We start from the raw sequence: 67,825 nt of genomic DNA on the forward strand, positions 1-67,825 counted from the left end.
CACTTACCACTACCCGGTTATAGGCCCAGGTCTCAAAATGACCAAGGTATGAGTTTGGACAAGTCACATCTTTCTAGCCCTCTTTTATCTCTGACTCTGAGTTTGTGCTTCTATTTAGACTGAAAGAGAATAGGTATTGCGTGTCTCCTAAATAACTCAGGACCCATACAAGGAGATGTCCAAAAGTGCCTACAGAGCTTGAGCTATGTTAATGATAATGATGAATCAACAGTAGGAAGTTGTGGGGGCCCTGACTCTCCCTTCTCATCTCTTGGGAGTTAACTTATTTTTGTCCAAGTAGCAGTCAGATTTTCATCTTCAGTGCTTTTTTAAGAGAGAGCTCTATGTAAAATTTGTCTCCTCATTATTTTTCCTCTCCTCATTCTGGGTTTCTTTTGCTCACAAATGCACATGCTCTTCTACATTCCTAGCTGTGTTACACACACAGTTTCACACAAAGCATATTTCTCAGAGATGTGTTTAGAAGCTTGTAAGATATTCAGGCAAGTCCTTTCTTCTTTCTAAGCTAAAAGCACCTCTATTTTTTTATTGGATATTACCTAGTTCTCACACTCCACTGCTGCTCAGCACACCCACAGATGCTGAAACCACCTTCTTGCAAAAAAAGACATAGCAGCAGCCCTGAGGAAAGCAACGGGAGAGAAGAGGAAAGGAAACCTATTTTATTTTTCTAGAGGTGAAGTTTCTCATTTGATGCTCTCTATTTTACTTTTTTTTTAATCCCAAATTCTTACAATATGCATTCTAGCTTCACCCACTTCCTCTGTGGGAACAGCTGTCAAAACGCTGTTACATCCTAGGCTACTGCGGCTTTACGACTCACATTAGCAGCTCTTTAAGGGTCTGGCGGAGGCTGGCTGTGAGGTTTCAAGCCTGCGATTTGTCATTACCCAACTGCCAGGAAGTGTAGGCTAAGGTCAGTTGGGAAGCTGAAGAAGACAGGGAGGTATGCTGCAGGGTTTGACAGGATGTAGACCAGAGGTAGCTCCTTGGATCCCCATCTCCAATCCCATCATCTCCAATCATCACTATTCTTGCATTAAACTACCTAGACCAAACATTCACCAAAGTATCTGCCTGGTTCCTCAGAGCTTTGTGCTGAAATTTCTTATCACAGAAGGGTCAAAGCAAAACAAAAACAGAAGGTGCATTGGTTGAGCAAAGTTCTCACTGATTTAGTAAGTATTTCCTCGGGTGGGTGATACAGATAATAAGCTGCGAGGAGTGCAACAGTGGGATATGATACCAACATTACCATGATACTGGATAAAGGTACCAGCACATCTGTTTGACGATGGACACTGCTGATTCTGTGTAAAGTACAGAGCAGCCATCTCTTAAAGGGGTTAATTAAATGTCTGGATGCAATTCATGCACCATAGCAGAAAATGAGATCAGAAGGTAAAATAGATGCGAGAGTTTTACACGCATGGGAAGGAGAGAATTGGATAACCACTTCTGACTTTGTAAAGCACTTTGGAGACATATGGCAGAGTTTTCAAAGTCCTCCAGCACACCATCACGAACACAGTAACCCTTGTTTAATAGTCTAACCTGGGATGTACAGAAGTCTGCCAAAGGACTGAAAGGACAACTGTGGCTGAAGCTCATTCTAAGTTTGGTTCTTCTATCACATGCCCAGTCAGCCTGACAAGCAGCTTTTCTTGGCTGGCAGCTTGTTTGAATCATTTGGACCTGCTGCCTTGACAGGGTGCCAAACTATTGAGAAGGAGAACCTGGACATATGAGTGACAGCCAGTAAGTTAGCACAGAGTAGGAAGTTACTTTCTGTCAGATGAACTACCATTATTGGTCATGTGATTTTTCTTACCCCTCCCCTTTATGTTATATTTATGTTAACACGGTGACCACTGAGGGAGATGATAGGATGCTTGTGCCTGGTTGCCTGCCTCAAAAGACAGTAGCCTACTAATCTAAACGGCCCCTTACTTAATAGCCCACCACCTGCTATCTCAGTAAGGTCTTCTCTGCCACAAGTTTTGTCGGCCCCAGGGCTAGGGTTTCAGTGGGGTTGTTTCTTTCTTTGTTTTAAACATCTTGAGCAGTTGGACCTCAGGTTGATCTCTAAGCTTTCTGCTCATCCACATGAAAGAGTAGTATCTGTGAACCATCCCACAGCTGTGGTCCTGAGAAGCAGCACCTCATTGCATGCATCCACATATGGGGCACCATGTTATTTCTCAGAGGCTTTGCAAACCCAAATCACTCATGTTTGAGTCATTATTAAGTTGTAAGATGAACAGCAACACTCTCTAGTTATTTAAAGCTCAGCTAAAATGAAGTTTAGATAGTAAATATCTCCAGGGGTCCATTGTGAAGAAAAAGACATTTGATCAAGCAAGACAACACATAGCCCAGGATAATGACAATTTTTTTAATTGTTGTCATTCAGCCAGACTAAATTTGGCCACATCCTCCCTATTTTGAGCTCCAGACAGTTACTTGATCAGAGTACCTTTGCAATCACATCATGAGAGTGACATTCTGCCAAAGTATCATGACTTCTCCAGCAAAGAATGATGACTAATGCAACCCCATGAAAAGCTGATGGAGTCCATCAGCCTCCTGAGCTTGTTTAACATTATACTGCTCAGAAGTCTTTGGGGCTTACATTAGTGTCATGGTTTAAGCCCAGCCGGTAACTCAGAACCACTCGGGCACTCACTCACTTGCATTCCTTCTTCCCCTCACCCCAGTCCCAGAGGAGAGACAGGCTAGCTCCAGCACCAGAGGTCCAGACTAGTGCTGAGGGAAGTACAGGGACTTCTGCAACCACTGAACGTAGAAGTTCTTCAGGATGCAAAGAAAGAAGAGCACACATCAACTATAATTTAAAATACATTTATTGTTTCATTTGTTCTGGCTTTTTTGTTATACAAAGATGTTAAATAACTTAAATACATTCTCAACAGTCACTCAGAATCAGATTTATACCTACAAGCTGTACATATGAGGTAGAGAAAAATAACTTAGGCTCCCATAAGACATTGGAAAGAAAAAAAAAGAAAAAAGAAAAAAAACAAACAAACAAAAAGAAAAATACTAATCCTTCATGTTAGTATTCCCACCTCCCTTTAAAAGGAAAAGCCATCCCAGGTGTGCAAAACAAATCCTAGACTTTACATTCAGGCCTCAAAGGGCATTCTTAGGGATGGGGCGGACCAAAAGAAAATTCCTGTGTTAATTTGGTGATTGCTCTTTCAGATAGGTCTGTGCCCAAAGGGAGCTGGCTGAGATATCCATACATACATTGATTAGTCCTGAATTCATCCCCACATTTATAAACATCTATTAACCTCCATGTCTATGTTTTTATCCTCTTCCATTGTCAGTGGTGACAAACTGGCACATCCATCTGGTCCAAAACACCTTCTAGAGGCTCCTTATCTAAAGGGGGATAATTCCAGAAGCATTACAAATGCCCCACTACAACAAGCATGTCCCAGCTTTCCTGATCAATCCTGTTATCCAATGCTGCTGGGGAAGGGTTTTACCCATTTCTGAAAACATTCAGCAACAACAGTGTTATTCAGAAAGCCTGATGAATTTTATGTGTCTAAATCATTTACGGCCTTAACTTAGACCCTACTCACTCCCTGCATGTGAATAAATGTAGTTACAGGAAGCTTACCATGTTGCCAGAGTTAAACTGTGCTTGCAATAGACATTTGCTTTACCTCTCCACTCATAAGTACTAGAGATTTCCCTTTTTTTGGTGTGCAGAAACACTCTCTTTCCTGGCACCTGTAAAGAGCTTGGCCAAATCCAGTGCACATCAGTGAAAAATAGATCTGAAAACTATTCAACACTAATATCTATGGCCCTCAGCTTGACTGCTTCAGCAATGGCCAGATTTCTATGGGCCTGACTCTATGCCATACTGAGCATCCTTCAAGTTACATGAGCAGTAATGGTCATAAAAGGCACAATTTCTCTTGCAGGACAATATTGCTCTCCAAAAGTCATCACCTACTTAGCATTCTGAAAACTGAAAACCAGGACTAGCTGACCATAGAAGCCAGAGTCTACCCAACAGATGTGCATGCAGAGCCAAATAAACCGGGAATGGAGAGCTTTGCTGCACCTGTTTTATTGAGCACAGAACAGACCTAATTTTACTGAAACATCAACTGAGGAATTTTTCACAGGCACTATAATCCACCAGGAAATTACCTTAAGCAGCATCTACTCCATGAAAGTACCCTTGAGAAATCTGTCCCTTCATCTGGGTTCGCATCGAACCCTACCACAGCCAAACCAACCTAATATATGTTCACTAAAATAGGGCAGCTGAAAAACAATTAACAAAGAAATTCAAGACCTGGGCTGAAGGAAGGCAGATGTGTGCAAGCTGGCTGACCACAAAAAAATCCTCAGAAATTATCTTTCCCCTGCTCAGGTCTTCAATTCCAAAAGCTCTTTTGAAAACAGTCCATAACTCAAAGGTGCTTCCCAAGGTGAACAACAGGCTTCCTAAACCACAGCAGACCAAGTTCCCAGCTCCCAAGTTTTACACTACCCCATTCAAATAGATAAAAATTGTTTATATTAAGTCAAGCCTGGGATTTGGTCCTCTTCATTTAACCATCCCATGTATCAGACTTTTATTCCCCCCCCCCCCCCCCCCCCCCATAACCTTTTTAAGAGTCATTCTTCCCAGGACAACTGAGATCAACAGCAAATATCTAGTTATTATAAATAGGTTTTGGCTTTCAAGCCATCTCACAACCAGGATGCATAACTAAAAAAGGGTAAGCTTGAAGTTTCAGGGTAGGTTTTTGTATTTATTCACAAGCTACTCATTCTTCATAACTCATTTTTAGTGTCAAGAATAAAAAAAAGTGCCCCTTTGTTAGTTGATTCACCAACTGGAGTCTTTTGAGAGCTGGAAAACAATGAGAATGTAATGTTTAGGACTTGTTTTGCATGTCTCCACATCCAGCATATATGAGTCAGTCACACAGAACAGAAGCTTGTTAAAAAACAGATGACGGGTGCAACAATTATTTGTGTGGGGTTTTATTTCTTTTAATAGAAAATTCTAATATAAAACAGCAAACATTTTCAGTTTGCCTTGTTTACAAAAATATTATATATATTTTTTATATTTCTGACATAACTAAATGCACTATTCAATAAAAATATTCTTCCATCAACTAACTTCTCTTTTAAAAAAATTAATTAAAAAGTTATATAAATAATGGTTGCACCCCACCCCCCCCCACCCCAAAACTGATCTCACAAGTTTTGCTGGATCAGCTTAGGAGAACCAACACTTTGACACTTTTGGGAGACAACGGGTGAAAGGGGATAGGAAACCAGAAAATCCCCCAGTCACCCATCTGTCCTTCTCCAGTTACATCTGCTGCAAAAACCTGTTTCTATGGGGGTAAGAAAAAGGAAAAAGTTGCTTTGCACTTTTTTTTTTTATATATATATATCAAATGACACTGTGAAAGATCAGGGACCCAAATCCATTCTTGTAGTAGTTTAACAAAAATGAGCAATTAAATTGAATTGCACTAGAGATGCAGTGATGTAGTGGTAGAATCAGCCTCTCTGGAAAAATCCAATTTCATGCAGCTGGAATAAAAAGCGGTTTACAGGACACTGCCCAATGTTTTATAGAGGGCTTCAGGGTCTGCTCTCTAGGGTTTTCTGAACTCACATATGGAGTAACACAAGCAGAAACTCCTGCTCCATGGCTTAATTCAATCCCAACACACATTATTACCAGCAGAAAACCCAAGTCAAGCACCTGAGAGAATTTTGAGAGGGTCTGACATCTTTTCTACCAGTTGCTACTTGTTTCATCCTACTCAAGCTCCACTGGATTTTTCCAGAATGAGGCTTTTCCCCCCATTCTTTCTTCAAAGGTAAGGCAAACATTGGAAAATGCTGGAACTAAACACCCCCCAACACCCAACACACATATAACATGGGGGGGGGGGGGGGGGGAGAAGAAAAATAACCCACATATGTTTTACCACCCTAGGTCAAAAGGCCAAGAAGACAAGTTCTCCTGATTTCAGAGTGTTAGTATATTTTATACACTGCCTATACATTTAACACATGTGCCTCGCTACTATTTAGTTATTTATATTTTTTTTAACCACAGGAGAATAAACCTTGCTATTTACAATATATAACAGGCAAGTAATATATCCACATTAACATAAATACAATTTGCTTTTTGTGGGGGTTTTTTTGTTGGTTTTGTTTTTTTTTTAAATACTTACAGAAAGCATCCAGGCTTCAGTGCGTGAGTTATAATACACAGAAGAGCTCTTTCACTCAGTAGTTCATTCACTCTTTGCTGCCTTCCTCTAGTCAAGCTTTGACAGTCTGTCTTATTGCCCACCCATTTCTCTCTCCCCCCCGCTGCCAAACACACCAAGCTACCCTATCCCATCTGACCCAGGCATTTTCTTCACAACAATATTTATGCCCACAATGCCTTCTCTTCTACATCTAGGGACTTATTCTCCTCTCACACCAGTGCAATGTGGAGTTACTCCAGCGAGGTCAATGGAGACAGAGACACAAGTGAAAAGAAGGAAAATGAGGCCCATGGTTTAAATATAACAATAATTAGTAATAATAATGCACATAAGTTGTGGTTGATTCTTTAATTAAGAACTTTTTTTTTTTTTTTTAAAGAGTGGAGCCAGAAATAGTAATTCAGACCCCAAAATCCTCATATTTTGAGCAAGTTTGGATCTGGCTTTACTTTGGAGGGGAAGAGCTATTCTATCACACACACGAAAATGTAACAGTGACTTTGCACATATGTGTGAGAGACAGGGGGAGAAACAATTTAACATAATACCACATTAAAACCATTTACTAGGTCCTTCTGAAGGGCTTTAAAATAAATAAATGTTCATTCAATATTTATATATATTTTTTTTTGTGAAGGCATGTGTGTGTATATACACACACATGCTGAATAATAGGTTTCTAGTCAGTTTATTTTTTGAACCATTTAGATAAACTGCGTGTGGGTGACTCTCAAAGCTGTGCATCTCCCAGAAGCTGTGAGACCTTCTTGCAAACTCCCTGCATTGAATGCACTGCTGCACATTTGCTGCTGTGGAAGGGACAGACACCATATGTGGGTTCCTCCTTTTCCAGCACTACCCCAGCCTCCAGAATTGTACAGCAAATAAGCAAACAGCAAAAAAAGAGACAGCAACTTCACTTTGCAGGACCTTAGCGCTATTAACAATACCATCCTGTCCATCCCCATGCTCACACCTCAAGATTTCATGCCAACAAGCCAGGCTGGACTGCAGGTATCTGTTAAACATATCTTTTCTCCTCCCAGTAGATGCACATGAACAGCTTAAATATTAGTGGCTACTATTTTGGGAGAAAAAAAAAAAAAAAAGGAAAATTAAAACCACCTTGAAATATAATGGTCCATCTTGGAAAACTGCTCTCTTTCTGCTTGGCTAACATTTACTACCAGTTGAAGAACTCCAGCCAGCTTTCCTCTTTTGAGAACCAGATCAATGGTTTACATAGAACTGGTGGAAATTGCTACTACTGGACAGTCAAAAATTGCTACCAAAAATAGAACAAAATGCCCTCTGCTCTCCAATGTTTCCTTAGAAAACTTCTTTGAGGCATCCACTGGCTGCTTCCAATCTACTTTTATATGACTGAAGAACATTGTTGCATCAAGTCCTGGATTGTAAGTATCCTCTTCAAACAAAAGAAGAAACACTGATGGTTGCCATCTATTTCACAGCATCAGAGCCATCTACAACTGCAGTCAATTTGTGGCTTCTCTGGCCACTTGACAGTTTGTCTTTGTGTCGATTGGTTGTTCAGAATCCAAGAGTTAGTTACCATTTAGCAGTTGTACTCTTTAAATACAGTCCTCAATCTAGTGGTTAAAAAAAAAAAAAAAAAAAAGAAAAAACTTAAGGTCATAGGGCTTACATACAGCTTGTGGATGTACCACTGCCATGGTTTAGAGTAAATGGAATGATGACCTAGTAACAGAAAAGTCAACTCCTCCAGAGGTCTGATCCAGTCCAAAATGGCTGCTATAAAATGCAAGACACCACTGTGTTCCAAGATGCACTTGAATTTCTCTTGTTCTACTCAGAAATATGTGTCCACATTCAGCTGGCATAAGACTCGAAAGTTCCAGTTCAGATTTCTGAAGCAGTTGCCACAGGGTGAATTTGATCAATAAGAGGTGGAAAGAGGACAGAAAAATAAATCATGCACAAAGTGAAAATAAAATTTAAAAAATAACTAGTGGTTTTGTTAAAAAAAAAAAAAAGGACAATAGTGCTAAAGAAACTGCATTTGAAGAAACCAGTTGTAGAAAAAGAACACGTGAGTGGACTGAAGGGGACAGGCACATCTGGTTTTCTAGTCTTCCCAACCTCTTTCTTGGATATATTTCTGTTTGTAACATGGTGGACCCAACATTTTTTGAGCTGTATTTGGTGATCAATGCATGTGGATATGGAGCCGTCATTAGAAGCTAACCCTCCCAGTGGGTCTTTTTTGTCAGAGCCTTATTTGCTCAATGTGCAGAAACTCCCTTAAAGGAGCCATCAGGCCTGTTCCTGCTTACCCTACACACATCTCTCCAGTTTTAGAAGGGGATATATATGACCACTTCCTGTACCATCATGTTTGAAGCAGATTTTTCTTTCCTAGCTGCTTATCTCTCTAACCTGCTGGGTAAGCTTCAGGAATAAAGTAGTATGGGTTAAAGAGAATATACTAACCCAGGAGTTCATGGAGGGTTGGTGGAACGATCAATACATTCCAAGGATAAATGATCCATCAAACTGCGTAGACTAAGGTGAAGGTCAACTGGTGTCTAACCCCAGTGTGACAGGCACTTATTTCCACAAAGTTGGACCTCATTAAAATTCAGTCTACGGGAAAACAAAACAAAACAAAAACAAAACAGCAACACAGCTGGGTCACCTGTACCCTACAAAGTGCTTATGTCTCAACATAGCTTTCAGATCCCAGAAGGTCAATCAAACCCTGTTTGTCTCCATATGCAGTTCTTATAGATCGCCATCACCCGTCACCAAGGGTTGCCATTGAGCAGAAGACATGTCAGTCTTTGCAGGTATAAACCTCTTCTCTCTGGGTGCATTGCTTGCATTCCACATAGCAGCACCAACGGACCTGGCACTGGCATGGACGGGTGACCACCCGACTCTGTGTATTGTGCCCTCGCCCACAGCAGATGCTGTCACAGTTCTTGTCTTTGTAACATTTCCTTCCCGAAGTCCCAGGTGAGTATCTACTCATCATACAGAAGCTTGGGGAATCGTCAATGTAGACAAGATCCGTAGTCCTTGGGATTTGATCACTGTGACCAGGGATGGACTTCTTGGGTGGGGAGATGTCTCCTTCTCCTGTGGCCTCGTTGGTAGTGCTGCCCACTTTGAGCGATGTCTCGTACTTCTGTTTCAGCTGCTTCCCTATTTCATGGAATGGAGAGAGCTGCCTCCAGCACGTTCGAACAGTACAGGATCCGGATACACCATGGCATTTACAGGTTGTCTCCACTCCAGCTTTGATGACCTGCAGACACACACAGCCCAAATATAAAATCAGTTATGGGGGAAAACCATCAAGTTACAGAGGAAAAAACAAAACATGCTAGAAGACACTCGTGGAACACAAAGTCAATGGCAGTACAAAAAATATATGTTGAAAGAGGACAGAGGACACATATTACAAGAAATATTTGCTTCAGAAGGGTCCCAGTTATGACAATACAGAATATGATATTTACCTGCTAGGATAATGCTTTATTGGCTAGTTAATTATACTAGTAAGGCGTACAAAGGCTGTCTGGTGCTGGCACTCATTTATGTAGATAAAGGTCGGAAGCTGTGATGCAACTAAGAGATCAATACAACTTTTAGCACTTATTTATTTTAGCAAGAACAAGGAGATAAGATGTAACAACCATGGAAGGAGGTGGTTTAGTGGAGAAAAGAGGGAGATTGCTGCTGTAACACACACAAACACACATATGGTGTGGCACATGCTCCAGAACATGAGCGTGGAAAGTAGGAACTTTCTCCATACCAGATCACATCAGATACCACTGTAAACTCACACTGAGCACAGGCTCAGTGAAAACATGGTTAAGCTGTGTTGTCTCCACCAGTAGCGATGAGGTATAGTATCCCACCCATTTTGTGACTGAGCTTCATGTAGCTGAAATATATATACATATATATACATAGTTCTCAGGAACACAGCTCGAATTCACCTTCACCAAAACCAGCAGCTCTAAAAACATCCAGGCAGCTTCTGCCTCTCCATCCTGTGTTCAGGATTCTATTCCAGAGTGCAGTAGTATGTTCAAAAGGACATGTCAATTTTCTTCTGCTAGTAATGAAGAAGCGTGCATGTATTTTTTAAAACAAAAAGATTCATTGCCTGCTGGCCACACACATGTTTAATAAAGTGCATTTTCATGTAGGATGAAGCCTAAGGCTTCCTCATTCTTCTCTGTGCCCTCCCTTTCTCTGAAAAATTAAGATGTGAAGAAACAGAAAACAGACCCACCCCACCCCCACCCCCCCCCCACCATCTTCTTCAGAAAGAGATTTATACCTGGGACTCCTCTACGGGCAACATGAGAGCAGACATATTATTTGGACAGTCACAAATAACCTGCATTTTGTCCACTGATTATAAACAGATATTTATAGTTCTAGTCCTCCCTCCCTGTCCCTTCCCCCAGAATAGGTTACATTTGGATTTTAAATGCATAAGGTATAACCACCCCTTAAAATAGCAAGTTAGACCAGAGTTTGTTTTACAGAGCTGCCTCCTGTCAAAGTACTACTGAAAGTGCCCTTCTTTGGGGGATCTATGGTATTTAAAAAACAAAAAAATAAATCTTCCCCCCTCTGTCCATTAGGGCATCTAATACATACATTATGGCCTCATGACAGCAGAGGACTGGCTCCAGTCCATTTCCTGACCATCCAGTTCCTAATTATTTGGCTGCATGAGTCCTGCTGAGCACCATGTGCAAATGTGCAATAGGTCATGGACTCAGAATTGGGGTCTGGTCCAATTCTGATATTAGAGAGATGTTTTTAGAAAGACAATATGCATAATACGGCCTTCAGCAAAGCCTGGCCAATGGTCACACTTCATTCCTGCGACAGCCAAGACCTTTTCAAATGCAATCCAATAATACACAGTAGCATTCAAACAAGTGACGGGTTACAGAGAGAGATGTGTTACTGCTTATAGTACTCAGCTGGGCCGGCTTGGTCAGGGGCTGTCACGCTCTGCATGCCAAAGTGTCTAGCCAACTCTGCAAGAAATCCCACAATGTTAGACAAGAGCATACAGAACACGTTTCAACACCAAAAGAAAGAAAACTAAACCCCTCACCCATACTACCCCTTATGTAAAGTCACATTTCACTGGTTGTCCAGAAGTGAGAGCTGAGTTCATGCGAAACAAAGCTCCTGTACCTGATTTCACACCCAGACCATCAGCAAATTGGGAAAAATTGCTGGGGTACTTGCAGAACGGCTGCACACTGCAGTCATTCATCAGCTCAGCCTTTTCTCAACCCTCCCACCTCCACCAACCTATTTGCATCTGCTCCACCTGGAACAGGAGACAACCACTGTTGAACAGGAGATGGGAAAGCAAGACACCAGCAGGAACTGGCTCAGACAGTAGACCCACGCCTGTGCAGAGGCTTGACTGGATTTGGAGCTGGTTGGACATGGCATAGTCATGAAACACAGGAAGAGAACCTGGAGACAGGGCTATTCTTGCCAGTAGCCACCTCTCCAGAGCTCAGTGGGAAAGCTGACATTGCAAGTATTGTGTGTATATAAAATACATACATACACAGCATGTTTAAGGCATCCACATAGGGTTGGTAGATATGGCACACTACAAATGGGAGATACAAATGCTGATGGACTGGCAACTAGCAGATGGCAGCAAACCTTCAGTCAGGAACAGGTGTGCTGGTTTAGGTACCTGAATCACACCATCAAACTAGGGGTTGACTTAACTAAGGCATGCGTTTGAGTTTAAATGCCTACATTTGAGAAACACCTCTAAATTGCAGCCTGACTCAGTGGAGCCAAATCAGACACCTGCACATGCTCCACTGAGCAGCTCTTCAGGCTCCACTGACTGACTACATCTCTACTTGCTTACGCAAGTCTAGGGACCCAACTCACACAGAGGCACTTCAGTTTAGAGATCTTAAACTGCAAGGAGAATCCCACATTCTGGGACTAATGCAGGTGTCTAAATATCAGCATCTAGCATTATTTGGGGTACTGTAAAACACAGCTTTTCACCAACTGCCCCTGAAGGACCATAATTGGTACTCAAAGAGTACCAATGCATATATTTAAGTAGATGAATCCTATTCTCCTTCTGTGCTTAAACAGTGATGAACAAAACCCCTAATGACTCCCAGCTCATTCTTTTCCTGACTCACTTCTAACTCCTTGTTAAGCAGTGGCTAGGACAGCTTACATGTCATGAGCTGGTAGACCAAAGCATAAAAGGTTTCCATTGTCCTCATTCTCATAAATGCATCAGTTCATGAAATCCAGCATATGGATTTTCATATGGCCACTGTACAAGTTTGGTGCATCCCAACTGCCCCATAAACCTTCTTCTTGAAGCATAGGGAAGGGCTCAAGAATTTTACGAGGCAGCTATAGTGAAAATACTAGAAAAATTTCTTCCCCAGCCAGCCTCCCCTGCTGCTGTCAGTCACGATGCAGCTACTCAGGGTGATGCATGATGGAGAACTGCTGCCTACAGGCCCCTAACCACCCACAAGCCAAAATGAATCTTGGCGAAGCCCCTCTGTTTCCAGTCTCATTCTCCAGCTTCCACAAAGATGTTTCTCTTCTTATTTCATGCTCCTGTCAGAGACACTTAAATCCACCTCATTCCTCCAAGAAGCAGAGCAAGACTTATTCGAGTCAGCAGGTTGCTTGGAGCAGTGTTGGAGAAACCTTTTCTGGCTGGGTCATGGGACAAATGGGTAAATGTCTAGGTCATGCTTTCAAATGTGTAGGGGCTCCCAGGGTAGAATAATTTAGCTTTTATTATCTAAATGATTTTAGAGTATGTAAGGCAGAGTAAGACTCCTTTTATTTTTCTTAAATAAAGGAAAAGTTAAAAAAAGGCTTATTTCAAGAGCTGGAGGTAGCTCCTGTTTTCTTTTCAAGGCACATCACTGTTCAGAGCCTAATCTGCCTCCATCCTACATCAACCTGAACTTCTCCTGAACACCCATGGCATCACCACTTATTAAATAACCGCATTGCATTTACAGCAAGGTAAGTGGCCACATGAATGCTGGTGAAGCTGCACCTTGAATACAGTATTCAGTTCTGGGCCCTTCACAGCAAGACAGACAGTGAGGTACTGGAGCAGGTACAGAAAAGGGCAAAAAGGCTGGTGAAGGGTCTGAAGAATAAGTCTGATGAGGAATAGCTGGGAGAACTGGGGTTGTTTAGTCTGGAGAAGACTCAGGGGGGACATTATTGCTCTTTATAACCACCTGAAAGGAGGTTGTAAGCAAGGTGGGGTCAGTCTCTTCTCCCATGCAACAAGAGATAGGACAAGGGGTAACAGCCTCAAGCCGCACCTGGGAAGGTTTAGACTGGGTATTAAGAGAAATCTCCCCACAGAGAGGGTTCTCAGGCATTGGAACAGGCTGCCCAGGAAAGTGGTGGAGTCACCATCCCTGGAAGTGTTCAAAAACAGTGTAAATGAGGCCCTCAGTGACATAGTCTAGTGGTAGTCATTACAGTCCTAGGGTAATGGTTGGATTTGATGATCTTGCAGGTCTTTTCCAACCAAACTGATTCTGATTCTGTGTCATCACAGATGTGAAGCAAAAGGCACTACCTTAAATCCAACGCACAAAATATTTCATGCTCCCTATGGCTTAAATACATCATAGCTACCACACATCAGCAGAGCTATAGTAACTCGGGAGTAACAACACATTTGAACCCTTATTATAGTATATGCTGTAGAGAGCTTCTAAGCAAAATGCAATTAAGAAAACTAGTTGGTCAGGGATAGCATCATACTGAAATTATGTCCTCCCACTCTCCTCTGAACAACCACCTGGTCTGGCAATCTCACAAATACGAGAACAGTTTGGGAGGAAAATAAAGCTCTTTGAGCAAATTAGTTTGTTTGACTTAGGAACACAAACTGCCATTGATCTTGTCGTGAGAATACCAAATACTGACAAAGGCACAATGAGGAAAACAATTATGATAGAGCAAGGCTGAACAGTCTTTATTGGTACTTGCTGTTAAGAGGAAATTAGATAGCACCACAGGAGCGCCTGCCCAAATGGCTTTACAAGAGCCATAGGGAGAAGGGATCACAGCAGAGCATTGCTATGCAACATGTAATCCTTCCTCACAACAATGGCTTGCTACGAAGCTCAGACTAAGTGCCCCCATAATGATCAGTCTCAGACATGCTGCAACACACAATTTCTCAGTGTTTTAGCTGAAACACTGAGGACAGATTCCCATTCATTCCCAGCTGGGTCATGGGGCTCTGGCAGTGGTTTTCAGACAACTCTTGTCTGGGCAGCAGCAGTCCAAAGCGGACACGCAGCCGTGGGAATTCCTCAGTTATAGCCCCGCTGTCGTCATGGCTGGTCTGCAGCTTCAAGGCTTCAAACCATTCGCCATGGTTTGGGGCAGAGGAGGGAGCAAATGAACCTCCTTACAGTCAGGCCATCCAGGAAAAAGCCTGCCCTCATCTTGTCTTACTTCAGAAAGGTCTTTGGGATGCTTCTGTACAAATCAAATCTCTTCCATCCTCTAGGTACATATCCTCTTTCAATTTAAATAGGCTTAGTTATTCTCTCAGTTCAAGTATAAATGTTTAGACAGCAGCCATGGTCCCCATTTCTTCACAGGGCCCAAAGACCAGACTTGTTCCTTAACACTGGCTATTGCCATTGGTTGAATTATAAAAGTTTCACACATTGTTAGAGGATTTCTTTTTCCCTCCCTTTTTCCCCTTCTCTCTTGTTTTTTTTTTTTTTAAAAAAGCCTTTCTGAGCCTGCTCTCAAACTGTTTTTTCAGAAGTTTTCCCTTTCCACTACCCTTTAAAAATATGAACACTCAGATTTCAGTGAAATATGCATTAAAATAAATTTAAGCATAGAATAACATAACCCTACTTTAAATTGATAACTTTAAAAGTATTTTTCCCCCTTCAGTATTCCTAGCGTGCTTCACATACTAAAAAAGCTCCACATAAACAACTGCAATTACTTATGGGACACTGCAAGCAATTTTTTCCATAGTGTTGATTTCCAGGCCTTAGAAAGACTTTGCCTGAGCCAATCTCAGCATGAAAGGAGGGGAAAATCTAAAGAGCATACTTATACATTCCTACCTGTCATAACCTGGTGCTATTAATACTGGTGGTGGCCCTGCAAACTGATCTGTTCACAGACAGTCAAGAGCTAGTCTCAGAGAGGCTGCTATTATACCGAGGTATGAATAAAACCCAGCAAAAGTGTGATGCTAGATTTCTAACTGCAAACATACCCCTAAAGAAACTGCCTAGAGAATGCAATTTATCTCCTTTTTTCCATGCACAAACTGTATTAGTAAGCTCATACAGATTTATCTCAAAAAAGAGCAATTATTACACTTTCTGAGGGTGTAGAAAAACAGAGGTATTAGCGCTTAAGCTTGCCGGTTCAACAGCTCTGGAGCTTGACTGGAATTATGTTTGCTACTAGGAACCATAAGAGACAGTATGGGCAGTGCTTGTAAACACTGTCTCTGCAACAGGAGACCAGAGTTCTAGTCTCTGCTTTGCTATGCTTGTGTGTGACCTTTAGTAAGTCACTTAATCTTTCTGGGTCTCAATTTCCCCTCTGTAAAATGGAGATACAGAAATGAAGAGGGTGGTATGCTCTGATAACATGTTATGTGATAGCTCATGAAGTTCCTCAGACAGATGATAGCTGGGGCAAACATCTACCTGATATGGAAAGTCCATCTCCAGTGCAGAAGGCACGTTCAGCCTTTGAGATAGATCCCTGCCAGCACCGCCTAAGGGGAAAAGCCATTCCTTGCATGGACTTCCAAAACAAGTCAACAGCAAGGAAAAGTCCATGCACCTCCCACTGTCTTTTCCAGAGCATCTCACATGGTTTCAGAGATGTAGGTATAACCTGCCTCAGGATGAGTCTGGACTTGAACCCTACAGCAACAAGAGTGACCAGTCCTCCAGGAACACGCACATTGTGCAAACCAAAACATATGGGTTGATACTGTGTGAATACAATTAATGAAGCCCCATGAAAGGAACCAGTTTCAAAGGGGGATATTGCCTAAAGAGATACCTTTGAGGAGGGAGGAATTTTGTTCTTAGTTTCTGTCCTCTCATACTTGTGCACTAAACACTCTTGGCTCAGAAGGAGACTATGGTTATAGCCCTGACTTCAGGGTCCTGAATGCAAAGGCTCATTTTTGTCCCTCATTCTGGAAGAATAAAGGGGAAAGGGAATGGGAACATGACAATTTTTTTCCCTTGGGTAACAGCAGCCCCCTTTAATAGTGCCCCTTGAATCTGTAAGACATGCTTGACCAGACATACCTCTGGAAGAGGTCAGCACTCCTGGGATTAAGAAACTTAGCAACGCTCCAGAGAGGGAGTTGGAAAGTCATGTTTAATGATACTTTGCTGAGAAACTGGGCAAATTTAATTAAAACATCACTTACTCAAGCCCAGTGGAACTAATTGAGTGCTCTAATATTCTGACTTTTCATTAATGGGCTACAAAAGAGGGCTGCACTTGTGTGTACCGGGGGGGGGGGGGTGTGAAGGGGGAGGAGGATATAGAGAAGAGTTTTAGCAAGGCTGCCTGTGTTTCATTTAATATAACCAGGAAACTTCATTGCTGGAAACAGAGCTTTAATACAGTTGACTTCTCTCACCACCACTGCCACCCCCCATCCCCTTGACACATACCCACATCTCCCCCCCCCCCCAACATACACCCTCTCCACCCAAGACCCCTCTGAAAGAATAGCTGAATGAGCATGAGTAGATTTGGCAAAGGAAGGGAAATTGCTTTTTTAATAAGTGGCCTATTCAGAGCTCCTACTTTTCAATAAAGAGGAGGCTGGAGAAGTCCTGGTCTAATTACCTCATCCTCACACTAGACAAGCTTGCCCTTTCTTTAGCAATTGAGGTCATATCATATAACTTTGTGAGCCATCATGGGCACAACATGCTCAGTGATTATTTCATTGGAGGCAGCAAAATTGGAGTCGGCCCACGAAGGTTATAAAAAAACAGAAGTAAAATAATAATTAAATGAGAACATCTACCAAGAGACATTAAAAATAGGCAGGATAGGATAATGTCACCCTCATAGAAATAAACAGATTGTTTGTCAGTGTGACACCATGGAGAAAATGCCATGTTGACCAGAAGAAGGGTGTAGGGTTGGTTGCCAAATCAGGCAATTAAGCACAGGACTTTTTTCTGGGTCTCAAGGGAATATTTATATGTTTTGCCATGGTTGGGAGTAATTAGATGGTAAGGATTATATGTCATTAAGAATCAGTAAGAGAACACCAGGCTTGGGCTGTATCTTTAATAGGTATTTCTCCACTCCCTCAGCAAACACACACATGCACATCCATACATACGCTCTAAGTACACCAGCATAGGCTGGCTCTGGAGCAAGTTCCCATAGCAAAACCAAGCACTGGACGAGAAAGTCTGTCCATTCTCAGCTCAGTCCAAATCAGCCTGTAGCATAGCAAAGATTTTGGTTCATGTATGTGTGGCTTCACTAAAACATAAAATCTGTGGTTTGGTTAGAGAAAAAACATAGCAGGTGCCGAGTAGGAGTGCAGCACAGCTGGCTTCAATCTCCTGCTCCACCATCAGTTTGCTGCACAACCTTGGGAAAGCCATTCAGTTTGCATCTCAGATCCTGCTTGAAATGGCCATAATCATCTTTTTGGAACTCACAAGGACATTTAACACATTAGAGGCCATAAGATCAATCTAGTTATATAATATTCAAAATTGTTCAGTTCCAAATTGGCACAAACAAAGGCTATCTGTGCTCCTCCTGAATTGCCTTTAATTCACATCAAATGTATATGACTTATTCAATAACCAAACTAATGCATTTAGACTATCATAGCATCTCCCCCAACTCAATGTTTGGAAAGTCTATACAGCAGCAGTTAGTTGATGAGTAGCTTTGTTGGAGAAAGATAAGTAGAGGAAACATGATGAGCATCAGTTTAACCCACTACCTTCATCAAGGAAAACAACAATAAATTCAGTGAGAGAACCTACTACTGCCTAGTGTGAAACCCTCATCTTCCACCAATGCTGCACTTGCAGCAGGACCAGAAGGAAGGAAGCAAATTGAACCTCATAGTAATCTACACCGAAGTGTAAGCAATGTCAGAGACAATCCATCAGCCCCACTAAAGTTAATGCTCAGGCTTCAAATCAGATTCAGTATTTTGAAGCCTGAAGCAAGTGCTTCAGTTCTGACCTTGCAATTACAAAGCCTGCCTCATCTGACTCTAACATCTGATTATGACCTTAATGACACTATGCTGTGCCACTGGTTTAGGTCCACATATCCTGACTATTTAGACATATGTTCTCTTAATCTTGGACCACCACCCTCCAAAAACCTTCCTTTTCAACAAGCAGTTTGTCTGGCTTCAATGATAGTATTGTGAATCTGGTGGGCAGCTTGGCTTGCCTTTCAACCAGATTATGGTACAATTATTGTTAAGAGCATAAACAGATAAATCCTTTTAACTGCTGCTGCAAGCAGGCAAGGAAAGCTATCAGACACTAATACCAACTCAACAGACACGGCATGGGTGAACAAAAATAGGAACGCTGGATTACTGACCTGCAGAGCAAAGGTCTTTGACTTGGATGGTCATGACGGCTCTCCGTCTCCAGACAACCACCACAATTTACACTGTTTAGTGCTTAGAAACCACTGTAAATGACCAGAGCCTGACTATGCCAAGTAAAGGGGGGGACAGAAGATGCAAGAGACTCCCACTAACTCAGTGGAATGAGGACAAGGGAGGGCAGAAAGAAAGAGGATATTCATTCCCTCCAGCTCACTCTTGGAGGTTTAGCTCAAAGTTATATCGGCAATGTGTAGAGCAGCAATGACAAATAAGGGCATCTAACCTAAATCTAAGACCAGATCTCAGCCACACGTGCATCCTGACTGCAGCTACTGGGGTGGAGAGCGTGGGAGTTAAGTCAGATCTGTTGGGCAAGTTATTTAGCCCCACCACTGTGGAAGGGAGACATCCACGGAGTTACGAGAACATATAAATGGCTCCTCAGGCCACAGCCTTGTAGGTGTTGGCAAGACTATATTATGATGACTCTGGAAAGGAAGGAAAGCTGGGACATCTCACAGCATTATCCAGCATGAAATCACAGCCTCTACGGACCACTTTCTCCATTTTCAGTCCCATCTGCTACACAGCCAGCTCCAAAGAATTGGGACAGGCCCTAGGGAACAACGAACCACAAGGATTAAAACAAATTTCCTCACCCTGCAAAGCCTGTTTCACATGTCAAAGAGCTACAACAGGAGTTCAGAGGCACTGAGCCTTTTAATTCAGAGGCAGAAAAGCTGTCAGCCAAAGCCAGACACCAGCTAAATCCAGGACATGTCTAATCCTGATCTCTGCGCTGTCTAGGAGTATCTGGTGGTGAAGAGAGGGGGAGACATTTTGCTGGCCAGCACTCACTGGTGGCATTCTCCAATGCTTCAACTCCACTGTGAGGAATGGCATTTTATGCATACGCACAGGAACAACTGAGCTGGGGTGGCGATTCCTAGAATGCACAACTGGCTGGGCTGCATTTGCCTGGGAAACTAGAGACACAGGTCCCCCTCATCCCAGTCCCAACCATCCATCCAATCACACAGACAATAACAAGGCTGGAAAGTTATTTATAGCCTTACAGTATGTCCCCCTCTGAGGTTGGTGCAATGAAACACTGATCCTAGGCACCTGTGCTGGCCAATCTGCAGAATTTTAGTGTTCAAGAAAAATCTAGGCTAGGTACAGCTAAGCAGATTATGGGAGAAGGTGGAAAGTCCCTTCCTTTCCCCTCCCTTGCTGGGATGACCCAGCAATTGCAGTCACTTTGTCCTTTACATCAGTCCTGCAGGGAGGCCCTCAGGCAGGAAGGTAAAGCCTCATAGGAAGAACATGGCATAAAGAGCAGAAAGTCCTTCAGCAGGGAGGATAAGGATAGCAAAAGGAAACAAAGGGACTATACAGTCAAGCACTATCTGCTGCAAGTCCAGCAGCTCCAGGCAATGTGGAAGGCTCTGCCAGAAAACAAGGCAGAAGGGACTTTTAGGACTGAGGTCAGAGAGTAATCTCCAGCCTGGTTTCCTGCCAGCTGTTTGTCCAGACAGTTTAAGAAACCTTTATGCTAAGGACACGATATACTTTCCATGTTGTACTGAACTGGTGCAAGAAAAGCATCCCTCAACCTGTGTGTGGCAGCATAACTCCCTTCCTTATGTAAGCCTGAAGAACCTGTCCTTCCATCCCTTTGCAGCATAAGACCCTCTCCTCTCTATGGAGAGCCAGCAACCTTTGTTGCCATCTCATGTTTCCTAGACCTGGACAGTCCTGTTTCTTTCCCTCTTTCCCATTTTCCACAACTCTTGAAGCACAGTAACAAAACCAGGCCATAGTCCAGTAACTAAGATTTCACTTGTCCAGCAGAAGGACAACTCCATACATTTCCTATCCAACATACCTTGTTTCCACACATCTTATTGCCCCCCACAATCCCCAAGCAGTCTGCAACGCACCTTCATGCCCACAAGGTTATTGTGGAAGTCCACCCTGGCTCGCAGATCCTTGTTGGGCTTCCTCCCCAGGAACTCCTTGACAAACTTGTTGCTGTATTTCAGGTTGTCACCGCAGCCACCCCACTGCCAAGCCTCACGGTTCTCCAGATCAGGGGCCTCATCGCAGGTGCAACGCTCCATCCGCCCTGCACTGCATGCCTTGGCCATGGCATGTGTCAGCCCGGCGGAGGAGATGGCATACAAGAAGGCTGTCTCTTTAAAACCTGCAGGAGAGAGGAGGTGGCAGCTTTAGCTACAGCTGGAGCACAGGTTAAAGAAAGAAAGAGTGAGGAAATCAAGGCAAAATCCAGCATGAGAAAAACTTGAGTGATAAAGCATCACTATGGTGGAGGCCAAGGAATGACAGATAGAGGTGGCATGAGCCAGGATTCAAGAATGCAAATTAAATTCAGCCATCTCTGTAACTGTCACTCTACAATCTCTGCCTGAAAACAGACAGAGGCGAGCAAGCGCTTGACAGGCCATGAAGGTATCCTCACCATGGTACAGAAATACTGCAACCAAAGTGACACCAAATAGCAGGAATCCAGCATAGCCTTCCAGTCTGATGGCTGGGAAAGAAGCCATGAGCACTGCTTGTTCTTTCCACACCCCCTGAAGAAAAAATAATCACTAGGTCCTACTGCAGTTCAACACAGTTGTTAACAAGACACCTGAGGGCTTGGAAGCACACAGTAGGCAACCTGTCACAGCACCTCAAATGCCTCAAAAAGCAGTTTACCACTCAAGCTTTTAATGTACAACCCTTTTCTACACCTCCATGCTCACCTGCAGGAACGCAACAGCATCTGATGCCCCCAGTAACTGAGGTCCAGAGACCCCCCATGTTTTCAATCCAAATTATTAAATCCAGAAATAAAAATCAAACATGCCAGTATTTATAGCTCCTTATTCTCCAGCTATGGAAGCCATAAACGACTGCATATTTGAGATGCAATTCCAGAACAGCTTTGGATCTGACTCAAGAAATCCCCCACTCAAAAATAACACAAGTGGATGGTGACAGTAGTGGATATATCTGTAAGCTGGTGTGTCAACCAAGGACATGCAGAGACACTGCCAGGTCGTTTTTGGAACTGTTCCTTAGGAGGTGCATGGTCATCCAAGCAAGCTCACAGGGCACTGCCCTGGCCCATACCCAGATCCTGCCTTCCCAAAACACTCCCAGGTGCGTGATGTTGAGCTTCAGCAGGAGACTGACAAAAATCCAGTCCAGGAGACTGAGGTCTGGTCCTCCCAATGGGGCTGACTCAAACCAGATTGTGGTTGAAGTTGTCCAGTCATTCCTATTGCTTACCTGGAAAAAGAGAGCAGGAACCTTTCCCTCACTGGAAGGAACACGCTTACCAGGACATTGTAAAGAATGGTCAAGGTCAAGAAAGCAAATTTTCAGGGGTTTTCCCTCTTTGTTTTCTCCCCAGGTTAGATGATGTCCTCTGGCACCCCAGAAAAGCCTTCAGCATTGCAAACCTCAGTGGGAGTGGTGGGAGAAGTCCTTACTTAAGTCACACAATAAAACGCATGGGTGTGCAGACCACCAAACTCTTCCAGACAGAAAATGCCTTCTAAGCAGTTTTCATCTTTTGAAGGCTAGCTTTTTCTAGATTGCACCCTAGGTCAGACTGCCCACATGCCTGTCAAGGGTTGCTGATGCTAGAGACAGATGCTCCCAAGCCTCCATTCTCCTGATAGTGGTGGCAAGAGGCCAGTCCTACAGTTTGTGCTACGAAATGGAGGGACATCAGTTTGCTAATAGAAAGTCCTTGATAGAATAGGGTGTGTAAACCTTCCTCTGAGACACTGCAATTAGCAGCAAACAGTCTGGCTATGGTCCAGTTTAGTAGACAGCCCAGATCAAGCCAGGAAGCCTTCAAGTAGGTTGTAGAAGGACTGAATTCAGAGCAATTGTGAAAACTCAGCACAAAGTCAGTGCCAAGCAACCACATTGGATACAGTGTTTGATGGAAAGACAGGAGGAATGGTTCAGTTGCCAGATTTTCCCCCTCCATGAATCTCCTCATCAAGCTTTGCTCTACTCCTTCCATTCTCCATCACTTAAAGCTTCACAGATTCCCAGTGCTCATCAGCACAGGCATCATCTTGCCCACAGCCAGCTCAGGCAGCTTCCAAGCAAGTCCATGTGACATTTGGCTCCGGCCAGATTTAAAGCCATCTCCGCCATGCACTATTTGATTGCACCAAGATATTTCGTAACAAGATAATGAGGTTTAAATCAATGCAGGCATTCTAACCCCCGGTGCATTGACAGCCTGCCATCCACAGCTATCCAGTTTCAGACATTTCCAAAATTGTTTGTGAGTATCCAAAGAGGATAACAAGTCCCTTAAACAATCCCCTGTTATTTTAAGAAACAGGCTGCATCAGCCCAAGTTGCAAACCAGCAGCCGGGCTGCTCCAGCGACCAAGTGTAAAAATGGAGGGAGAAACTTAAGTGAAACTGGGGGGGGGGGCCTTTCTTCCCTCCCCCCCACCCCCCTTCTCTCCTTTAAAAGCTGCAATGGCCCTGAAGGAGAGGAAGAAAGCCCGCACCAGCATATTTGGATAACTGCGTCTTAGTAGGTGATACATGTGCGCCTTTGCCCTGGGGTATCACTTGCTGCAGTGCTGAACCAGGAACCAGCAGCTCCCGGAGAGAAGGAGAAAGATTTACAAGGTCGTGTGTTATGCTGCAGGAACGACTTCTGAAGGATTTACAGCATCAGTGGAGAGCAGAGATGTTGCAGGGGCATAAAACATGGAAGAATGAGACAGCAGACAGAACCTTGCAACCCTCAGAGTTGTATTTATTACATGGGGTCCTGACAAGGGAGGGGGGTTCTCAAGGGTGTTTTAAGGCAGCTCACATTCAGGCTGCTTTAAAATACCCCTTGCCAAGGGCTACCCACAGGGGCCGGCACGTCTGAAGGAACAAGCTGTGGCCTCCAGGTGTCAGCATGAGAAAGTGCTTGGCTTTCCCAAGACAACACTAATCCAGGGACTCCTCTGGCATGCAGGGCTATTTTTAAATGTCTTGCAGCTCTGGCTGGACCTCTTGGGTTTCATAAGGACTTTCCTTGTTTCCACTGCAATCAGTGACAGTGCATTAGTTAAGCCCTAGCACTTCTGAATTACTCCTCCTCACTAATTAGCAAGGGAGGGAGGGCACCTTGCAAACATCTGCTCTTATCTTTGAGTACATCAGATCCTGGATTTCTATGTCCAGGTCCATTGCTGAGCATGGAACTTTCTACAAGTCACTAAAGTCCTCAAGACCCATGCAAGCTATTTGTAAAATGGTCCTGCTGCACCATTAGCTGCAGTCCAGAAATAAAAACTGGATTTTACTAGGAGGGTGCAGGAAACTAGACTATGAGGTAGCACAAAGGAAGGAGATAAAAATATCACCTGGTCCTCCAGTACTCTCTCAGCTTCTGGTCATCTCCACCTGAACTGCTGGAAGGATTGTGGGAATTACCCACCACTTGCATCCAGGGAGCTTTTCCCTGGGTAGAGCAACAAGAGGACACAAGCATTTGCCCATTTTGCCCTGCACTATGATAGGGGTCCCCTTGCCACCACTAACAGGACAGCACAGAACAATCCATTTAGTTGTATTCCCCTTGAGGCATTTTCTCAACTTCTTTCCTGAGAAGTTGATATAAGAAATGGGGGTGGGGGAGGACTGGAACAGCTTTGGGAACGCCAACACCTTCCCCTCCAGCAACAACTCAACTTCCATCAGAAGTTACTGGCAACAGACACATGCAGGAATACCTCCAGCCTCTAAGGAAAGAAGCCATGGGATTCAAACAGGGGTTGCTTAAGTGATACAAGCATATACAATACTACCATATAGCACATCTTTTGCTTGGTCTGAATTTTCAAGGATGAGCTGAGCCTGGCTCAGTGGTTTCCTTCTACAAGCTTCTGGTGAGGTGGTGACCCATCACTGGCAAAGGATGCGCCAGGATGACCACCCTGAAAAATGCCAGGGTAGCCAATGTGTGCGGTTGGTGCCAGCACCTTCATCCAAGACCCCCTCACCCTACTCACCTCTCTTTAGCAAGCTGGCCCGATAGCGACCCTCAAGGGTGCAGTTCCAGCGCTCAAAGCGAAACTGGTACTGGCACTCCAGTGCACTCATGCTGATTGCCTCCATCAAGGTCTCAGCCACGCCGGGGTCCCGCCGGCACATCCTGCGCTGCTTCTTCTCCAGCTTCAGGCGATCACAGACTTTGTAGTGGGCTTTGACGGCAGCTTCCTCCATTTCTGAGGTCAGAGGGAGGATGGTCAGGGGTTCGTTCCCTGTCAGCCTGCAGAGGAAAAGAGCGGCACAGCAGTGAGGATAGAGAAAATACAGCCTGCGGTACAAGTGGGAGCCATGGCGGGCTCTCCCTGGTTGAACAACCACATGGGGCTTGCTGATGTCTAGGCAAGGCTCTTTGCAGTGAATGTGCAAGGTGGGAGCAAGAGAAGGGTAAGAAGCAATATTTGAATTTATGTTCTCTACCAGCTCTTACAGCTTGCTTGGACTTAAGTTCTTGGCAATCTTCACCCCAGGACTGTGTTGAAAACTGAAATGCGAAAGAAATGATTGAAGGTACCTAACTGCATGAACTTGGGAAACTAGCAAAAATAAGAGCACTACAGTCACTCTCCTGTGCATAGACAAAAAATCATTTTAGCACATCAAGCAGAGCTAGAACTGGCTTGTGAAGGTATAGAGGATAATTTGTCCCACCAAACCAAGAGGCACATCAGGAAAGCATGTATAGCCATCTTGCCTTCAGCAGAATTGATTCTGACATAAAACTTGGTAAGCCACAGCCTGAGGCTTGAGAGCAGGAGACACTTTCCAGGAGAATCTGCCAAAAGCTTTGCAAGGCAGGATTAGCCCAGAAACCTAAAAAATGGCCTGAAGAAATGCATGTCCCATTGCCTTCTCCCCTCCTCTGCCTTCTCTAAACACAAGGTCCTTGACTCATACAATGTGCAACAAAAAGAAGCCAGCATACTGTTCCCAGTATCAAGTGATGAGCTGCTGGAAGAGGACCAGGCTGGCATCAGCCCCAGGGAGCAGAGAGGCTTCAGAAACATCTGCTGGGCTCATGAGCCGTTTGTTGGCCAGGCTGCCCACACCCCACTCTCCTGGCTCTGTCTTTTTCCGGCCAGGTGCCAGTCCACACAGTCAATGGGAATAACTATGCAGGGTTTCTAAGGACCTGAAGACATTTCCCGAGCCAAAAAGGAAGAATTGCTTAAAGCCTGAATTGAAAACCTGCTGAAATGCTGCAATCCTGCACAGGTAAGCATGGGGATGGGCCGCAGGTTCAAACATCTCCATTGCTGCAGAACCACTGGGGAAAATGGGGTGATAGGCACAAGAGGGGAGCACACACTCACCCCCCCCCCCCACCTTTACCGAATGCAGAGGAATCCTGGAAAGCATTTAAACCCCCACCCAGTGGCAGTTTGTGCTTTCCTTTTTTAATGACAATTTCTCTCTCTTCTCCTGTCCCTACCTGCCCCTTGTCAAAAGCCCTTTTAGGCACTGGAAGCTGCTCTAAGGTCTCCCCAGAGCCTTCTCCAGGGTGAAGAAGCCCAGGTCTCTCAGCCTGTCTCCACAGGAGAGACTAAAAAAGACAAGCAGGGAAATGTTCTCTTTCAGTTACCTTCAGGTAATTTCTGGAAATTAGGATTTCCAGAAAAACTGCAATGGTAAAAATGAAAAGTTGGTGATTTGTGGGGAACATGGAAAGCTAGTGTAACCCAGTGAAGAACTTCCAAAAAATAGTTCTTCCCAAAATTCTGCTCACCAGAAAAATTATAAAAGTATCCAAAAGGCCAAACAGCAAGCTCCATCTGAAGAACTGACAAGTTTTAGCTGTTATATTTTCATTTCGTTTCAACTCGGACAGTGTGTGGATTTGGTCACAGCTGCTTCCCAAACAGATAGGACATTATCCAGCCCTGGCACCTTGTTAACCAAAGCTCCAAGCAGGCTTGTTTGTGAGAAAGGTGGCTTGGTCTGAGCTTCGCAGTGGTAAACACCTGTAATGAAGTCTCCAGGACATTCATTCCTGGCCTTCATCAATTATTCTGCTCTGGAGATTCATTGCTGCAAGCTTTCACAGTTGGCACAAGAGATACCCTCAGATGGCAAAGACAGAGGGAGGCATAAAAGCAATTTCTACAGCTCCCCCTCCCCAGTTAACCTGTCCAACTAAGCAGGTACTGTTCAGCTAAGGGTTCTGGAAAACATAAGCTCCAAGTATCATGTAGCAGATGTCTACTGCAGTGAGGAGAGATACAGGAATGGATTCTATAGAAAGATCTCTGCAGAGCAACTGCTGATTTTGAACCCCTTCTCCATCTTCCCTGTTAGGCGTTTGGCATTGAAATACTTCAAAGTATGGCTTCCCACAAGATCAGCCCTGCAAAACTTGTTGATGGCACAGTCCAATTGCATGTATCTCCAACAGAAGACATCTAAATAAAAAACCAAAGAGTGAGGAATAGGGAGAAGAAAGAAAAATAGAATTTGCAGTGCTGCACAATACCAGAGGACTGGCCTCCAACAGCCACTCTGAATGGTTGGGAAGCCTTGGGAAACAACAGAAAATCAAAGCATTAAACTGACTAATTGTCAGCAATGTACATTTTCACCGCTTTCTGCAAAAGGCTTTGGTAGGAGCTCACCTAATATCTGTGACACATTGACAACAGCCACAGTGAGCTGAGAAGCAGTGCCAGCACACCTTTCATGCCTTCCTGAAAAACACCCAAAAACAAGACACCAAGATGATGCCCTGTAAAAGCAGAATACACTTTTTCCCATCTCCTGTTTCCCAACTCAACTCTGCCCTGCCCTCATGCATCACAGAAAGGGACTTGAAAGTCCAAATTAGTAAAAAATGATGCATATGCAGTGCACGTGCTGAACAGACCCATCACCAGTGCCTGGTCTGTGTCTACTGCTCAGACCAATTTCACTGGCTTTCAAGCTGATCTGAATCAGAGTGAGGCAAGTATACTAGGAAAACATCTCCAGAGAGAGACAAGAAGTAAATTTAGAGGAAAGAGGCTTTTACTAGCCAGCAAGCAATGAAGCTCTTCCAGGCTAAGACCTCCATGAGCAAAAGCAGCATATGTGCATGCACACCCATACATCTCCCTCCCTAGCACTGGATGGATGCCTATTTTAGCAGCGAGGGGACCAGTGCAGCAGCCTTAGCTCTGTAGACATGTTCCAGGGGTGAGGTGGCACTTTTCAGAGCATGGCACCAACAAACAAGTGCAGGCAGAGCCAGGGAGCGCCTGTGCCCCACCTGACACATTGCCTTGGAGCTGCCGCTGCATGGAACCTTTATAATCCTATAAAGCCCTTTTATGCAACCTAGGCTGAGTGAGGTCCTGTAAGGCAACGGTGTCAGTCTGATGCTTTCTCAGCACCTCACAAAGACCAAGCTGTTCTTTCCAAGGAAAATTTTCAGGAAGGGGGGGTGGTTTTTATGTTATATTTTATAATTTATATTTTATTTTATACACACCCTATTCACAACTGTTGTGATTACACTGCCAGCCAGCACTGCAATTGTGTTATTTTGGAGTCCCTGCCACTGCACAACTCACACCGATAGCTGAATAGCCAAGTTTTATCTGTAGCACCATGGAAATATTGCTCTTCCAGAGAGGCAATTCAAACCGAATCCTGCTTTCAGCTCATCTCAGAAGTCAAGATATTTTATTGCCTCGTCAGTTCACACTTTCATCAGTGTCCCTGTATTTTCCCTTGTTTAACTGGGGATTTTCCCAATGAGAATTTGAGGGGGATGAGACAGAAGTAAGGCGCCTGCACAGACCTGTGAGTGCATTCTCGTTTTTGACATGCTCAAGAGTTTCTTTTGCAAGTGCCGCCAGAGATGCGAGCCAAGGTGAGCTGCTTTCCTGCAAGGAAATACCTCTGCTCTACCGCCTGGAATGACAGGCCTGCTGAAATATTGCATTCCTATCCCGTCACTTCCTTCTCTGTTGGGAGATTAATCTTTGGTACATCTGTACAATGACCAAATTGATTTATATTTTCCCTTCATACATTAACATTTTCTCTGCAATATTGCTGCTCTTCAAACTCTTTTCCTTCTCTTTCCACCACTTCTTTTTAATAATTAAAAAGTTACAAAAAGTTTACAACATGAACACTGACCTTCACTGCAATACATAAATTAATGATTCAAATCAGTGAGTTATGCTGCACACCAGGCCTACATTTCTTTTGTATCCAACAACCTTGTGTTGCCATCTCTCCCTCACAATAGCTCTCCCACACTATGAAGAAGTTCTCCCCCATCCCAAAAACACTAATTTGCTATTTGAAGTGCAAGAAGCCAAAAGTCCAAGAAAATTCTGAATTCCATGGCAAGTGATGAAAACTTGATATTTGGAGCAAGAGCTGGCCATTGAAGAACCACCTACCTCATTCTGCACTATGTTTGAGTTTTTAAGTGTTCAGAGATACCATCGTTGTGCTCACACTGACTCAACACCCTTTGGAGGAAACCAACCTCAGTTCTGCTCCTCCCAGAGTTATCAGGATCATAGAATAGTTAGGGTCGGAAAGGACCTTAATATCATCTAGTTCTAACCCCCTGCCATGGGCAGGGACACCTCACACCAGACCATGTTACCCAATGATCCCCAGTGTCATCTGGGATAAGAGGCTGCTTTATTCTCTTTGCTACTAAATAATTAGTTCTCTATTTTCTTTCTACCCCTTAAAGTCCGGTCTAAGTATACTTACTCCAAAATACATTGCTCACCCCAGCATGCAGGCATTCATGTTTATTGCTGCCTTGCTTAAACCACAAAATTCAGAGCCATGCATGCTAGGTTTTAAATTTTTTACCATTCTGAGCTAGAAAGCCAAAGGTTTCCTACTTTGATTAATACATACATGTGCAAAAAAGAATGCATATCCCATTAAGTCCTTTCAAAAAATAAGGCAAGGCATTCTCCAAGCCTCAGCAAGGATTTCTTGGCTTCCACAATATCCTGCCATCTCAGCAAGTGTTAAGACACTTCATGAAAATTGCTCTGTTAGAGTTATTCACTTCTATCCTAACCCTTCCTCAGTGTAGTTTTTCCACTGATCTCCTCTGGATTGGTAGTATAACATTGTGGGATAATTGTTTCTCCCAGCCCAAAATGTAGACCATGCAGGGCTTTACAGAGCAGAGCTGAACAGCCTACACTCCACCTAGAAATCAAAAACATGTTTGCTAAAACTCCATCTATGCTGGCAGTTTAAAAGGTTTCCTCCCCTTATCCACAGACACTGCACTTTATGCGCATGCTGATTATCTTCCTCCAAGGTCACTCCCAGACAACTCTGCTCTGGGCTTACCTCTCCTTTTTGCTGTTCACGTTATTCACTATAAACAATGTGTCTTGCTGCTGAGGACCATTAAAAAGGCAAACACATCTGGAAACTTCAGCAATAAAATACAGCTATTGTCATCACAATTTTTTCCCAATCGCTATTTTGATCCTTATTTTCCTTTTGATAGCACAGTACACATACCCAAACCTTTTCTTTAGATGGCAACCCCTCAAATATGGGCTTCTTAATAGTGCCAAAATCTCAGCTGCAGCTTCCACTTGCAAAAAAAAACAATTAACAGCTCCCACCATGGGGACCACTACAATATTAAGTGCTTCCACCAACACATGGTAGGAGCAATAGGCCCTTGCAACCTCCCTGCATGCAGGCAGAAAGTGGCTGTAGCTCACACATATCTCAGAGAACATCGGTTTCAACTTCTTGGATCAGTTTCTGAAGGGTGGCAATTTTGAGGATAGGGAGAAGAGAAAAGCTACAGAACGGGGGAATTTCCAACCCAATAGATCCCACTTATGAGGCAAGAAAGCACCCAGCTCCATCAGACTCCTGATGAAGTATGCTTAAACAGATTTTTCTTTTTTTGTAAGACACAAAGGTACAGATTCTTGTAGGCTTCAGTCATTCAAACTTGTCTGCAATCACTCCTCTGCCTATATAGATCTAGACAGTGGCTCCCTCCGGGCCTCTTCTCTGAGGATTGTGGGCAAGGGGATGGACAAGCAGGCTTGTAAGGATCTGCTACACAAACCTGCCAGGCTTCTGAGTCCTATCAACAGTTATTTCCAGCATCCAGCTGCTTCTGGAAGAAAGAATTTGCTGGTGCAAATCTCCAGCTCTTCCCCTTCCAACACCACCTCCCTGAATGCTACTAGCATTCACAGCAGCTACTCTGATCTCAAATAATTAAGCTATTTTCAGGCCCAGGTGTTACCACAGAGACAATTTATGCCCAAGTTTCCCATTTCAGCCTTATAGCTGAAGATCACCCAAGTCAGAGGACTTCTCCCAGGCTGCTGAGCAGAGCAGCTCAAGTGAAATCTCCCCAGACCAGCTGTCCTGTCTTAAGAGGGCTAGACCCCCAAAACCCTTAACAGAGTTGTCACATCACTTCAGAAGGGATTTTTCTGTGAATGAGGCAAGACACAGATGGGTGACTCCCAGATGCAGTATGGTTCCTGCATGTATAAATAAGCTTCCATGCAATTTTCCTGCCAAAACATGCCCTCAACTTCTCCTGTACAAATTACCAAAGAGAAGTTTGGCACAGAGTCTATAAGGGCAAAATTTAGCAACTGAAGGAAAAATACTTCAGTGAATGAGCGGGGAATACGTGACTCAGTTCAGATGTGGAGGGCTGGAGATGTTCTCGATACGGTGAAATCCTGCATAGGATCCATGGAGCCAAGATGCCATGAGGAACAACTATTTTTGCCCTGTGGCAATCAGAAGCACCACAAGAAAATACTTCAAGTTGCTGCAGCACTTCCCACTCATGCAAGGCATAAGACCTACACAGGTTATGAATTACAGCTAATAGCACTCTACTGAAGGAAGCATTGTCTTCCCTTCTGCCCAATGAGAAGGGCACAAGCACAGAAGAACCCCACAGCAGAAGAAGGAATCAGACTTGGGTCTTTCAACTCTTGCTGGTGTTCCTGAACCACAAGGCTGAATTACCTCTCCTCCTCCCCCCACACCCTCCCCTTACAGCAAACCTTATTCAAGAAGTTTCCAGTTCATCAGAGGAAAACTTTATTTTAGGTAAATATCTCAGTTACAACATTAATATTCACCAGCATAGAAATTATACAAAGAGAAGGCAAATATCAGGACCAGCTCTACAGGCACTTGCAATTCTACGGCTTGTGCTGAACAGCTCCAGCACCAAGCCACCTTTAAAAAACTCTGATGGGTTTTTGAGGTGTTCAGTTTTTACAGCTCACGGACTATTAGCTGCCCTTGACTGGAAGGTCCCAGGTAGCTTGGCCCAAGAGCTGCCTGCATACTAATCCTGCTGGCGCAATTTTGCCCATAAGCAAGAAGAGGTGGAGAAAGGAAGAGGGGAGGGGAAGGTTGTTTCCTCTCCCCTTCATCCTCTCAAGAATGAAACAGCAATCAGCAAGATTTACAAAGGATTTTCAACTCAACTTAAAACCAGCCGGTGAACTGCGGTGCCAGTGGAATGCATGGGCTAGGCAGCAACAGGGGCTTTCACTCCTGATTTAAGACAGCATTAGCTTTGCCCTTGGCAGCCTGTGCCAGGAATTAACCTCCCACCAGTGTCCCTCTCCTTGGCTGGACAGCTCCTGGACCCCCACCTTATGACCCATGGGTGCTCTTTATCCTGATCACTGCCCGCTTTTATTTTTTTAGCTTAACATTATATTGCCATGAGTCCCTCTAGACCATTGGCAATGTGTAGCTGAGCGCTTTGGTGCAGGGAAGCAGTTAAAAGGGGAGCAATGAGGTGGAAGATGAGAAGTCCAGAGAATTTAAAAAAAAAAATCACTAAAAGAAAAAAAAAAGCAACATGGTTTGTTGTTGTTTTTTTTTTTTCTCCCATTTAGCTCCACATGGTATGGAGGGAAGGAAAATTAATATTTCCAGAATATTTTCCATGATAGGATGAACAGGCAAGACACACATGCAAAACATATCCACACCCTATAATAACATCTTCTGACAAGATGAAGACAAAACTACCATAAGGTAGGGGGGTTGATTGTGGTGAGGTATTTTTTGTTCTTTTGCAGCCTGGATGTTTTGTGCGGAGGTTTGGGGGTGAGTTGGGTTTGTTTGTTTGATTTTGGTTTTATTTTTCTTTTTTTATTTTTACCCTGCTGAAAACCCTGCCCAACATCTGCATGACAGAAAAATGACATTCCTAGATCATACTTGTAAAAAATATACATAACCATCCCTCCTATGCCTTGCCTTTGAATAGCTTTGGTGGCATTGAGGATCAAGAGAAGATGTAATGGATCACACAGAGGACTACAGCAAAAGAATTTATATCAGATTTTAAAGCCAGCATACCAAAGGAAACAGGCTAGGTGCTCAACAGCATGATATGTTCCAAGCATAGAAAATTCATGAAGTCCATGACCTTTCTCAGTAACTTCCCTTGTCTGGGGAGAGGGGAGATGCACATAGCAAGGATTTTTAGCATTTGAAATCTAAACAAAGAGAACCAAAACCCCCACATTTTATTCATTGATTTTTGTACTGCTGCTGCTTTATTCCAGCAGGTTTATGAAGGCAGGATTGGAAAGCATCACTCATGGGTAAGGGCACTCCTAGGTTCCAAAACGCCTCCTGCCCATCCTTCTGGCTCTCTCCAGCTCAAGCTACTGACATGAAGGCCGACCAAGTCCTTGCAGATCTGCCCAGGGGCTGGGGGCTCCACAGGAGCACCTCACTCAGGGCAATGCATGGATCAGACCTTTGGACTCGGGCAAGACACAGTATGAAGCAAATAATAGATACTACACACTGAGATTGAAGCATTTTTTCCAAACAGCACATCATTAAACTGAAGGCTTATTGCCACCGGATGTTGTGAAGCCCAAAACTATGAATAGATTCCAGAAGGGATTAGACAAATTTAGGAAAGGGAGGTTCATTCAGGTGGGTGATGAAACATGAGGGCTTGAACACAGCCTCTGGCTCAGGAAGGTTCTAAACCACTGACTGCCAGGAGCAAGCAGGACATGCCAGGAGACACCTCACTTGTCCCACTTCTCCTTGGCTTCCCCAGATGTCCATGCCTGACTGAAGAAACCTTTGGTTCAACCCTTAATAGCAGTTATGTTCTCAGCACCAAGACAGACACCTGTACGATGCACTACAGGACCTTGCTTCAGCTGCAGCATTTAACCCTCCTGCACTCTCCAACCCCTTGGATGACAGCAAGAACTGCCCCAGTGGTGTCAAGCACACGCCACACTAACACTTTGCTGGACTCATACATGCAGTGCACCCTGCTCGTTCCTTGGAGAAGCTATCACTGCTGTGCTCGCTGTCAGCAGCCCCACCTCCATGGTCCCAGCAGCAATCCTTCCACATCCCCAGCAAGCCTCCCACCCACAACAGCCCTCAGCGCATCGGGACGTGGGCATGCCTCGCACAGCTTCAGCAACAGCATGGCCAGCCATGTGTTAGTGTCAGTCTCTCCCACCCACCCCTGCCAGGGAACACATCTGACTTCATAATGAATCGCCCATTTGTCTTCCTAACACCTCAGCCAGCACGTTTGTTAAATCTGGGAGATAAAGGCTCAACAGCTCCACAGCACTCATCATACAGCAGGACTTCGCCTGTTGCTTTCCTCCTCCCCGTCCTGTCTGACGGATAAATCGTGCTGTCCCTCCTGAACACTGCCTGGTCTGTTCTCAGCAGATGCTGCAGTTATATAGCTGCCCTTGCCCAGACCACAGAGACTGGCAGCCAGGGAAGAAACTTCTTGTAGCCAAGGAAGACAGCTTCCCTCACTGTCTGCAGATATCCCTATGCACACACACTCAAGTAGTACAGCAGCTAAAGAGAAAATAAAGGTTACTTTCCTGACAAATCCAGGAGCTAGGCATTTGAAATTGAACCTCTGAGGGAAGCAGAGCTTCTTCTTCCTTTCCCAGCCCCAGATTTTATATTCAGGACCTGAAGGTCCCAGCTGGAGGCAGAGACTGGCTTCCAGTCAACTTCTGGACAAATGACAACTTGCAGAAACAAGCATGCAGATTCAGGCAGAAGGGGGGGTTTCACCTCCCCCTCCCCTCAAAACATTTTACCCAGCCCCTATTATATATCGCATGGAGGTCAGTTCATGGAGTATTTAGATGGTTGGGCGGTTTGACACATCATCTGATCTATTTTGGGAGCAGTTTACGGCTCTGCAATTCCTCCCCTGCACAGCAGCGATAGCTTTTCCACTCTAATGTCATATTATCCTCATAGCAGGTTTAAAAACTAAACAGGTGAAAAAACAAACTTTCTGGGCACTGGAGAGAGCAGGATACAAGAGACATTCTGGTGATGGGAATGTAGAAGTTTATTCTCATTCTGAACCCCAACAAAGATTGTGGGAATGAACTGTGAACATAGGCTGGTTCCTTACAAAACCCAACAGGAGGATAGTCAAAAGCTCTTGCATAAAGGTCATCCCATGACAAAAGGTGTTTCACAAATGTTTGTCTGAAGGAGTTTTGTAGTCCTGAGGTTTTGCAAGCCTCCAATGAAGCCTCAATGGTCAGATTTCCAACTAAGGAAATTATATCTGGCCAAGATTTTAAAATCATCAGTCCCCAGTACAGGAGACTATGTTCTTGAAGTATTCTAGAACAGGTTCCCATGGAGCCAGCCAGCACCACAAATCTTACTGGTCTTCTGCTGCAGATGCAGGGGCACTGCATTGTCTTTCCCTCACTGCCATCCACTGATGGCATCCTCTTTCCTTTCATCTCCCCCAGCACTCCAAAACACTGCTCCTCCACACCTCAGCTTGTCCCAGAAAAAGGAAGATTGAACAAGCAATGCAAACATCTGCTATCAATCTCCCAAAGTCCATTCACCATCAGCAAGAAAGGCCCAGGTCCCACACCATTATAGGAATGCTGCAACATTTCCTGAAAGGACTGAATCCATGCAGTTTTCTGGAAGGGAAGCAGATGCTGTAACAGTGGTTAAACACAAGTGATGGATAAATTGATACTGATAGTCAAGATGTCTTTAACAGACCTGTGCTGCTGGCAGGACCTTCACCTTTTGAAAGTGACTGAACTACAGAATTTTGGTATGACCTCAGCCAGACCCACTTCTGCCAACACTTCAGGTAAATACCCTCAGAAGCCTTGGTAACTTCAGCGTATACATCTTGTTTATTATACTAGATAAAGTCCACATGAATAAAGAGCCATATTAACCAAAATACTATGTCCAAGGGAGAACCAAAGCTTTGTTCTATGAGCGCTGTTGAACAGACAGGACTGCATATTATCCATCTTCAAAACAATGCATTTGTGCTCAGCAATTAAAAGAAAAATAATTTCTGCATTGTATTACAGGGCATGTGGGGCACACTCAATCAACTAGTATTAAGGAAATAATTTCCTTCCTGTATTGATCATCCGTCTATCCATCTAATCAAGCTGCATTAAAAAGGCAGAGGGGAGGACAACAAGCCAAGTGTTATACATAGCAAATTCTGATTATATTATGAAACTTTAAGAAGATCTTAACAGGCTGACAGTGTGCATTTTACGTAATTAGCTTGTTACTTATAAATGCCCTCCATAGTGCCAATGGCAGATTTTCACCACCTAAAATAGCCTAAAGCTGTTGGATTCAAGAACTCCTGCCATCCCAATTTAGATCAACTCAAATAAAGAAACCACGAGGTGGTTTCGTTACACCAAGATTAAGAATTGAATCGCCTCTTGTGTGCCTGGATGTTAGAAGGGGTAAAAGATTACAGAGGGGAAAGACATTATGTCACACTTTACCTCAAACCAGTCCAATCCTCACTGAATGTGAAAGCTGTTCGCAGCATTTTGACATATTTGAAGTCACTCTGGGGGAGATAGAGCCTCAGTAAGACTGGACATAAAGATGCAGCACTGTGGGATGCCACATCTGTATCCATATTGATTTAGCAGAGAACTGGTCTCCAGCTCCATGATACACGCTTCATGAAGCTGGGACTGTTCCACCTCATTTCCAAGAAGCAGCTCAGAGCAAGCCTTGAATTACAACCTCAGTCTATAAAATAAGACCTCAGAAGCAGCAAATCAGGTAAGGAAACCATTTGATTTGCAAGTTACTCATGCTTGACATGGAAGTCCCAACAAATGCAGAGCTACAATATTATTCGTATGCCAAGCCGTACACCAATCTTTCCCAGTGCCTGCAGACTTCTAAAGGGAGAAACATTTTCCATTCAAAGTAAAAAGTGCAAGAAAACATGCTAGAAAGCATTTTGAGGAAAAACTGTCTCATGGGAAGAGAATCCACATGCTTACAGTTATCCCAGCATGCAAACCCTATCCAAGACACCATCAACCAATTTGTGCAATTTGTCATTTCCCAAGTCACCCACCAACAGTTAGCAAAACAAGCAGAGCTGAAAGACAGTCCTTATATCATTGGTTACCCCACAGAAAATGGAACTAAGCTGTGAGCTCTATGAGTGCACATTTCATAATTCCCTATCCACACCTACTGACTAGCATTAAGAGATGTAAAACTCCCATGGCATAACACTGAGCATGCCCCATCAAGATGCTGTATAATAGCCACTTCTGAGGACTGGGGGAAAATGGTGGCCATGTATCTAATGCAGCATAAAGATCTAAAGAACTTGAGGAAAAAGGGAAATGCTTCCTATTTCCCTTTGTCTTAACAGTTCTACTCCTTAGACCCCAGAAGCGTCACTGGGTCCATTCTCCAACACACCTACAGTGCAGTATTTGAGTCTTTTTGTTTAAGAATATTATCAAGTTACAGTTGAATGAATGGTGTAAGGTTTCAGCTGATTGTAGGAAACTATAGCAAGATCAGAAGCTCCAGAGGTGTCCCATTAATCTACACATTTGGAAAAAAAAACAGCGCACTTTCTGCAACTAACTCTACAAGAATGACCCAGGTTGATATTCTGTCTTACAACATTAATTGTGTGGAGTCCAGGGCTGGATGATCAGAAACTGCGTTCAGTACTACAAGGGACAAGCAAATTCCAGGGACTCCAGCCTATACCTGTGGGGCTATATACACATTAGGGAAGTCCTGCAGCATGCATAAACAATCAGATAAGCTTATTTCTGACAATGCTTTAGTGCTGGTGGAATTTGTCCAATATTGAAATACTACAAAAAGGAAAAGAAAAATGAATGCATTGAACACTCTGTAAGCAAAAGACCTTTTCTGTAAGCTTGGACAAGCAACTTGTATCTTCCTTTTCAGCTTAGCCCTTCATAACCTAATGCGATCAGTGATAAAGAACATCAAGAACCCTCTCCCTGGATTACTCCATCAACAGATGCTCATTAGAGATAATCACACCCAGAGCAGCTCCAGCCTGAAATTGAGTTTCCAATCTGTCTTCAAAATGCACGTGGGACTGCTTTACAATTCCCACATCCCACCTCTTTCAGCAGGTCTGGAGACTGAATCATCATTCCCAGGTTAACACAGGGCACAACTACATGGAGTCTCAGAATTTGAGCCAACAGGAAAAAAAAATTAAAGCAGAAGGATCTAACTTATTTAGAAGTGCCACAAAGGTGCTCAGCTAAATCCCCCAAACCTATGGATAACAATACTAGAGCAAGAGTAGGCTTATGTTTCCAAGAAAAGAAACAAATTGTTGATGAAGAAGCCTTCCCAGCAGGTTCTCTCACCACAGGGGATAAGCAGCACCAGAGCTGTCCATCCAATACTAGATAACACACAGAAGACAAAAATTAGGGCAAAAGAAGTTAAAAGCTGGCTGAACCACCAACTCTACCCTGCTTGCACTCCAATTTAGCATGAGGTACATTTCCCTTGAATCCTGCGGTAAAGCATATCTGAAATGAAGGGTATAAATGCAAGTTGAAGAGAAATAATGAGGTGGTTCAAGACACTTAAGCTTAAACAGATACATACACCAAGATGAGATCTCCTTGGCTTCTTGTACAAACTGAACTAGAATTCACAGCACTAAGCAAATCACTGCACAACAGCATTGCTGAAGCAGCAGCTGAAACCTTATAGCACTGCAACAAAACTTGGCTACATCCTTCTCTTAGGTTTTACATCTTCCCTAGTAGACGGTATCGCATTCCCATCCCTTTTCCTTCATCTGCACTTGAGACTTTTCAGTTGGCCCTATGTCAAGGAAGCTGTCCCACCCCCAGCCTTGGTCTCCCATCCCTGCAAAAGCACATGCCTTCTGCCAAGCCTTGCACCGACCTCCCTGGCTCCTGAGGTTACAGAGGCATCCAGCATCTCCCAACCCGCATCCCCAAGGGATGCTAACCCACAAGTCTCACACCTCACTTCCTTGAAACCCTGCAAGCATGGGTTACACTTTGCAATTCTGCAGCCTGAACCCACAGGAACAAGAGTGGCAGGATCTCACTTGCCTTGCCAGCTTTCTCTCCACCACAATCCCCAGAGTGACATTCGTTTTCTTGGTGGTGGAGAAAGGAATCCCTCTAGTTTACCCCTCTCCAGCTCCAAAATAGCAGCGGTTGAAAGCGCCCCAACAGCATATAACTTACATACACAGCTGGAACAATAAGAAATACTGAAACTAAAAATCAGGGAATCACATTTTATAGCAAAGAAACACCCATGAGACATTCATGCTTTTTTCGCTACAAGGCTGACTAGCAGGTCTCATCACAGAAGGGAGCAAGAATAACATCCTAGCACACAAATATTACTATGATTTATTAAAACCACTATTTGTATTAATGTCTTCTACCCTGTGTCAAAGAGTTTAAGTAGTCAAAACTAGTTTCCTGGACTCATTTCTCACACAGCTTTCTGTTGAAGGATATCAGCATTGTAAGTCTTGACATTTCATAATAACCTCTGATCTGTTCTGGAGCTGCCAAGAAGCAAAAGCAGCTTCAGAGAGGAAAGTAAGGCCCAAATAACACAAAAATGGGAGGAAACCTTTCTACCGGAGCTCCATATCAATTTCTTTGTGAATCAAAAGCATGCTTCACACTGGAATTTTTCTCCAAGTTAGAGGGTTTGCAACAAATTGAAAAAGCCCTCCAAGTTTCCAAAGTATTTCAAGGACAAAACCAAAGTTACAGCCTGAAAATAAATCATGCACACATTTGAGAACAAAACAAAACAAAAGAAAAACAGATATAAACCTACACTGGAAAAATCTTACACTTAGTGCAGCCAAAATGCCAGTTGATACATGCCACATTTAAGTGCTCCAGGCAACACTATCACAATGGCTAATACAGGCAGGCAGAGCTCCAAGATGAATGTCCAAAGCCCAAGAGGATAGAGATGCTCCCCAGAGCCTTAGAAAACAGTGATGGCATCTCAGGCCTTTTGCTGAAGCTTTCACACACATTTAGCATCTTGAGTAGCAGCACAAGTCAAAGCAAGGCTACGACCTTTCAGATTCTTTACTGGCTAATCCTCCTTGAAGGAGGGCTTCAGAAAACGTTTAGGTTGAACTATCTATGAGATTAAGATGGATAAACATCTTGTATTTCGCACATTTGTGATTTCAGTGTCTTCTGCTGCAAGAGCTCCAGAGGACCAAGGGCCAAGAAATAAAGAACAACTCAGAGAAAGGAAAATCATAGCAACACTAACAAATGCTTTGTATGTTTAAAAAAACAAAACTTTCATCAGTCTGTAAATAACAGTAAAACAAAACCAGGGGGGATGTTTTCCCAAATGGAAATACCTTGCATAGCTGAGTTGACAGCTCTATTGGGCATAACTGGACAGGTGCTCCCTGCTAAAATTTTCCACGTGTTTGTATCTGGCTTCAGCTAGAAGTGCCATGAACCCCTCAAGATCACCCCAGCCTATCAACAGCCCAAAGCTGTCTCAGCACAAATGCTAAGAGGTCAATTAATTCCCACTATGGCTGGAGATACTGCGCTAGCAACAAACAGAGACAAGGGTCTTCCCTTCTCCCACCCCAAACTGGAAGGAAATTAGGCACCAATGTTTCCACAGGGAAAGCTCAAAACACCCAAATCCCTGGAGGATAACGCTGACCTTTTCCAAGCACTGCTTGCAGCATAGGCATGAGGGTCTCTAAAGAAGGTTTGGCCACCTACCGCAGAAAAACATGCTTTATATGCAAAGTGGAGGAAAGTTTAGGTAATACATCAGGAGGGATGGTGAAAAGACAGCAGGAAGAATAGAGCATTCCTCACAATGAGCATGGAGTGAGGACAGCATTTTATGGCAAGACAAGTAAAAGCCTAACTCAGCTTGTCACCTTCACTCTAGAATAATTCTCCTTTGCAGAGTGCACATAGCACAGCTTGCAAACTCTAGGGTTCAGAAGCTCACAGCAGACATCTTTGATCACAGATGAGACATTGCTTCACACCACCATGGAAAAGCCACACCAAGCTACAACTGTGCTACGGAGTCTTGACTTTGAGTTGGGTGTTGCATGGCAAGAGCTGCATGATGACAGAGGACAACTTACCCAGTTCTTTTGTGAAGTTTCTGGGCACAATAACTATTATGGCTGAGTTAGGACAATGGGGAGCTGGTCCTGGGCAAGGACGGTCTCTGACAGTTTTACATTCCTACTCACTTGGTCACAACAAAGGGACAAGTGGATCAGAGGGAGAGAGTTTCAGGATGCCACTGAACATTCACCAAGGCAAGGCTTTACAGCCTTCCCAAAATAATCTTCATTGGTTTCACAATGAAAGTCCCAGAATTTGTAAGGCAGGTTTAATTTTAGAGCACGCTCATTGGATTTGCTTACATAATTTTCTTGATTTGGAGGGGGTTTTATTTGCCTTAGTGAGAAAAGCTGTCCAAATTTGCCAGGTTAAGCAGGGGCTGCTTGCCCATAAGAATCTTAAAATACACTGGCTGCAATTTTCCTTTTAAAGTTTGCATATCACAATTAGGGCAATATGGAATTAGAGCAGCTTTAAGAAGTGAAGCGGGAAAGAAACCATTAAAAAGGACAAATCCCTACCAAATTATACTGGCATCTAAGTGCAGTGGCCCACAGGGTGTCCAGGGGCTGCTAAACACAGAACAGCAAGAGATCAAGAAATATTCCAGTATGAACCCATTAAGCAAGATGTAAAAATTCCACAAAATTTTTATTGATTTTAAAAGTTTTGAATTATTTTGAGAACACCATTTCTGTTAAAGGTACATTTTTAAGTACTGAAAACGATGCTGGCATCACTTAACTGCGCAAGAGCTTTGTCTGCAAAGAAACCTGTCCTTTGGGTATCCTGCAAACCAGTCCTCATAGCCACAGAGACAGACCATGGTAGCAGCCTAAATACTACCGTAGATTTATTCTTGCCAGCTCCTCCACCCAGCCCTTCTATTCATCACTTGATTACAAGAATTTAGCTTCTGAGGTTTGTACTTACCAACCTGAAATCACAGAAAGCCATAAAACCCTTTCACCAGTATCTAACTTGATCCATTACTCCCAATTTTGGCAGTGCTTAGTTCATTTTTGTAGATGGAAGTTGGGCATCTTTGGCAGCAGATACTTTCCAATCCTATGGACAAGTTGCAGTAGAAACAAAAGTTCAATTTACACAGCCTGAAAGCAAAGCAAGGAAACCCCACAGACCCCATGAATGCCACCAGACAGCATACCTCAGAGTGAAGGCTCACAGAAGGGAGAATTCCATTTAGATATTGTCAGACCTCTTCCACAGTGAAAGCCCATTAGAAGTGCCACTCCAGCAGATCCTTTACCATTTTGCCTAATGGTCATAGCAACACACAATGGAAGAAGTCACACCTCACAGCTTGCAGGTCTACACAAGTCCTGCATTTCAGTTCCCAGCACTCCTGACTGAATGATGAGCTCCCTGCCACAACTCTAGGAAGTTGCAAGAGATGTAAAGCCACATTCTGGGTTGCTCTTAGTTGTGAGCCACCCTCACTTCAAAGGCAGCTTGTTAGCCTCCCTCTTTTAGACAAGGGTTACAAACTAAAATGCCAGCTGCCTGCCATCACTGAAGTCTGAGGTCTTTTGGCCATAAGCTTTGAGGAAGGTGACACCCCCATGTTAGAGGCAGAGAATTAATTAGCTAATGAACTAATGAGCAGATCCTTACCTCCAACTTGCTGCATGGAGGGATGGCAACTCCTCCAGGGACCTGGCCTCTCTTTTCTGTTAGGGTACCATTTCTCCCAGCACCTGAAAACCTATTTGTTGCCTTCTATTGAGAAGCCTTCAAGCATAGCCTCTGAGATGCCTCCAAAGAACTACCCTGAAAAGATTCCCCAGGCTTGTCCAGGCATTCCTAGGAGAGGAGGAGGTTCTGCAGATCGCACAGTTTGGCAGGATATATTAACACACCTCTTCATAGACTATGAGGTTGATAAAAAGCATCACCCTCAAGTAAAAAATTGCACCTAGGTGAAACCTCTGCATTTGGGAAGACCTTTGTGTTCAAGAGTGAAATCACAAACTAGCTACTCACATAAAACGTGTTCTCAGTAGGCATTGTCTCAGTACGGCCCAGAGCAAGAGCTCCCAGAAACATTTAACAGATACTAAAGATTAAGTTAATGGCCTCATATCTTAAAGGCGGAAACACCAACCCCTTGTGGTGCTAAACTCATTAGAGCTTACCACCAAAACATAGGGAGACAGCGGTCTTGGCTCAGGTAATCAAAAACCCAAGATTATAATACATTTATAAGACTGGGCCTCTTCCCCATGCTGGTACAGAATACTCCAAGTATTCCTTTTTGAGGGTATTCTTTGAGCAAGCAAAAGAGGAAAAAGACCTGCCAAAACCTGGCCTCTAATTTACATTACTACTCCAGGAAACTTTGCCAGAGAAACCAGATTTAATGCATAACTACACATCAAACATCCATGTTGTCATGGTTTGTGCCCACCTCATGACCAAGTCTGGAGGCCAGTGAATGAAGAGCAGTGTGGTGACATTTTTCAGCCATGCACAAGCTGCTCCAGAGAGGGAAGGGTTCCTTGGCATTAAGAAAATAAGATTAAATTGGCTTAGGGTTCAGCCAGAGCTGTAAGTGAGATGCAGACTTTGCACAGCAGCACAGAGGACCCTTTTGAGGGATTTCAGAGATGCAGCATTGCAGCACAGAGCAGTCTCACAGCCCTGGAACAGCAGGGCAGCAGCATCCATGTCTTGCTTGTGTGCAACATCTGTTCCCTTCTCTGGAGCCTGCAGAGCACCAGGGGACCCTGTGAGAGCCATGAAAAACCCAAGCTAAAGAAACTAAAGGTTTGTTACCCACCATACCCCCAAAAAAATAAACCCTCATATAGCTGCCAGCTGCTCCTGTGACCACCCAAGGGTCCGTATGAAGGAAAAAACACTAAAAAAATACCCTACATTGTGATATTGCATACACACACACCCCAGTGATCTTCCCTGCATAGGGTGATGTCAGGATTCCCCTCTTCTTCCCAGAACACACATCATCTGACGCTTAAAACAGAAGAAAACCTTGTCCCATCCCACTCTCTCCAAAGCAAGTGTTACCCTGCCTGCTTGCCCAGGGCATCACATGTAATGACTGTTTTCACTTAAGCTTCAGGAAAACAGAGGCCAATCTTTTACAACCACAGCTCATCTTCAACTGGAAAGTTAAATTACTGAGCTAAGAGGATAAATGCACTGTTGGTGAAGTACTGCCATCTCATCCAGTGAGTTAAGGGCAGTAGAGAAAAACTGGTGTGTGACTCACTTCATGCATTTTTAGTGCAAAAGCAAAGAGCTTGGTTTGAAGAATAGAAAAACACAAGGGAAAAAAAAAGGGAAAAAAAAACAGTTAAAAAAGAAATTCGAGAAAAAAAACTCTAAAACACCCTGTTTGGGCACTTTTAAGCACTGAATCAGCAGATACCAGAGCTCTTCACAGAAGCTGGTTCACACATTAGCCTAGGCAATGTGCTTTCAGCTTTATATCTGAAAGGCTGCCTATATTAGTCATCCATAAGGGGACACTTCAGCAATGCTAACTGGAATGAACTGAGCACAGGAATGCAAAATGGGGTGGTTAGACCACATCAGTTTTGAAGGAGCACCTCTGCACAAGGCTCTAAAGAGCCCTTAATTCAGTTTAGCCTGATTTGCATTGAAATCAAGTATGCTAAAGTGAATTAAGGATGCTTAATCCCTAAGGAGAGTGCTTCCACTGGGGCTAGTTAAGAGTAATTGAACTAATCCACTTTAAAAGTCAGTTCAGATTAGTTGTGTTAAGTGGCTGTGCAGATGAGGCCTGGGAGCACAGGGACTGTCACTAGCATGCAATAACACATCAGTCTACCTCTGGGGCTGCTCTGGGAGGACAGCTACAGCAGGACTAGTTTTCAATCCAGAGGCTGGGAGTGGTCCAAAACACTCAAACACTAATAGAAATGTCTACTTGTGCCTGACAGGTGCCATCTGGTTGAAACTGAAAGCATTTTCCTCATGTATTTTTCTATACCTACCATATGCTGGATATAGCCATAGGGAAGCTGTTTTTATGGGCAGCTCAGGGACCAAGCTACTGGTCCAAAAAGTGCTGGCAAACATTTCTCATTCAAGGCATGCTTGAAGCTCACACCCCCTCACTGAAATGGGAAATACAAGCTTGCAGGTTTCCACTCAACCATCCCAGAGATGTCAGGAGACATTTGTGGGTTCAGTGGCAGACTGAAGGGACCACCTCCACCATACACTAATGGCTGGGGTGGCTGGTTCCCCATTCAGTGTCAGCAGACCCACTCCACTCTTAAAGTTCCAAGGGTGCTTATCCACTTCCCACAGTTTCCACCCCAGCTTTTCAACTGAATGCAAGTGGTTAGAACAAAAGCAGTTCAGCCCCAGAGAAATAGGGGAAAAGAAGCTAAGAAAGGACAATAGAAAGCAAAGAGAGGACTAACAACCCCACTAACTCCCATCCTTCCCCAGTTTCTATTGCAGGTCTCTCATCAGACCAGGCTCAACACAGGTTTTGCCTTTCCACGAAAGCACCAAGCCCCTCTGATCCAAGCCACTTCTTCCCCAGCTAAGAATAGTCCCCCCAGCTGCTGTTTGATTTACACATTACCATGGACACACTGTTTTTTATCTGGTAGATATACAGGGGAGAGAGAGCAAGTCTGTGTGTGTTCATTCTAGTTAATGTTTCCTGTGTGGTTCAAGACATTATGCCTACAGGTATGTTTATTCCACTACTTTAGCAAACCAGCAGACTTTTTAATGGAACTGTTGATATTTTTCCTGGCTGATCCTCCTGGAGAGGCGAGGCAGCGTACAAATGAAGTTCATTCCTAGCCCCAGCCTGAAGCTACTCTTCTCCTCCTGGGACTGCAGGGAATTGAAGGTTTCCATTGCACTGGTCAGGTTTCTTCCTTCTCTAGCCTTCAAGTCTTAGAAACATAAACAGAGGCGCTCAGGCAGCTGACAGTAGCAAGAGCAATGTGTGGATGGTGCTTTAAGCAAGGGCAGCAGCTGCACTGAAAATCCAGCCGTGCATCTCCCAGCAAGGCTCTGGAAAAGGATAGCAGGTGCAGCAGTGCACCCCTAAAATGAAGCTTCAACTGCACAGCTTGCTTTGCCACCAGATCTTGCAGGCTGAAGACAGGCGTTTCCCACTTATTAGGATTTCAGCATTCACTAAGCCATCAGTAGATCCCCTGTACATTTGTCTCTGATCCCCCTTTTTGCTGCAACAGGAGCAGTAACTCCAACTCAGAGGATTCTGCTTCATCATAGAAGACCATTCAGATATGGTCCATAGTCCAACAGCCCTCTGAGGTCCTAAGAGGAGCAAAAGGATATGCATCAAGTCCCTGACTCAGCTTACAGCCTGCTTCCTGTGAAAACAGCTCTGTTTTACAAGCTGAAGTATCCTGAGGTTACCAAATAAGACCAAAGACATGCAGAATGCTTGGCAATCTCCGCTCCCTTTACACCCTATGGAATAAGGTAAAACTTACCCCAGGCCTCTGAACACATTGAGACAGAGGAGAGACCAGCTCTGGAGTCACTTCAATTGAAAGCACTTAGAGAGCTCTAAAGAGCTCTGGTAACAGAGTAAAATATCCCATGCAAGCAGGCAAGAGCATCTTGTTTGGACTAGGCTACTCAACTAGCCCTGCCTCTGACCCTGTGCTACTGATCTGTTCATCAGCAACTGAAGCACAGCATCTCCAAGAGCAGTTCAGCCTCACACTACACTCAGTGCTGGAGCAGATGGCATCACCACCCACCTCTACACCACAAGGGTCCCCACCACCACCACAGCAAGGGAGGGCACCCAACCCCAGCCAGCTGTGAGGGGACATAAAAATATGCTGTCACCACATAACGGGATCATGAAACCTGATGTGGTCCCAGATTACAATGACTCAGAAAAGGCCAAGCTCACCTCCCTGCTTCCAGTGCCTGCTCCAGTTCTTAGGTTTCCAATCTGTCTTGCAGCAGGCCAAGCAAGTGCCTCAAGGGATGCAGCACTGAGGGATGATGCTCTTATTGCCTTGTGGGAGGTACCAGAGTGTTTGGGACATCCCACACAGAGCCTTGTCCTTGTACTGGGGAATACTGGTACCATAGGCTTCACAGAGACAAACTGCAGTTAGCTTTAAGGTGTCTCCACTACATCAAGTGAGATTCATTTCTGTATGGATGTTGATCCCTCTGCAAGCTTAAGAGGAAAATGCAGAATCATGCCTGGTCCCACTCTCCTCCTCATTAGTCCATCTTCTGTCCTGCATCTTGCAGAGATAGGTCTCTGCTTATAAACACAGTTTCATCAGCCACAGAATCCAGCATGGATATGATGGCTTGTAACACTGACCACAGGGACTGCTCACAGCTTTGCGCAGTCCAGTTCACTCTCCCAAGAGCAGCTCTTCGGTCTTCAAATTCATGTTAAACCTCTGGGTTTCCGGAGTCAACATGGGACAAGCCAGAAGATAGAAATAGTCACCAGGGATGCAACACAGCTGTGCTAATGAGCCAAAGGAAGTGCTGGACCTTTGGTTAGACCCTGTAATTCAGCTCAAGTGGCTGTTTCACCTCTGGCCTGTCAGGTCAACTTGCTAACCACAGACTGGGAAATAGCTCCCTGATAGCTCCCAGCAGGAGATTTATCTTTGGCATCCTTACCCCACCACTACCACCTTTGATTACAGAGGGGCCCAGAGATGCAGAAAAAGAGCTGAGCTATAAGATTGCCAGGTATTTCAAGATCTCACCTTACACTGGAAGAGGATTAGGGCTAGAAAAGAATTTTGTCAAGATTAAGCAAATCAAGCCAGTTCTTTTGAATAAAGTATCAGTTCTGGTGAACTGTGCCCAGAGGGATTTGGCCTCCAGGATAGGGTTTCTTGTCAGAGGAGATGGAGAGATGCAGCACAGCAGGGCTTACAGCAGAGTAGTAAGCTAAACTTGCATCCCCAAGAAGCACAAGCTCCACTGAAGTCATCGATTGCACTGGGAGAGGTACCAGCAGCCAATGCCAGTGGAGCCAGCTCCAAACGACTGGCCAAAGTTGGGTCCTCATCCTAAGTGTTCAGCTGTCTCCCAGGTACCCAGTCCCATCAGCTACCCCAGCTCCCAGGTGAATACCCCACTCCGAGCTGGACTTGGCTCCTGGACACTTTGTTGTCCTAGCAAGTCATTGCTTATTCATTCACAGCATATACCAGAGCAAGACTAAAGCTGGTTCCACACAATGGAAAAGCTCGGCTGTACGAGCAGTGTTGCAACATGACCCACATCAGTGGGGTACAGATGCTCCAATACCTGACACTAGAAGTCTCCTTTGAGATTATTGAAGGTGATACCTGGGCCTCCTCAGACCTGGGTGGTTTGGGATACCTGTGCTTGAAGCTAAAGAGCAGTAGGATGTAAAGAAGCTGAGAACCACTAAAATACACAGCAACTTTCCTATGCTAAGCTCAAGTGGAAACACATTTTCTTTGCCTGCCTGTTTTGCAATTCTTTGACTCATGTGCCCTCACCCACACTCCCTAACACTGAAAGGCACTGCCTTAGAAGAGGCTGTGCTCCCACATGAGTCATGACTTACTGATTTTCCACAGAAATTGGGAAAATTGGTGTTAAAATCAGTGTTAAGGACAAGTAGAGTAGATTGCCGCCACCCCCCCCCCCCCCCCCAATAAATAAATAAATAAATAACCCACAAAAACACACACCCTACAAGCAGTCAGTGACCAGAGGTCTTTGCCCCGATTCCAAGTGAGGCATTGTATTGGTCACCACGGTAAAATGAAGCTCCTGCAAGCTCAGCTTCAGGGATAGCCAAGGAACACTATCTCAACACTACAAAGACTAAACACTTCCCCTTAGCAATTTCAGGGAGCAAGGTGTTTAGTGACAGTAATCATAACACATGGAGCTGGGAAGCCCTACAAGAAGTCCCCTGCAACATGCAGAACCAGCTTCACCTGCAATCTTCATTTGCAATCTAACAGGAGTGCAGTTATACCCCCCCCCCCCCCCCCCCCCCCCGGGGCTGCCTGTCTGTCTTTTGTTGCAACACCAAGCATGAGATCACCTATCTTTAATCAGCAACCAGCAGAGAAGACATTACAATGAGGACATTTAGAGATCTGAGCTCACCACAACAGTGAAAGCCAGTCAACGTACCCAACTCAGCAGGGGTTCACACAACACTGAGAATTAGTTGTGGGCAAACCAGGAGGACTACAGCATAGCAATGCCTCTGCAGTTTAAGCAGTCAAGTGGGGAAGTCTACAAAGATCACAGCAAGCCATGAGAGGAGCCTGCCAGGCTGTGTGCGCTACAGCTCAGCAGATGGGCACTCCTCTAACACAAGCACTTGGTGATCCTGAAGTCCCCCACCACTGGCCAAGCCTATGAGGGGTCAGCTAGCACCAGAACACTCCTGCCTATGCTATGGCAACACACAACATGTTCCCACACGCAGAGCTGGGGAAGCTGTCACATACAGCTGATTGATAACAAGAGTGAACATAAATAAGGCGCTTTGTGGAAGTGGAATTTAATGGGCAGCAACTTGCTCTGACTGGAAGCTGAAACAGGTATTATTGAAGACATATGTGAGCCCACCCCAGTAGATGCTCATCTGGCAGCACTGATGCTTTTGGAGCAGAATCATGACCAATTCCTTTTGGGAAGAAGTTAAAAGGTGCTTAAGATAAAGCAGCAGTTTGACACTGGGCTTCAAAGCAATTCATCTTGGCAACCTGTCTCACCTGTCTGTATGTTCCACATGAAAGCATCACCCCGGGATCAGACTCAAGATGGCCTTGTGTACCTCAAAGTAAGCTTAATTTTTCTGGACTCTATTAGAGGAAAAAAAAAATAGGTAGACCAAGAGCAGATGGAGGTTAATCCTTTTGCTCATCTGACTTCTTCAAAGAAGACTTGGTCTTGAAAGTAAGAGTTGCTTTAGGAGGCTGTTCTACAGTTTGGTTTCAGAGAAGTTCAACAGCAGACCAAGGTTCCGACTAGACTTAAGCCTATTCCTCCCAGGAATGCCCTGGCCAAACAGGACCATTTGACAGATTTTTAAGCTAAGCTCAGATATTCCTATGGGCATCTAGTACTTCATTCACATCTAGGGGAAACACGCGTTGCTCCACAACACAAGCAGCTACCTCCTACCATGCAGATGAAATGGCCAATTATGTTACTTCAGTCTCTGGAAGACTCGGCAGTTTTTACAAGGAAACTTTTGCTCCGATTGTAAAACTTGGCCACCCAGTGCACAACAAATGCAGAAGTCAGAGCAAGCTAGTTTTTCACCCCAAACTCCATGAGCATCCAGTTATCCAATTAATGCTATTTTAATGAGCTAGGCCAAATGAATCTGTTTATAAAACTCACGCCAAGTCCCATACAGCCTGACAGGCCATCAACATGAATCACACTTCATGCTGCCTTCAAAGCCAGCACAGACTCAGCATTAATGTCAGATAGTGTTGAGTTTGCATGTTCTAGATTGACGTATAGAAGAGCTGTTTTGCCCTGTGTTCCTTCCAAGGGAAGAGTTCAAGTTTTGTTAACCTGTCATTTCCTCTTTGCCTAAAAGAAATCGTTCAGCAACTGAATTAAAAACTACTCCTCACACCTTACAGAAGAATGATTTAAGGTCACAAGCAGACTGAAGGACCACATAGCACATGCAGGAGCTGCTTGATCCATTTGAAAAAGAGCTCTTTGCAACAGCTAAGGGAAAAGTCAGAATAGATTTTTCTATCAGCTAAAGCAAATCCCATAACTGCTATGTTTATCCATGTAGTCAAAATACTCCCTGTTCCACTCAGCACAGTGCAAACATGCATTACAATAAAATGTTAATCTTACTGAGCTGATAAACTTCGTAAGTGTATTTTATGACAATATCTCAAGAGATAAGACTCATTAGCACTTACAGCCACAATCTGAGGGAACCTTAAAAAGCACAGTTAAAAACAGAAGAAAAATTGCTGCTAGATGTCAAAAAAAGCTTCAAAGGGGTTAACCCTTGCCACTCAGCTTCCTAATAATTTCTAGCTCCTATTTAGCTTGACTAGAGCTGACTCTCCAGCCCTGGGTCCAGTAAGTCAGGAAAATACATCCTACCTGTTCAGCCTGCAGCCTGATCATGTGCTGGTCCAGGACCTGCAGCACCAGTCTCCCTGCAAGCAAAAGGCCCTCTGCTTGAGGACTGCCCAGATTGAGAAATCAATTACATTAACATACTACAAGCCACTATTCTGGCTGCAGAGAGAAAGGCTTCTTCATTAGAGGCTTCTTCATTATAGAGGGAAGGCAAAGGCTCGGCCTGTTTGAAAGTCTGGAAAGCCAGGTACATGGGGCTTCTTGGATTGCTCCAGCACACATCCTCAGGAAAGATGACATGTTGTTACCTGTCCAGTCAGGGAACTCAGGGTAAAGAAGTTCATGTTTAACATAGGCTTTTAGTATGAACTAAGCAAGTGCCATCCCACCCAAGAGTGCTCCTTTTCAGGAGGCAGCTGTAGCCAAATGACTGGACATAGAGAGCATGCCTTCACATACAGCACATTAGCACAGTTTTAGTGCATTGAGCCCTCTCCTCAAATGCCTCAGACACACATTAAGATAATAGTTGACCCATTTGTATTCTACAAAACCTAAGTCACCAGAGAATCCAAGACCTAAGGGCGTCAAATCACCCAAGGTTACTGGAATGAGTCATGAGGCCCTGGCACAGGTTGCACAGAGAAGCTGTGGCCGCCCCATCCCTGGCAGTGTTCAAGGCCAGGTTGGACCAGGCTTGGAGCAACCTGGTCTAGTGGAAGGCATCTCTGTCTGTGGCAGGGGGTTGGAGCTGGATGAGGTTCAAGGTCCTTTCCAACCCAAACCATTCCATGATATGGAGCTTCTGGCAGCAGAAGTTCTACACCTCTGGTGACCTGAGACCATATTCAAGACTGTCTCCCTAGTGGAAATATTCTAATGGAGCATCTCAAAAAAAGCTTCAAGATCCCTTTCCAACAGGGAAACTATGCACAGGGATGTAATAGTGAGACAGGACAGGTAAGTCTAGCCTTCAGCTCCACAAGCCACCCCTCTGCAGCTCTGATCAGCTCTGCACCAGGAGCTGCCTCACGCAGTGGACACCATAGTGAGGCTCAATAGTTCAGCCTCTGCCCTGGCTACTCAGACACTTCCATGGTTGCTTAGCTCAGCAGTGTCTTCTGGCTTGGCTTTTTCACCAGAAAAAGTCTTAAGGAGTGTTTAAATAGCAACATATCACTAAGGAAAACATTAGGAATAAAAAACACTGTCAGCATCTCTCTCAGTGAAGGGAATGGAGTATCCCTAGGGCAAGAACATCTTCAGGAGACAATTACACCAAGTCTGCCACCACAGTGGATTACGCAAACAGAAAAATGAAGAAAGCAGTGAGAGGCTGACAAAACCCAGTACAGACAGAAAGATTCAAACTAAGAAGCATCACACTGGCTTATCTGTGCAGTCCTCCAGACCTTCCATGTAACTTAACTCTCATGCTGCTCAATCCCACAACCTAATTCAATTACCCACCACTGAATACACCTTAAGGTGATTCTCATTAATCCACAATAAGGCACAAGACCTTTAATTATTAAACACTCCTGGGCTTCTTGTGTTGGGGTTATGGGGCTGGACTCCCTCTTATTGTTGTTAGCAGCTTCCAGAAAGCAAGTTAATCATTGACCAGGCCTTTCACCAAGAGACCAGAGTCCTATATATTCCTGGTCTCTAGTTCTGCATCACTAGTCACACTAAAGCCAGCCACTAGCCTCCTACTCTGCCAAGTATACACTTAGCATTCTCCTAAGAAGCCATCTCCCCCCCCCCACCCCCCCACCCCCCCCAAAGTCATCTGTGGCACTTGTAACCCCTGCAATAAAAGAAAACAACAGAAACCATCATTAAGTCAGGTTCAGAAGGAAGTCCCAGCATCACTGCAAATAAGGCAAACAGAGGCAGGAGGTAGCTGTTCCCCAGTCTCAAGAAACATGAACAGACATAAGTCTAAGACATACTAAGCCCTGTTTGGATAAAGTTTTGCTCCATCCTCTACGTACACTGCAGGTACTTTTGGGTACTTCCTGCCCAATTTTGGACAGATCCTGGTCCCCAGGGTTGAAGATTCAGGTCTGGAAGATCTTCATGTACAGTTATTTTTACATGCTCCTGGGTTTGTCACCACCCTTAGGCACTTAAAATCCAATGCCACCTTCAAGCATCTACAGAAGAAATGCTTCCTCTGGGCATGGGGGTCTCCTTCACAAATGAATGGAGGTTAAGCATTGGTCTGAACTGACCCAGAGAGGCCAACTCTGGGAGAAGTGCCAGTCAGGACTCAGACAGATCAGTCTCTACGTGACAATTCATCCAGCTCAAAAGAATCATGGGAGGAAAAAAAAAACACCCACACCAGGCACACCCTTCTTATTCCAAAGGACAGCAGAAATCCAGTGTCTTAAAAGCACCAGCATCGCTGCCTAGAGAAGGCAGAACACCACCGAATGGCATGGCAAAGTCACCCTCCCAGCCCCAGGAGCTGCCTTCTCACGCTCCAGCTGTGTTTGCCTGTGTGCCGCATTCTTCCCTCGCCACCCGAGCCCAGGTTTTGTTTTTTTGGGTTGCACTGAGAACCAGCTGCTCCATCTCACACACGCCAGAGACGACCGGCGCGTCTGGAAAGCCAGCACGCTGCGGCCTGGCTACGCAACAGCTTCCTGGGAAGTTCACACGGCTTTGGTCGGAGCCGCAGGCGTGAGCGTGTGGCCCCACACTACCATCAAGTGACAGGTACAGAAATGCATGATATGCAACAGCCATGTTAGCACCTAGCTTAGCCCACAGGCTGGAGAAAACCAGCAGCACAGCCTGCCAGTGGGCTTGCTTTTATTGGAGATGACATTCAAGCTGATGCCACACACTCGCAAAAACAGAGTTCAGAAACTCATGTTAACTGACACCCCCCCAAGAACACCCCTTCAAGTCCAGTATTCAGGTGTTTTCTAAGTAATTTTAGCAATAAATCACACCCTGAATTGCAGGGTTTCTACACCAACGGCACCTAAAGCATAGCAGGGTACCTATTCTGCACCTGCCAATGTGAACAAAAATACACTGCACTTCCCACAACAAAAAAAATTCCACTGTGCAGCAAGCAACCTGCTCTCGATAGTGATGTGTTGGTAAATTAGGGCAAACTATGCTTCCCCTCCCTTCCTCTCCCCCACGCGAGCATTTAAGGGTTCCTGTTGCCTGCGTGCAGTGTACAGATCAGTTACATTTATGAAGAACATTGCAATCTGTCAATATAAACACTATGTAAGCATGAGCCACTTGTAACCTTACTACTGTCTTGACAAGTGTGTGCAGAGGGGGCTCCTGCTGCTGAAGGGAAGTAGAGCAAATCCCAATCTGCAGAAAGCAACACTTCTTCCAGCAAGAAAAAAAAGGGGTACATTAAAACTAAATCAGGCTATAAATCAGAACACATAGAAAGACAGAGAGGGGGTTTGATTTATGGCCTGGACAGGTTGCAAGCTCAGATCCACAGACTAGGAAGCTCAGGAAAGCAGCAAGCTCCTCCAGGCCAGTTTTCCTTACCACTGGCACCAGGGCACAGCAGGACTGAAGCGCCTGTCACCCCAGCACAGCTAGTCCTGTCATCTGCTGCTTCTAAAGACCAGCAGTGCAAGACCCAACACAGTCCCCAGATGCTGCTACGGCATTTCTACCACCCATTTTCCTACCCACATTTGCGAGAGAAAAGGGAGGGAGGGGAGGTACTCACACCAAAAGCTTAAGGCACAAGAAAAGCAGAGCAGGGAGGAGAAGTGAAATGCAATGCTTTCTCAGGGATCCCGTCAGTCTGGGGCTGCTCCAAGCTACCCCATCAGCCAGTTGTAATATGGTGCAAATTAATTTTCAGACAGGCCAGCTGCAGAGGAGATGGCTGAACATGAAAGCAAGATCGCATTCGGAACAGCCAGTGCATCTCCTGCAAGCCAGGCTCAACTAACACTTAACTTAAGGCAATGCTTCCCCCTCTGGTGTAGACTGAGCCAGTAACAGTCTGCCTTACATACTCCTACCCTAAAAAAAGTCATCATCAGGCATCTTGATGGGCAACTCCAAACCTACCACAAGCCACATGGTCCTGCTCAGATTTTCAAGCATGCTTTCTCCTCTTCAGCATCAAAAAGTCCCATATTAGACAAGGCTTAGGAGCTGTAGCATCACTACATCCCTGAAGCCAGGCTCTTTCAGCTGCCTTCCAGTTATTAGGGCTAGCAAACCCGCTGGGGCAGCTGCCTATAGGGACTCAGCTCTGCCCACTGCTAATCATCAGTATCACTTCAGGTCCTTCACTGTGTACCAGCTTCAGGTCAAGCTGGCACCTGCTTCCCTTCTGCACCAGGCAGGAAGGAAGCAACATACAGGGAGCAGCACTGAGGCTGGCAGCGTAACCCTTGGCAAGGGACAAGCCCATCCCTCCCTTTACCCCAGACAGTGAACTGTTACCCTCACCATACATCCTAACCAGGCAGCTTAGGGATGGAGCAAGAAAGCAGCAAGGGCCTTATCTGCACCAACACTTCCCATCGCATGCGCCAAGCTCCACTTCCAGAGGGCATTTTTCTTTTTTGGTTACTTGTGCATTCCCCCACCCCATACCCCAGATCCATACAGAGAAGCAGCAGCCTCCAGCCATGGTCTTCCTACCCCAGCATCCCTCCCGCTCACTAGCTGCCCCAGTGGGACAGACACAGACATAACTACATGCTGACACAATCTTGTTATCATGTAACCATGCCCGACTCCTGTCCCCATGTATTAATTCCCCACCAGGCCACACATTTAGAGACACCAAATTCTTTCCCTGAAATAAGACATTAGGGATGAAGGGGGAAGGGATCATCCACAGCTGTCCCTATCCCCAACAAGACTGCAGAACGGAGCAGATAACCTACAGCTACAGTGTGACATCTGTTTAACACAGCCACACATCACACTCTGTACCCCACCACCTCCTGCAACAGGGATATTAACACTGAGAGCAGAGGGTCTAGCAGGCCACAAAAAGGCATCAGGGTGGCTTTCATGATGCCTTGTACCTGAAGGCTTTCATGATGCCTTGTACCTGAAGGAGCACCCCTTCCCCTGCCTAGAAAGTGTGCCACATTCACTGAGCCCACTTCAGTATTTCAGCTCAGCCCCCAAACAAAGGGTGGTGCACCCAGGTTTTTAGGAAAGATTTGTATTAGAATGAACAGATATGATTCCTCATATGGAGCAGTTTTTCCTACCTTTCCAAGCACAGCAAGAAGGGTTAATACTCACCTTCAAAGGGCACTTGCAGGATCATACAGCTTTTAGCAGGTATTTTTTCTTTCCTTATATACAGAAGCCCACAGCAAGAAGGGCTCTGCTCTTCCACACACACCAGGGACTAGCAGGGACCCTGGACCTCAGCACAGCCCACTCCCCCTGGACCTCAGCAGTGCCCATTTCCCCAGGACCTCAGCAGCTCAGCAAGTGCAATCTCTGCTTTAGGCCTCTTGGAAGAACAAAGAGGAGATTAGCAGCAGATGCTGCTTCTTCAACTGTGGCTCTTACCAGACAACGGGATGCTTTGCAATAAGCAAACTTCACTGTGCACCACAGCAGCCCTGGAGCAGTTGGACTGCACATCTGGCTGGGTACACTTCTGGCAGCATCTCTTCTCCCCTCCTTATTGCCAGAGAGGGAGTCTCAAATCAGAAACAGCAGTTGTATTGAGACCAAGAGGATAACCCAAAGCAGTCAGAACAGACTTCGCAGTACAACTCCCTTGGCTTGACTTGTTTGCTCTTAAGTTGATACCTACACCAGCCACACAAGGCCAGAAGAGAAATCCCAGGAGCAACTGGAATGAGTTACCTGCAGCCCTACAGCAGATATGACCACTGCATGGATTAACAGGAAAGCTACAGCCAAGCTCCTTACAAGCCCTGTCAGTCCCTGAGGCACAGTACAACTGCAGTGCTGGTGGTCTCCGGCAGACACGCGAGCTAACGGGTTCAGCACAGCCCTGTGTGCTACTCGGGGAAAAGAGGGCTTTTCCTAAAAACCTACGCATAGGAGAGGCCGTTTCCTCAGAAAACCAGCCACAGCAGCAGGAAGTTAAATGGTTCTTGAGTTGGAAACAGAAGATGTAAGTAGCACTGTTTGGAAAACTTTGCCAGACCACAAGCGATGGACAAGCCTCAACACCAGGATTTGTTTTACTGGAAAGGGGGGGGGAAACCTCAGGTCTGGTAAAACGTTCTCCAGTGCCGATCCAGTGGCTCCTTCCAGCGGTCACAACACAGCAGCCCAAAAAGCAGCAAGAATCATCACTCTTGAGTGAACTTACACTGAAAGCTCGTCATCAGGTGCTCACATCCCACTCCTCTAGCAAACTGACCTTATTTTGGAACAAGATTTTGGGGGTTTGGGTGTTTGTGGTGGGGTTTTTTGTTTGGTTGGTTTTTTTTGTTGTTTGTTTGTTTTTCTGTTTAACAAAAGGGGGACAAGCAAAGATGCAGCTACACTGATGCCCAACCAGAGCCGGGCTGCACAGAAGGAAGCCAGCAGACCCATCACAAGGCTGCGGCTTCACAATGAGGCTCTGGATGCAGGGAGCTTAAAAGAGGGTGGGTGAAGGCGTTTATCTGGCTTCCTACAGCTCAAGGAATGGGGATAAGGGGGTCCCGGCAGGGGTGATGGTGAGGGAGCGGCATCCACCTGCGAGGTGCGGGCCGGGCTGGTAGCGCCCCCTGCCGGCCGCGCCCCTGCCTCGCGCACAGGTGAGCACAGCGGGATGCAGCGGCTCCGCGCCCAGCCCGGACGGGACCCCCATCTCCTTCGGGAATAAGTTTTGTCCCGTCCCGGGCTGGTGACAGCACCATGCACATCCCTCCAAAAAAAAACCCAAACAACTAATAAAGCCGCCGGGATAATGCCGGGATTCGCTTCCTAGCACCTGATGCTGAAGTATGAGCTTAAATGAGAGGGAAAAAGTTTTTCCAGGGCTGTCCCATTACGATGGAGGCCAGAGCTCCCCAGCCACCTCACCACGGGTCTCCTCCTGCGAGCTGCCGCCACCGTCGGGAAAGGACCGAACGAGACAGTCCGCTCCCTGCCCTTAGCGGCTTGTACCCGCGGCCCCGGGGCAGAGCTCGGAAGCCTCGGGCAAGCTGCAACCCTGGAGACCATCCGCGGCAGGACTGCCCGGGACGACGGGGGAGACGGCGCTGCCCAGTGCCTCACTCGGAGCGGCTGTCAGAGCCGGCAGGAGGGGATGCCCGCACTCACCGAGGGAGGGAGGCCGTCAGCAGGCGCGCAGCAGCATCCCCACCTCGGGCGGGACGGACAAGGTGCAAAGAAACAGACAAAATCCACTAAAGACAAAGTTGCGAAGCAAGAGCAGGGCTGCGGGGCACCTACCCGAAGTAGGCGGCGGAGGGCCGCGGGGCGCAGGCGAGCAGCCCTAGGAGCGCGCAGGAGGAGAGCCATCCCAGCAGGACGTGTCCATCCAGCATCTTGCAGCGGCGCCGGCGCTGCTCATCTCGTTCCCCCGCCGCGCCCGCTACGGCCCCGCCGCCCGTGCCGCTTCTTATAGCGCGGCCGGCAGCGAGCGCCCTGCCGGCGGCGGGCGGGGCGGGGCGGAGCAGCGGCGGGGAGGCGGGACGGGAGGAGGGGACCCGCCCCCGGGAGGCGGTGCAGTGCTGCGCGGAGGGGCGGGGAGAGCGGGGAGGAAGCGGACCGGGACCGGCACCGGGATCGGGATCGGGGTCCGGACTGGGACCGGCACTGGCGTCCCCGGCTGTGGGCATGTGACACTGCCGGGAGAGAAAGGACCGGACGTGCACAGGCTGGGAGTGACAGGGATGGGCAGGTGTGAAAGGACAGGCAGCTGTCAAGGGCTAGGTGTAGGACAGCGGGGCAGCTGGGTAGTCCTGCATGGGCCAGATGTGCAAGGGATGTATGTGCCACAGATGGGCAGCCGTGTGAGGGTCAGATGTGAAAAGGCTGCTTGTGCCACAAATGGGCAGCTGGGAAGAAACGGGCAGTGGTTAAAGGAATGCTTGTGCAAAATCTGGATGTATGAGGGCAGAGCAGTCATTTAAGGGCTAGATGGGACAGGGACAGGGAGCTGTTCAAGGGTCTGGCAGTTGTGCAAGCGTTGGGTGTGCAAGGGCTGGATATGCTAGGGAAGCCAGGTGTGCAACAGCCACGTATGTAATCTCTGGCTGTGTCAGCTCTGTGCAGACAAGAGCTGGGTTGGATCTGCCAGGGGAGGGTAGCCATGCAAAGGTCAAACATTTGTGTAAGGTGTAGATGTGCCACATCTGGAGAGGTGGGCTGTCGTGCAAGAGCTGGGTGTGCAAGGGCCAGATCTGCCAGAGTAGGGCAATCGTACAAAGGGCTGGATATGCCTGAGATGAGCAGTTGTTCAAGGACTGAATGTGAAAGAAGTGGCCATGCCAGTGCTGGGAATGCGAGGGCTGGACATGCCAGGGCAGGATAACTGTGCAAGGGCTGAATGTGCCAGGGATGGACATCTTTGCTGGGGTCAGGCGGTTGTACAAAGGGTAGATGTGCCTTATCTGGGCAGCTGCAAAGTTGTGGAAGGGTTGGATAAGCAAGGGCTCATCAGCTGTGCATGGACCAGACATGCAAGCACCAATCAGTCAGTCAAACATTAAATGTGCAGTGGCTGGGTGGTCACATAAGGGCTGCAGGTGCAAATGCTGATCCGTCATACAAGAATGGGGCAGCTGTGCAAAGGCTGGATGGTTGTCCAAGGGTTAAACATGCCACTCAATGTTTCAAGGGCTAGACAGCTGTGCAAAGGCAAGGTGGGCAAGGGCTGATCCCAGCACGCAAGTAATGCAAAGGCTGGATGTGGAAAGGCACGGGCATCATGTACTCCGAGCGCACACACACTCCCAGCCCTGTGCGAGAGTGACGCATTCCAACGATCACCAGCGCAGTGGAAAGGAGCACAGAGACCCCAAAGCACAGACAGGACAACGAGCACTCCAGCTGGGAAGTAGTTAATGCCCTAAATGTCAGCCCTTTGGGGCTGGTGCCGGTGTCAGCGCTGTTCCAGGTCAGCTGACGTCACTCATCGTCATCCTCGAGGTAATTCCTGCACCCGCTGCCACCCAAGAACGAAAAGGTTTCCCTCCTGAGCATATGTGTGTGTCATGCTACTGAACTGCCCGTGTCCCCCACAGGGACAAAAACAGGAGGACATGTAGGTATGTGTCACTGGAATCAGGGAATCACTGTCCCCAGGGGGTTAAGGTATTCAGCTCTGCAAAGGTGACAACTGGGTGCATGATGAGACAGGGATACCCTTGGAAAATCCTAGCAAGGCTGCTTATGTTTCTGATCCCCATACTCTATGGAAGGAACCACGCAGTGGGTGGGTTAATGGGGATGAACCTTTTGTCTTGGAATAGCCTCTGAGTGACACTGGGAGCTTGGTACATTTATTTTCACCACTGATCATTAGCTGGGGTATTTCCAGCATTCCCAGCACCATGCAAACTATTTGGGTTCCACTTATTATTGCAGAATAAAGCCCGGGGGGGGGGGGGGGGGGGGGGGGGCGCTGCTTCAATTCTTAATATGTACAATATCTCTGCCCAATCCCTGACTGAACCGTTGCAAAACAGCCTTGTGGAAAAGCACTGTGTGTGCATCCACGTGCACAAACCTGGGAGAGGGGAAGTGTCAAATCCAACCCAGCAAATAGCTTCCTCAAATCCACGGGATTCACCAGAGTCTGGGAATATCTCAATGTCCTTACCCCAATGGTTGAGGTGAAATGGCGCCATACTACGAACACCGTGTGCCCCCATGGGTGCTGAAAAGAAAGCAGCTCCCGGGCTCTGCGAGCGACGGCAAACTGGCAGAGGCCAGCAGCAATATTGCATTAAAGCCCCATCTAGAGGCCTTTCATTGTGGAGAATTTGGGACATGAGGGCCAGCTCTGGGGTCCAGTTTGGTGTTCTTATCCTCCCACCCAGAGCTCGTCCAGCTTAAGGAAAGGCAATATAGGACTGTGGATGGAGGGGAGGACAAAGTTACGTATTTATATATCATTGGGAGGCTTTTTGCTTAAGTGTTTCTCTGCTGGAAAAGACAGTTTAAGAGTCATTCCTCATGCATGTCCCCACGAAACCGGTGTGCCCAGCATGTGGAAGGAAACTCCTATTACGCCAGGCAGCCCCAAGGCAGAGGTCTGGGGCACACAGCCAGGGCTGGGTCATGGAACGGCAGTGAGACCCTCGCCATTACTCATTTCCTCTGCCCAGAGCAAGGTGCCTTAGCCAGGGTGGTGCTCTGGGGCATGCACGACTCTTTCCGAAGTGAGGCAGCACTGAAAATAGTCACCACTTCTGCTTTCAGCCAGGGGAAAGGGGAAGCCCAAGCAGGCATTGGCTGCTCCAGGGCTTTGCTGCCTGCAGGTGCTGCTTGTCATGCCAGGGGATCATGCACCAGTCCTGGGTGCAGCATCCTTCTGGGGCACCTTTGTGCCTTTCCAGCAGTCCCTGGGGTGACACAAAAGCTAGGTGTTTCTGCTCATAGCCACCGACAGCAGATGGCAGTGCTACACAGACGCAGTGCTGATGGACATACTGGCATGTGCTTGGTTTTTTTAAGCGACAGTTTTTCAGAAGGGTGTTTTATATCCAGGATGGAGGGAACACACCATAGACAGAGTGAAGCTGCCAAGCAGCTGAGGAGTTTGGCGTTTCAAGTGACAATTTCAAAGGGCCATAACCTCACCAGGGAATGGTGCTGCTGCCAGCATCATACCATCTTCTTTAGGATCAAAAGAAGATAGCAAGGTGCCATGCTAATGCTGGGCAAGGAGTTGTCACCAGATCTGTCTGCTGTGGCAACAGCAGAAATTCTGTTTCCTCTCCCTAACCCCACCATAGTGCTTTTGTAATGTGCTCCTGAGTGCAAAGCAGCTGGGAGGGTGACCTGTGAGGATCCAAGCAAAGATCCTGGCATCCTGTGCCTGCTGTTAGGGTGAGCCCTGCTTCCCAGTACCAGTGGAGACACCAACACGTGACAGCCATGCAGGTCATCCTCAGACAGCACAGCCTGCTGCAGCTGCCCTGTCAAACTCTTCCCTAGCACATTAGACCACAGGGGAGTCTGGAGGGTGACTTCAAGTTTTCCTTCTCCATGACTCAGTTCTCTAGCAGGGCTCAGACTGCCTGCATCTCTCCAGAGGCTCCCCCTCCTGAGGGCAGCCCTCGCCACAATCCTCATTTAAGGGTTTGTTTTGCAGGGAAACCAGCATCTCTTTTGCCTGGGGCTCCCATTCCCTCTCTATGGCTTTGCAGGTGAGAGAACACCTATGGTGTTCTCTGCAGTGCAGAGCTGAGCTCTCTCTGCCCTCCAAACAGCTCCCGTTAGAGAGGAGAGGACTTTGACCAGCTCACCGAGGTCTTGCTGCATGAACCAAACCTCTCCAGGGCAGCAGCTCCAGCTCAGCGGGGTGATTGAGTCATAGGAGTGTGAGAGAGAAGGAAAATACCCGTGAGGTCATCTTGTTCATCCCACTCGTGCATGGGTTCCCCACCAGATACTTGGCACTGGCTCCCAGATCAGAGTAACTCAAGCAAGGCAGCAAGAGGTGGGGACCTCACCAGGCTGGGTCTGGGCTGGGTAACCAAGGCTGTGCCTGGGATAGCTGAGAAGCCTTCGGCTGCATTTCCTCCCGACAGATTGCCTCTGAGACGAGCCACTCACATTTCCCTTCCTCAGTTTCCTTAATTAGAAGTGGGCCTGGCATTTATCTGCCCTCCGGATACAGTCTGAAATAACAGACAAGACCCGGGAACGCCACTTGCCCACAGGACGTCGTTTATTCCACCATCTCAGGGATCACGCTGTACAAGTCCCCCCTGCGCCACCGCCTTAATTTCCAGTTACTCTTTTTTCACCGTCACATGGACTTCCAGGGTGTTTCCTCCCTTTGAGTGATCACACGCCGGCTGGAAGCCAGATTCTCACTTCTTTTCCATCGGGCTTGAATGCTGTTAGAGTCACCCGAGGATAGCTCTAAGCTTCCAGGCAACGTGGTGGTGTATTATACCTCCATCGCTCCCCTCCATCCTGACAGCACCCTGGCAGGGTCAGGGTCAATGATTTTGAGGGGTAGAGATGTGGTCAAAATACAGCAGTTGCTTTCAGCTAGGCTGCCGAGAGCTGGGGTGAGAGCAGCCCTGCTTCCTCAGGGCTCTGGATAGTGCATGTGACTGCAAATCAGGAGCAGCATGGTTCTCATACCCACCCCTGCCCTGTGTCTCACACCTTTCCAAATAATATGAAAGCACTGAAGCCCGTTAAAGTTCATTACTTCAGCATTATTGAAAGCGCAGTTCTCCATCATAGGGCCCCTCTTTCCAAATCAGGCAGAGATGGATGCAGGGACATGGGGCTACTGTAGAGCTGTGTGTGTCCCCAGCTGCAGAAGGCAGGGGGTGACCAGCTTTGTTCTCTGAGATCCATCTGCTGTGGGGACCATTCTGTAGCCAGAACCATAGCCCATTGGGCTACCTATGTTGAATTTTTTAAGCGGCAATGGGACTCAACCTTGGCGGGGCCCCTCACACCAAATCTCAATGAGCCATAGGTTTCCCTCAACTTCACTTCCATCAGAGATCCCCTCTTAACTGATTACAGGACCCATATTAAAATACTTTGGAAGTATCTCTTGCAAGAAGAGCAAGGGACAAACTTTAAGAGCACTCACCTCTTTCCGCCTAATTGAAGAGGCTATTTCTTGCAAGTTAAGCTGAGGGAAGGATCAAGTTCATCACCTATTTGTACCAAGTGAGCTCGAGGAGTCTCCAAGGCATGTATAAGCATTGCACACAGGTGGAGATGCTCATAGCTGGTCTTCCCTTGTGCATCCTTTACAAGGACTCCTACATTCCAAGGCACACCATACAAACATTTACCCACAGGAGCTGCAGATGCCCTGTTACATTTGCTCTTGGTCTTTGGAGCAATGTATACTAGCAAAGATAACCCAGCACCTGCATAGACTCGCAGTAGATCCAGATCAGGCGGTCCTACCAAAAGAAGCTCAAAAGACTTCACCAGCACGCATAAGGTGGAGACGGGAAAATGACCCAGCGAGACTCCTCCAAATAGCTTTGATGTGCCTGAACCACAGGAAAGCACCATCGGGGTTCCTCCAAGTCTTGGGGCTTGCTGATATTATATGTGTGTCTGAAACAGAAAGTTTTGGGGCTTTTTACTTTTTAGTTTCCCTTCATCCTTAAAAAATTTAAATTGTGAAATATCTCTCACTCATGGAAAGCCCAGTACATGCTTCTCTTCAGCTTTCTCTCTGGCAGCAAAGGACATCTCTTTTCACTAATGTTCCCAAGAGCTGGCAGAATTATTTAAAAATCACCTAAAAATGAGGTTTTCCCTGAGTTGTGCTCAGTTTTTGCAAAGATTTTTCTTCTGAAGCAATACATGAGGACTACCAAAATAGCCCTTCTTTGTAAACCCAAGCAGGTTGTTCTTTACACGGAAATCATTTTTCTCCTGGTAATTTCATGGAGAATCAGGGACTTTATAATCTGGACCAGAATGATTTCTAATGCAATTAGTCCCAGTGCAAAATAAGGTCCTTATTGTCTTTATGACAATCAGGCATGCTAGGAATGAATGTGTTTTTGTTAAACAGAGCTGCAGGAGGTATATTTTAGGTCTGAACAAATAGTGCCAAGGAAGCAGGGACTCTTTTCACATTCTGCATAAGCCCATACTGTAAACCACCATGATTTACCAGTCATTATTTGGGGAATTTGGTTACAGTTTGCTTCCTTAGGAAAATCAGGTAGAGGGGAGAGACATGAATTCATGCACACTGGAAGGGGAGGCTTCTGTGCGAGCTCAGCAGCCTCTGAGCTGATTAATACTGCTAATGCGGTGCCAGGCCTGAAGCAGCCCCTGGCTATACTGCTCGTGGGCTTACTGTGGAGACACCAGACCTGGCAAGGGAGCAACTGGAGGAGGGAAATTGGGAAATGGAGGTTATGCATATGTGGGGATAGGCATTAGGGGGGCTGAAGGTGATGCAAGGATTACTGTAAGGGTGGATGTCAGGATGCTGTCTGCAGATCTATAGGAGACCTCATTAGCTCTGTTCCTGTGGGGCCTCTTGTTTACCTCATCCTTAAGGTGACAGGTGACCTGGGGTAACCTAGTCCTCTATCTTTAAGGTCACCCACCTTGTCTCTGTATCTTAGGGACTGATGGCAATGACCAGGGATATACCCAAGTCAAGGGTCTTTGACCTTGAGCATGTATTAAACCAGCTAACTGAAGGACACACACAGTCCCTGAGAGGGAAAAGGTGGGAGATGCTAATCTGTGAAAAAAGAAAAAGGACAAAAAAGAAAGAAGAAGAAAAAGAACAATAAAATAGAGATGGGAGATGATGTTGTGTTTCTGGAGTCCTGCCGGCCCTTGTTTCTGTGTCCATAGATCCAGTCACTGCTGCCCCGTTGGAAAGAAGTACACAGAAACCTCTTTAGATCCCTGCAAAATCATCTTTGGTTGATGTTTGTAAGTTTCTTGCCATTCCAGTTGTCTGCGGATATTGTCATCCACTGTGGGTTATTTGAAGTTCCCCTAATTAATTACTGTTCTGATAACATAATAATACTGTATCCTCTTATTTATTCGTAGTTTCTTGTCACCAATTCATTTTGGGTCTCTCTTTGATGGCAAGTAACAAGTCACAGGATCTGCTTTTCCTGGACATCGCTTATTCATATGGGTACAGTAACACAGGGCTGAGATGGGCTGCTGTTTCTTGCTTGTTAGTGTTTAGGTGTGGATTGGTAGACAGGGCTGGGGATGCTTCAGTTGATCCGGTTACCTCCACTGACTCCACTGAAAAGGATCCAGCATGTTGGATCAGATTTTAACATGCCAAAGAACAAGAAATCATAATAGTGGATGAACAGCAGCTCTGGATAGTGTCCTTTCTCTTTTCTTTTTCTTTTTTAATAGTGAATTTTCTGGAAATGGAGACTGGGGACAGAGGATATTCATAAATTCATGTTGAAATTTTGTGGGCTGGAAGAAAGGTAAGAGAAAATTTCTGGGGAAAAAATTAAACATTTCACTGCAACATTCTCAAGGCAGGTCCAAAATGCCAAGTGATTTCCTTGGATATTTCAAAATATGACCTTTTTTTTTGAAAATTACATGCTCTCTTAACAAAAAAAAAATCTCTGTGTGCAAAGGAAAGGCAATTAAGGGAGGAGTGAAATGCCCTCAGAAGGAAACCCAACCAGCAACTGAGATCAAATGGACTGTTACGAGCTGAGCCAAAAGGACGTTTGCTGTTCTCCGATTTCATTTTTTGCTGGAAAGCCTGGAAAAAAAAAAACTTAAACAAAAACCAAAACAAATAACTTTGGTCTTTCCAAACTACCTGAACTTCTGTTACCACTTTCTAGTCCCTGTTTTTTGGGTTCAACCTCCCTTTGGCTGCCCCTCAGGAGATTCACCTCTCTTGCCCCTATTCTGAGTCCATGTGGGCTGGCGAAGAGGAGCCAAAAGCATTGTCCAAAACCACTCACTGCCAGCTCTTGGATGGCAGGCATCTCCCCAGGGACCTGTCCTCCTGTACTCCTCCGTCCTACAAGCAGCCATGTGTATTTAAACAAAAGGGAAAAACTGTTCCTCACTCCCGCTACTCCCTGTTTGAAATGTCAAAGCGATGAGAAGCCATTGGTTGTTTTCTAAGCAGCTCTGGGCAGTTTCTCTGAAAGTGTTGACAGTTGCAGTGGCTCAAAACAGGGTGGTATTTCTAAGAGATTTACCGGGGGGTCATTTCCCAAGTCCAGCAACACCACCATCTCTTCAAGCTGTACAAGTAAGGTAGCAAACCCATCTTATTGAATCCTGAAGCAGAAAGGATCTAGCCAAGAGATCTGGCAACCTGTCAGCTGCAAAACAGCCAGAAACAAACTGAACAAAAATATTTTTGTAGTCACAATATCAAGCCCACCCATTGAATGTGTGTCAGGTATTTTCCAGCACTCTCTCTTTGTTTTTATTTTTAGATGAAAAGCTATTTTGATTGTGTTATTTCACTTTTGGATGTTTCA

The 67,825-nt window shown here is 45.6% G+C and overlaps 1 protein-coding gene across 1 annotated transcript; it reads right to left on the bottom strand.

Annotated features, from left to right (window-relative positions):
* Positions 1-6,256: 6,256 nt before the first annotated feature.
* On the bottom strand, positions 6,257-59,250 carry WNT9A (Wnt family member 9A). The gene is made up of 4 exons (XM_061474322.1): positions 59,097-59,250; positions 25,071-25,330; positions 20,958-21,220; positions 6,257-9,612 (listed from the first exon to the last, which is right to left on the bottom strand). The coding sequence occupies exons 1-4, from the start codon at positions 59,189-59,191 to the stop codon at positions 9,139-9,141; spliced, it is 1,092 nt and encodes a 363-aa protein (XP_061330306.1). The 5' UTR covers positions 59,192-59,250; the 3' UTR covers positions 6,257-9,138.
* Between the last annotated feature and the right edge of the window lie 8,575 nt (positions 59,251-67,825).

This window comes from Pezoporus flaviventris, unplaced genomic scaffold, assembly GCF_033815535.1.
Source record: "Pezoporus flaviventris isolate CSIRO_AGI_PZ_B2104156 unplaced genomic scaffold, CSIRO_AGI_Pfla_v1 ptg000079l, whole genome shotgun sequence".
NCBI lineage: Eukaryota > Metazoa > Chordata > Aves > Psittaciformes > Psittacidae > Pezoporus > Pezoporus flaviventris.

Bases quoted from the DNA above. Each gene is read 5' to 3' on its own strand.
- WNT9A (XM_061474322.1), bottom strand. From the start codon at position 59,191: ATGCTGGATGGACACGTCCTGCTGGGATGGCTCTCCTCCTGCGCGCTC. The intron at 21,221-25,070 runs GTGAGTAGGGTG...TCTCTCCTGCAG, and splicing joins GGCCAGCTTGCTAAAGAGAG to GTTTTAAAGAGACAGCCTTC. The intron at 9,613-20,957 runs GTGCGTTGCAGA...GTGTGTCTGCAG, and splicing joins ATAACCTTGTGGGCATGAAG to GTCATCAAAGCTGGAGTGGA.